Genomic DNA, 66,594 nt, shown 5'->3' with positions numbered 1-66,594 from the left:
GATTTCTTTAAACATTGACTTCATTGATATTGTTATTGATTTATCGACAGACCATCATACGTTTTAGACGTTATAATAACAACACTCTATTGATCCCCAAAGAGAGAAATTCTCTCCTTGCCTGCCCCCTCTTACTGTCCATGATACACAAGCACATATGTAGAAAACCGTCAGCTTGGAAGCCAAGGATGGACTTAACCTACTCCTTAAGGTTCAACTGGAAACTGCCCCATGGCCGAGCGGTCTCAACCCTCCTGCGCAGCGAAAATGGCCTTTCGAAGTAAGGGGTATTCTGTTCTCCCAAGTAAGGCGTGGGTTCGAATCCAACTTCCGACAAAAGTTCTTCAATCGCTACGGCAGAATTTGAGCAACTGCTTGGCTTTAATTGCTTTGTTTTATTTTTGCGTTTCAGGCAAAACTACATAACACTTAAAGACACTTCCGGCATGTAAATGGAGAACGAAATTATAGTTATACCGAATCTCCTACACACAATACCAAGGTTACCAACTTTGCTCAGCTGACCGGAGTGAGACGTTCAATTCCGGTAAGATTTCTTTGCGCCAGCCTGAGAGTCTGACAAACACGTCACACCAGATGCATGAGAGATGGAAACCTGGGATATTCAGTCGAATCAGATCAAATATGATGCTAAGTTAGTACTAAGTTAAAATATGTTCCGGACTTGTAACATGCACCCATGATTTGGAACAGTCAGCAGGCTGTCTCTGGCCACGCCCCCTACACTCGGTCCGGCCCCTGGCTTTTCCTGAATTCTGATTTCTTTAAACATTGACTTCATTGATATTGTTATTGATTTATCGACAGACCATCATACGTTTTAGACGTTATAATAACAACACTCTATTGATCCCCAAAGAGAGAAATTCTCTCCTTGCCTGCCCCCTCTTACTGTCCATGATACACAAGCACATATGTAGAAAAACGTCAGCTTGGAAGCCAAGGATGGACTTAACCTACTCCTTAGGGTTCAACTGGAAACTGCCCCATGGCCGAGCGGTCTCAACCCTCCTGCGCAGCGAAAATGGCCTTTCGAAGTAAGGGGTATTCTGTTCTCCCAAGTAAGGCGTGGGTTCGAATCCAACTTCCGACAAAAGTTCTTCAATCGCTACAGCAGAATTTCAGCCACTGATCGGCTTTAATTGCTTTGTTTTATTTTTGCGTTTCAGGCAAAACTACATAACACTTAAAGACACTACGGGCATGTAAATGGAGAACGAAATTATAGTTATACCGAATCTCCTACACACAATACCAAGGTTACCAACTTTGCTCAGCTGACCGGAGTGAGACGTTCAATTCCCGTAAGATTTCTTTGCGCCAGCCTGAGAGTCTGAAAACACGTCACACCAGATGCATGAGAGATGGAAACCTGGGATATTCAGTCGAATCAGATCAAATATGATGCTAAGTTAGTACTAAGTTAAAATATGTTCCGGACTTGTAACATGCACCCATGATTTGGAACAGTCAGCAGGCTGTCTCTGGCCACGCCCCCTACACTCGGTCCGGCCCCTGGCTTTTCCTGAATTCTGATTTCTTTAAACATTGACTTCATTGATATTGTTATTGATTTATCGACAGACCATCATACGTTTTAGACGTTATAATAACAACACTCTATTGATCCCCAAAGAGAGAAATTCTCTCCTTGCCTGCCCCCTCTTACTGTCCATGATACACAAGCACATATGTAGAAAACCGTCAGCTTGGAAGCCAAGGATGGACTTAACCTACTCCTTAGGGTTCAACTGGAAACTGCCCCATGGCCGAGCGGTCTCAACCCTCCTGCGCAGCGAAAATGGCCTTTCGAAGTAAGGGGTATTCTGTTCTCCCAAGTAAGGCGTGGGTTCGAATCCAACTTCCGACAAAAGTTCTTCAATCGCTACGGCAGAATTTGAGCAACTGCTTGGCTTTAATTGCTTTGTTTTATTTTTGCGTTTCAGGCAAAACTACATAACACTTAAAGACACTTCCGGCATGTAAATGGAGAACGAAATTATAGTTATACCGAATCTCCTACACACAATACCAAGGTTACCAACTTTGCTCAGCTGACCGGAGTGAGACGTTCAATTCCCGTAAGATTTCTTTGCGCCAGCCTGAGAGTCTGACAAACACGTCACACCAGATGCATGAGAGATGGAAACCTGGGATATTCAGTCGAATCAGATCAAATATGATGCTAAGTTAGTACTAAGTTAAAATATGTTCCGGACTTGTAACATGCACCCATGATTTGGAACAGTCGGCAGGCTGTCTCTGGCCACGCCCCCTACACTCGGTCCGGCCCCTGGCTTTTCCTGAATTCTGATTTCTTTAGATAAACATTGACTTCATTGATATTGTTATTGATTTATCGACAGACCATCATACGTTTTAGACGTTATAATAACAACACTCTATTGATCCCCAAAGAGAGAAATTCTCTCCTTGCCTGCCCCCTCTTACTGTCCATGATACACAAGCACATATGTAGAAAAACGTCAGCTTGGAAGCCAAGGCTGGACTTAACCTACTCCTTAGGGTTCAACTGGAAACTGCCCCATGGCCGAGCGGTCTCAACCCTCCTGCGCAGCGAAAATGGCCTTTCGAAGTAAGGGGTATTCTGTTCTCCCAAGTAAGGCGTGGGTTCGAATCCAGCTTCCGACAAAAGTTCTTCAATCGCTACGGCAGAATTTGAGCCACTGATCGGCTTTAATTGCTTTGTTTTATTTTTGCGTTTCAGGCAAAACTACATAACACTTAAAGACACTACGGGCATGTAAATGGAGAACGAAATTATAGTTATACCGAATCTCCTACACACAATACCAAGGTTACCAACTTTGCTCAGCTGACCGGAGTGAGAAGTTCAATTCCCGTAAGATTTCTTTGCGCCAGCCTGAGAGTCTGACAAACACGTCACACCAGATGCATGAGAGATGGAAACCTGGGATATTCAGTCGAATCAGATCAAATATGATGCTAAGTTAGTACTAAGTTAAAATATGTTCCGGACTTGTAACATGCACCCATGATTTGGAACAGTCGGCAGGCTGTCTCTGGCCACGCCCCCTACACTCGGTCCGGCCCCTGGCTTTTCCTGAATTCTGATTTCTTTAGATAAACATTGACTTCATTGATATTGTTATTGATTTATCGACAGACCATCATACGTTTTAGACGTTATAATAACAACACTCTATTGATCCCCAAAGAGAGAAATTCTCTCCTTGCCTGCCCCCTCTTACTGTCCATGATACACAAGCACATATGTAGAAAAACGTCAGCTTGGAAGCCAAGGCTGGACTTAACCTACTCCTTAGGGTTCAACTGGAAACTGCCCCATGGCCGAGCGGTCTTAACCCTCCTGCGCAGCGAAAATGGCCTTTCGAAGTAAGGGGTATTCTGTTCTTCCAAGTAAGGCGTGGGTTCGAATCCAACTTCCGACAAAAATTCTTCAATCGCAACGGCAGAATTTGAGCAACTGCTTGGCTTTAATTGCTTTGTTTTATTTTTGCGTTTCAGGCAAAACTACATAACACTTAAAGACACTTCCGGCATGTAAATGGAGAACGAAATTATAGTTATACCGAATCTCCTACACACAATACCAAGGTTACCAACTTTGCTCAGCTGACCGGAGTGAGACGTTCAATTCCCGTAAGATTTCTTTGCGCCAGCCTGAGAGTCTGACAAACACGTCACACCAGATGCATGAGAGATGGAAACCTGGGATATTCAGTCGAATCAGATCAAATATGATGCTAAGTTAGTACTAAGTTAAAATATGTTCCGGACTTGTAACATGCACCCATGATTTGGAACAGTCAGCAGGCTGTCTCTGGCCACGCCCCCTACACTCGGTCCGGCCCCTGGCTTTTCCTGAATTCTGATTTCTTTAAACATTGACTTCATTGATATTGTTATTGATTTATCGACAGACCATCATACGTTTTAGACGTTATAATAACAACACTCTATTGATCCCCAAAGAGAGAAATTCTCTCCTTGCCTGCCCCCTCTTACTGTCCATGATACACAAGCACATATGTAGAAAAACGTCAGCTTGGAAGCCAAGGATGGACTTAACCTACTCCTTAGGGTTCAACTGGAAACTGCCCCATGGCCGAGCGGTCTCAACCCTCCTGCGCAGCGAAAATGGCCTTTCGAAGTAAGGGGTATTCTGTTCTCCCAAGTAAGGCGTGGGTTCGAATCCAGCTTCCGACAAAAGTTCTTCAATCGCTACGGCAGAATTTGAGCCACTGATCGGCTTTAATTGCTTTGTTTTATTTTTGCGTTTCAGGCAAAAGTACATAACACTTAAAGACACTACGGGCATGTAAATGGAGAACGAAATTATAGTTATACCGAATCTCCTACACACAATACCAAGGTTACCAACTTTGCTCAGCTGACCGGAGTGAGACGTTCAATTCCCGTAAGATTTCTTTGCGCCAGCCTGAGAGTCTGACAAACACGTCACACCAGATGCATGAGAGATGGAAACCTGGGATATTCAGTCGAATCAGATCAAATATGATGCTAAGTTAGTACTAAGTTAAAATATGTTCCGGACTTGTAACATGCATCCATGATTTGGAACAGTCAGCAGGCTGTCTCTGGCCACGCCCCCTACACTCGGTCCGGCCCCTGGCTTTTCCTGAATTCTGATTTCTTTAAACATTGACTTCATTGATATTGTTATTGATTTATCGACAGACCATCATACGTTTTAGACGTTATAATAACAACACTCTATTGATCCCCAAAGAGAGAAATTCTCTCCTTGCCTGCCCCCTCTTACTGTCCATGATACACAAGCACATATGTAGAAAACCGTCAGCTTGGAAGCCAAGGATGGACTTAACCTACTCCTTAAGGTTCAACTGGAAACTGCCCCATGGCCGAGCGGTCTCAACCCTCCTGCGCAGCGAAAATGGCCTTTCGAAGTAAGGGGTATTCTGTTCTCCCAAGTAAGGCGTGGGTTCGAATCCAACTTCCGACAAAAGTTCTTCAATCGCTACGGCAGAATTTGAGCAACTGCTTGGCTTTAATTGCTTTGTTTTATTTTTGCGTTTCAGGCAAAACTACATAACACTTAAAGACACTTCCGGCATGTAAATGGAGAACGAAATTATAGTTATACCGAATCTCCTACACACAATACCAAGGTTACCAACTTTGCTCAGCTGACCGGAGTGAGACGTTCAATTCCGGTAAGATTTCTTTGCGCCAGCCTGAGAGTCTGACAAACACGTCACACCAGATGCATGAGAGATGGAAACCTGGGATATTCAGTCGAATCAGATCAAATATGATGCTAAGTTAGTACTAAGTTAAAATATGTTCCGGACTTGTAACATGCACCCATGATTTGGAACAGTCAGCAGGCTGTCTCTGGCCACGCCCCCTACACTCGGTCCGGCCCCTGGCTTTTCCTGAATTCTGATTTCTTTAAACATTGACTTCATTGATATTGTTATTGATTTATCGACAGACCATCATACGTTTTAGACGTTATAATAACAACACTCTATTGATCCCCAAAGAGAGAAATTCTCTCCTTGCCTGCCCCCTCTTACTGTCCATGATACACAAGCACATATGTAGAAAAACGTCAGCTTGGAAGCCAAGGATGGACTTAACCTACTCCTTAGGGTTCAACTGGAAACTGCCCCATGGCCGAGCGGTCTCAACCCTCCTGCGCAGCGAAAATGGCCTTTCGAAGTAAGGGGTATTCTGTTCTCCCAAGTAAGGCGTGGGTTCGAATCCAACTTCCGACAAAAGTTCTTCAATCGCTACAGCAGAATTTCAGCCACTGATCGGCTTTAATTGCTTTGTTTTATTTTTGCGTTTCAGGCAAAACTACATAACACTTAAAGACACTACGGGCATGTAAATGGAGAACGAAATTATAGTTATACCGAATCTCCTACACACAATACCAAGGTTACCAACTTTGCTCAGCTGACCGGAGTGAGACGTTCAATTCCCGTAAGATTTCTTTGCGCCAGCCTGAGAGTCTGACAAACACGTCACACCAGATGCATGAGAGATGGAAACCTGGGATATTCAGTCGAATCAGATCAAATATGATGCTAAGTTAGTACTAAGTTAAAATATGTTCCGGACTTGTAACATGCACCCATGATTTGGAACAGTCAGCAGGCTGTCTCTGGCCACGCCCCCTACACTCGGTCCGGCCCCTGGCTTTTCCTGAATTCTGATTTCTTTAAACATTGACTTCATTGATATTGTTATTGATTTATCGACAGACCATCATACGTTTTAGACGTTATAATAACAACACTCTATTGATCCCCAAAGAGAGAAATTCTCTCCTTGCCTGCCCCCTCTTACTGTCCATGATACACAAGCACATATGTAGAAAACCGTCAGCTTGGAAGCCAAGGATGGACTTAACCTACTCCTTAGGGTTCAACTGGAAACTGCCCCATGGCCGAGCGGTCTCAACCCTCCTGCGCAGCGAAAATGGCCTTTCGAAGTAAGGGGTATTCTGTTCTCCCAAGTAAGGCGTGGGTTCGAATCCAACTTCCGACAAAAGTTCTTCAATCGCTACGGCAGAATTTGAGCAACTGCTTGGCTTTAATTGCTTTGTTTTATTTTTGCGTTTCAGGCAAAACTACATAACACTTAAAGACACTTCCGGCATGTAAATGGAGAACGAAATTATAGTTATACCGAATCTCCTACACACAATACCAAGGTTACCAACTTTGCTCAGCTGACCGGAGTGAGACGTTCAATTCCCGTAAGATTTCTTTGCGCCAGCCTGAGAGTCTGACAAACACGTCACACCAGATGCATGAGAGATGGAAACCTGGGATATTCAGTCGAATCAGATCAAATATGATGCTAAGTTAGTACTAAGTTAAAATATGTTCCGGACTTGTAACATGCACCCATGATTTGGAACAGTCGGCAGGCTGTCTCTGGCCACGCCCCCTACACTCGGTCCGGCCCCTGGCTTTTCCTGAATTCTGATTTCTTTAAACATTGACTTCATTGATATTGTTATTGATTTATCGACAGACCATCATACGTTTTAGACGTTATAATAACAACACTCTATTGATCCCCAAAGAGAGAAATTCTCTCCTTGCCTGCCCCCTCTTACTGTCCATGATACACAAGCACATATGTAGAAAAACGTCAGCTTGGAAGCCAAGGCTGGACTTAACCTACTCCTTAAGGTTCAACTGGAAACTGCCCCATGGCCGAGCGGTCTCAACCCTCCTGCGCAGCGAAAATGGCCTTTCGAAGTAAGGGGTATTCTGTTCTCCCAAGTAAGGCGTGGGTTCGAATCCAACTTCCGACAAAAGTTCTTCAATCGCTACGGCAGAATTTGAGCAACTGCTTGGCTTTAATTGCTTTGTTTTATTTTTGCGTTTCAGGCAAAACTACATAACACTTAAAGACACTTCCGGCATGTAAATGGAGAACGAAATTATAGTTATACCGAATCTCCTACACACAATACCAAGGTTACCAACTTTGCTCAGCTGACCGGAGTGAGACGTTCAATTCCCGTAAGATTTCTTTGCGCCAGCCTGAGAGTCTGACAAACACGTCACACCAGATGCATGAGAGATGGAAACCTGGGATATTCAGTCGAATCAGATCAAATATGATGCTAAGTTAGTACTAAGTTAAAATATGTTCCGGACTTGTAACATGCATCCATGATTTGGAACAGTCAGCAGGCTGTCTCTGGCCACGCCCCCTACACTCGGTCCGGCCCCTGGCTTTTCCTGAATTCTGATTTCTTTAAACATTGACTTCATTGATATTGTTATTGATTTATCGACAGACCATCATACGTTTTAGACGTTATAATAACAACACTCTATTGATCCCCAAAGAGAGAAATTCTCTCCTTGCCTGCCCCCTCTTACTGTCCATGATACACAAGCACATATGTAGAAAACCGTCAGCTTGGAAGCCAAGGATGGACTTAACCTACTCCTTAGGGTTCAACTGGAAACTGCCCCATGGCCGAGCGGTCTCAACCCTCCTGCGCAGCGAAAATGGCCTTTCGAAGTAAGGGGTATTCTGTTCTCCCAAGTAAGGCGTGGGTTCGAATCCAACTTCCGACAAAAGTTCTTCAATCGCTACGGCAGAATTTGAGCAACTGCTTGGCTTTAATTGCTTTGTTTTATTTTTGCGTTTCAGGCAAAACTACATAACACTTAAAGACACTTCCGGCATGTAAATGGAGAACGAAATTATAGTTATACCGAATCTCCTACACACAATACCAAGGTTACCAACTTTGCTCAGCTGACCGGAGTGAGACGTTCAATTCCGGTAAGATTTCTTTGCGCCAGCCTGAGAGTCTGACAAACACGTCACACCAGATGCATGAGAGATGGAAACCTGGGATATTCAGTCGAATCAGATCAAATATGATGCTAAGTTAGTACTAAGTTAAAATATGTTCCGGACTTGTAACATGCACCCATGATTTGGAACAGTCAGCAGGCTGTCTCTGGCCACGCCCCCTACACTCGGTCCGGCCCCTGGCTTTTCCTGAATTCTGATTTCTTTAAACATTGACTTCATTGATATTGTTATTGATTTATCGACAGACCATCATACGTTTTAGACGTTATAATAACAACACTCTATTGATCCCCAAAGAGAGAAATTCTCTCCTTGCCTGCCCCCTCTTACTGTCCATGATACACAAGCACATATGTAGAAAACCGTCAGCTTGGAAGCCAAGGATGGACTTAACCTACTCCTTAGGGTTCAACTGGAAACTGCCCCATGGCCGAGCGGTCTCAACCCTCCTGCGCAGCGAAAATGGCTTTTCGAAGTAAGGGGTATTCTGTTCTCCCAAGTAAGGCGTGGGTTCGAATCCAACTTCCGACAAAAGTTCTTCAATCGCTACGGCAGAATTTGAGCAACTGCTTGGCTTTAATTGCTTTGTTTTATTTTTGCGTTTCAGGCAAAACTACATAACACTTAAAGACACTTCCGGCATGTAAATGGAGAACGAAATTATAGTTATACCGAATCTCCTACACACAATACCAAGGTTACCAACTTTGCTCAGCTGACCGGAGTGAGACGTTCAATTCCGGTAAGATTTCTTTGCGCCAGCCTGAGAGTCTGACAAACACGTCACACCAGATGCATGAGAGATGGAAACCTGGGATATTCAGTCGAATCAGATCAAATATGATGCTAAGTTAGTACTAAGTTAAAATATGTTCCGGACTTGTAACATGCACCCATGATTTGGAACAGTCAGCAGGCTGTCTCTGGCCACGCCCCCTACACTCGGTCCGGCCCCTGGCTTTTCCTGAATTCTGATTTCTTTAAACATTGACTTCATTGATATTGTTATTGATTTATCGACAGACCATCATACGTTTTAGACGTTATAATAACAACACTCTATTGATCCCCAAAGAGAGAAATTCTCTCCTTGCCTGCCCCCTCTTACTGTCCATGATACACAAGCACATATGTAGAAAAACGTCAGCTTGGAAGCCAAGGATGGACTTAACCTACTCCTTAGGGTTCAACTGGAAACTGCCCCATGGCCGAGCGGTCTCAACCCTCCTGCGCAGCGAAAATGGCCTTTCGAAGTAAGGGGTATTCTGTTCTCCCAAGTAAGGCGTGGGTTCGAATCCAGCTTCCGACAAAAGTTCTTCAATCGCTACGGCAGAATTTGAGCCACTGATCGGCTTTAATTGCTTTGTTTTATTTTTGCGTTTCAGGCAAAACTACATAACACTTAAAGACACTACGGGCATGTAAATGGAGAACGAAATTATAGTTATACCGAATCTCCTACACACAATACCAAGGTTACCAACTTTGCTCAGCTGACCGGAGTGAGACGTTCAATTCCCGTAAGATTTCTTTGCGCCAGCCTGAGAGTCTGACAAACACGTCACACCAGATGCATGAGAGATGGAAACCTGGGATATTCAGTCGAATCAGATCAAATATGATGCTAAGTTAGTACTAAGTTAAAATATGTTCCGGACTTGTAACATGCACCCATGATTTGGAACAGTCGGCAGGCTGTCTCTGGCCACGCCCCCTACACTCGGTCCGGCCCCTGGCTTTTCCTGAATTCTGATTTCTTTAGATAAACATTGACTTCATTGATATTGTTCTTGATTTATCGACAGACCATCATACGTTTTAGACGTTATAATAACAACACTCTATTGATCCCCAAAGAGAGAAATTCTCTCCTTGCCTGCCCCCTCTTACTGTCCATGATACACAAGCACATATGTAGAAAAACGTCAGCTTGGAAGCCAAGGATGGACTTAACCTACTCCTTAGGGTTCAACTGGAAACTGCCCCATGGCCGAGCGGTCTCAACCCTCCTGCGCAGCGAAAATGGCCTTTCGAAGTAAGGGGTATTCTGTTCTCCCAAGTAAGGCGTGGGTTCGAATCCAACTTCCGACAAAAGTTCTTCAATCGCTACGGCAGAATTTGAGCAACTGCTTGGCTTTAATTGCTTTGTTTTATTTTTGCGTTTCAGGCAAAACTACATAACACTTAAAGACACTTCCGGCATGTAAATGGAGAACGAAATTATAGTTATACCGAATCTCCTACACACAATACCAAGGTTACCAACTTTGCTCAGCTGACCGGAGTGAGACGTTCAATTCCGGTAAGATTTCTTTGCGCCAGCCTGAGAGTCTGACAAACACGTCACACCAGATGCATGAGAGATGGAAACCTGGGATATTCAGTCGAATCAGATCAAATATGATGCTAAGTTAGTACTAAGTTAAAATATGTTCCGGACTTGTAACATGCACCCATGATTTGGAACAGTCAGCAGGCTGTCTCTGGCCACGCCCCCTACACTCGGTCCGGCCCCTGGCTTTTCCTGAATTCTGATTTCTTTAAACATTGACTTCATTGATATTGTTATTGATTTATCGACAGACCATCATACGTTTTAGACGTTATAATAACAACACTCTATTGATCCCCAAAGAGAGAAATTCTCTCCTTGCCTGCCCCCTCTTACTGTCCATGATACACAAGCACATATGTAGAAAACCGTCAGCTTGGAAGCCAAGGATGGACTTAACCTACTCCTTAGGGTTCAACTGGAAACTGCCCCATGGCCGAGCGGTCTCAACCCTCCTGCGCAGCGAAAATGGCTTTTCGAAGTAAGGGGTATTCTGTTCTCCCAAGTAAGGCGTGGGTTCGAATCCAACTTCCGACAAAAGTTCTTCAATCGCTACGGCAGAATTTGAGCAACTGCTTGGCTTTAATTGCTTTGTTTTATTTTTGCGTTTCAGGCAAAACTACATAACACTTAAAGACACTTCCGGCATGTAAATGGAGAACGAAATTATAGTTATACCGAATCTCCTACACACAATACCAAGGTTACCAACTTTGCTCAGCTGACCGGAGTGAGACGTTCAATTCCGGTAAGATTTCTTTGCGCCAGCCTGAGAGTCTGACAAACACGTCACACCAGATGCATGAGAGATGGAAACCTGGGATATTCAGTCGAATCAGATCAAATATGATGCTAAGTTAGTACTAAGTTAAAATATGTTCCGGACTTGTAACATGCACCCATGATTTGGAACAGTCGGCAGGCTGTCTCTGGCCACGCCCCCTACACTCGGTCCGGCCCCTGGCTTTTCCTGAATTCTGATTTCTTTAGATAAACATTGACTTCATTGATATTGTTCTTGATTTATCGACAGACCATCATACGTTTTAGACGTTATAATAACAACACTCTATTGATCCCCAAAGAGAGAAATTCTCTCCTTGCCTGCCCCCTCTTACTGTCCATGATACACAAGCACATATGTAGAAAAACGTCAGCTTGGAAGCCAAGGCTGGACTTAACCTACTCCTTAGGGTTCAACTGGAAACTGCCCCATGGCCGAGCGGTCTCAACCCTCCTGCGCAGCGAAAATGGCCTTTCGAAGTAAGGGGTATTCTGTTCTCCCAAGTAAGGCGTGGGTTCGAATCCAGCTTCCGACAAAAGTTCTTCAATCGCTACGGCAGAATTTGAGCCACTGATCGGCTTTAATTGCTTTGTTTTATTTTTGCGTTTCAGGCAAAACTACATAACACTTAAAGACACTACGGGCATGTAAATGGAGAACGAAATTATAGTTATACCGAATCTCCTACACACAATACCAAGGTTACCAACTTTGCTCAGCTGACCGGAGTGAGACGTTCAATTCCCGTAAGATTTCTTTGCGCCAGCCTGAGAGTCTGACAAACACGTCACACCAGATGCATGAGAGATGGAAACCTGGGATATTCAGTCGAATCAGATCAAATATGATGCTAAGTTAGTACTAAGTTAAAATATGTTCCGGACTTGTAACATGCACCCATGATTTGGAACAGTCGGCAGGCTGTCTCTGGCCACGCCCCCTACACTCGGTCCGGCCCCTGGCTTTTCCTGAATTCTGATTTCTTTAAACATTGACTTCATTGATATTGTTATTGATTTATCGACAGACCATCATACGTTTTAGACGTTATAATAACAACACTCTATTGATCCCCAAAGAGAGAAATTCTCTCCTTGCCTGCCCCCTCTTACTGTCCATGATACACAAGCACATATGTAGAAAAACGTCAGCTTGGAAGCCAAGGCTGGACTTAACCTACTCCTTAAGGTTCAACTGGAAACTGCCCCATGGCCGAGCGGTCTCAACCCTCCTGCGCAGCGAAAATGGCCTTTCGAAGTAAGGGGTATTCTGTTCTCCCAAGTAAGGCGTGTGTTCGAATCCAACTTCCGACAAAAGTTCTTCAATCGCTACGGCAGAATTTGAGCCACTGATCGGCTTTAATTGCTTTGTTTTATTTTTGCGTTTCAGGCAAAACTACATAACACTTAAAGACACTACGGGCATGTAAATGGAGAACGAAATTATAGTTATACCGAATCTCCTACACACAATACCAAGGTTACCAACTTTGCTCAGCTGACCGGAGTGAGACGTTCAATTCCCGTAAGATTTCTTTGCGCCAGCCTGAGAGTCTGACAAACACGTCACACCAGATGCATGAGAGATGGAAACCTGGGATATTCAGTCGAATCAGATCAAATATGATGCTAAGTTAGTACTAAGTTAAAATATGTTCCGGACTTGTAACATGCACCCATGATTTGGAACAGTCGGCAGGCTGTCTCTGGCCACGCCCCCTACACTCGGTCCGGCCCCTGGCTTTTCCTGAATTCTGATTTCTTTAAACATTGACTTCATTGATATTGTTATTGATTTATCGACAGACCATCATACGTTTTAGACGTTATAATAACAACACTCTATTGATCCCCAAAGAGAGAAATTCTCTCCTTGCCTGCCCCCTCTTACTGTCCATGATACACAAGCACATATGTAGAAAAACGTCAGCTTGGAAGCCAAGGATGGACTTAACCTACTCCTTAGGGTTCAACTGGAAACTGCCCCATGGCCGAGCGGTCTCAACCCTCCTGCGCAGCGAAAATGGCCTTTCGAAGTAAGGGGTATTCTGTTCTCCCAAGTAAGGCGTGGGTTCGAATCCAACTTCCGACAAAAGTTCTTCAATCGCTACAGCAGAATTTCAGCCACTGATCGGCTTTAATTGCTTTGTTTTATTTTTGCGTTTCAGGCAAAACTACATAACACTTAACACCCTCAGTCTCCACCCTATGAGCCCCTTGTTGGCGGCAGAATCAGGAAGATGTCGGAGAAAGCAGAGGTAAAGTGAATAGTTACCTCGACAATAATGTGGAAACCGCTTATGGTGATCATGCCTGTGTGGGTGAAATGGATCACTACAGTATAAGCGGATGATGATTATAGACGATTTTTCCCTTTTTCTTTATGTCTGGCAGTTTAGCATCTAATAGGCATTATTTTTCTTTTTATGCACTTTGAGATGCGTCTAGGTCAGATACGACCAAAATATTTTTCTTATTTCAGAAGTGAAAAAAAAATATTGCTGTCAGATTCTGTTCAGTTGTAGCTTTTTAAAATAATGTACCTTGATTTGTGTTTGTTTAAAATGCCATTACCTGCTGCTTACTGGGCCGCTGAATATGTCTGACCCAGCTAAATGTCTTGGTTTGAAAATCTGGCCCAACTACTTTCCAGACCTGGACTAGCCCTACTGAATCATACACTAATGTTATTCTGTTATGTGGGCTGTTGTGATAGGGAGATTTGCAGGATGCTGCACGACGGGTGGTGTCCCTGCTGCAGAATGCCGTCTGAACCAGCACCTAGAGACAGTGAGGGTTGTTGTTATCACCTTAATATTGTATATATTGTAATAGTGTATCTGTTATTTCTTAACTAATTTAATTGTAATGTATTCTTCTGATATGTTGTGCACAGCCAACAAAAAAGAGAAAACTGCAAAACCAAAGGAAGGCTTTCTTTTCTCTTAAAAGTCTTTTTTCTAAACCAACTGAAAGTCAGTTAGAGGGGTGTTCATTATCAGTATTGTTGCTGGCATTTCTGAAAATGTGCCAATTTTAGTCAAGTGGCTACTTTTCAAATGCAGTCCCTGGCCAAGATGAAGAAAGCCATTAAGTCGGGTTAAAACAAAGTTCATGAAGACTTCATGATAATATTAAGCACTGACATAACAAACAACATTTTTACATGCAAAATATACAAGAAATATACACTGCAAAAGGCTAGGATAGACAAATAACCAAATACACTAGCAAGCCTGACCACTTTAGACCCCAGATTAGAAAATTGGTGCATGAGCATATATATTTTTCCAAGTTTTGTTTACTTTGCTTTCAAGTTCTCACAAAAAAAAAAGATTTTCCCACTATAGCCAGATCCAGTTTCTGTGGGGGGGGGGTGACAATTTGTAGTAATAACTATTTCCTGCTGAAAAACACTGGTAAACTATCCACATGTCTCTGAATATCTGTGAGTCCCGAGACCTCCATGACAGATAGATATAAGTTGCTAGTGTTGATCGGCCGGAAATCTTCTCCAAAGCCCCACCACCAGCTGAAAGAGTATGAAAGAGCTCATACTCTTTCATTCTTCTTAAGATTGTTCTTCTTGAAACACCCATCAGTGTGGCTATGCAAGGCACAGGAAGTTGAGTATGGAGCATTTCTTTCAAACGTTGTTCTTCAATCAAAATCTTGGGTCGTCTATTGGTGGCAGTGACTTCCTGTGTGACACATGGGGCTGGACGTTCCAGATGTGCCCTCACAAGGTCAAAGAGCTCTTGCAAAGCCAGGGTGATAGCAGGAGGTACTTCAATGTGATTAGACAGGGCCTGCAGAAGATACAGCTCCTGATGACAAAGGAACTCCAGGTAATCCAAATTTAGTGGAGTCGCGCTGAATCCCATTTCTATTTTATGCAGATCACTTTCGAGAAGGTGGTATCTGAGCTGTTCACAGAACAAATTATAGTTAATGAGGTGTCAAGATCTTGTCTCTGATCCACACACTAGGCCTACCATTCAAAAGTTTTAATTATGAAAATGAAATGTTTTTGTTTTGTGAGGTGCTTGTTCATGTATGATGATGTAGTGGCTGCTCTGATCGTGGTAAACCTTTTCACAAACAATATAAGTGAAGAAGTATGACATTAGATCTAAGGACCAGAGTCAAATAAAGTTAAATAAAATCCATCAAAAAGACTTACTCAGTGGAGATTCCAATGTAGTAGGCAGACAACTTTATGGCTTTAATAATGAGTGTATTTAGCAGCTACAAGGACAAAAGATATTAAAAACCTCTCCATTCTAATGCTAATTTAATAAACATTAACAGATAGCATTTAAGGTGGTTTCGCCTATAGTCTGCTAATACTAACCCGAGAACTAATATCTGAGGAGCTCTCTTCCCAGGATTTGAATTTATTAAATTGGCTTTGTGATGTTGTATTAAGAAATGTTATTCACAATGCAATTTACCGTACATTGGCCCATTCTTTTATATACGGTAAGACGAAGCGGGAAATTCCCAAATTATGACAGCAGACCGTGTATATATAATATTGCACGAGATACCAGCTATACCGCATTGAATTTCAAGCTCTGCTTTAATTAAGACACACGTGATTCCAATCCTTAACGTGAATATGAAAACAGAATCTCTAAGAGATGTGAACTCAGTGTAAGACTTACTTGCTCCGACATCATGACAGTGTGAATCCCACATCCATTGGTCAATTATCTTCATCTTCTACCAAAGCAAATAGCCAATCGTAGTCAATATTAAAAAAAACAAAGAAGCGGAGCCATTAGCCACTGTTCCCGCCTCCAAAGTGTCAAAATTCTTCCTGTCGAGCGAGTGAGTGCTGTGCAGAGGCGAGTGCATAGATAGGGTCCAGCGAACGCGAGCGCTTAGAGGCAGGGACGGATTATGGGTTGTGTGGCCCCTGGGCAAAACGTTCGCGAGGGCCCCCCCCCCACCACCACCAGCACCACCACAATTCAAGGGCCCTTGGCAGCCAAACGCCCTCCCTATAGGGTCAGGGGCCCTTGTAGGCAGAGGATCAAAGAATGTAGGCCCTCTAAAATAGATAAATGAAAATACATAGTTGATAAGCATTGCAAATTGTTTTGGGCTAGGGGCCCCACGGGCCCCTTGCACCCCAAGGGCCCCTGGGCAGCGGCCCCGCTGGCCTGGTACGTAATCCGTCCCTGCTTAGAGGGGATGGGTTTTCAGCACTCGAGCGCACACACGCGCGTGGTTCAACTTTTGGCACTAATTTAACGCCGAGCGAGTGAGTGCTGTGCAATCGCGAGCGCGTAGAGAGCATGGATTTTCTGCTCGCGAGCGCATACACGCGCGTGGTGTTTATGCGCGCGACTTTTGGCACTAATTTAACGCCATACACACCAGTCTCCACCCTACATGAGTGTCAGGTTTCCAAGGGCGTGTCAAGGATCTAAGGATCCGGGTTAAGCATTAGTGTCACAGCTTTCGGTTCGGTTGTTTCAGGCAGAGGGAGCAGAAATATTCAGATATGGAAAAGTGAGGTACAGTTAAATGAGAAAGATGAATGAAGAACTTCAAAGTGTAAGTGCAGTTTGTGACTATAATTATAAAATAAAACATTTGAGCGTATTTGTACATTGATATCATGGAAGTATGTTTTAAGTACTTAAGGCCAGATTTTGAACTGAAGTTGAAGTAAATCTAACATTCAGTCTTATTAATGTGTAATATTTGCCACTGCACTACTGTGAGAGTTTGCATATAAGCGATTTGCATAGTGTTTTCTAGTATAGTCGTACAGGATTTAAACCCGCCCCCCCAGAGTGAGGGCTGTCTCACCAAAGGGATGACAGGTAGCATTCCGTCGTCACCCGGGCAGAAAAGGGTCATCCACTTTGTCAGTGGTGAGACCCTCGAGGAGGAGTCCAGTGATGAAGAGGAGCTCTTCGACGAGCCAGTCAACACGGTGAGCGAGTCTTGCAAGTGTTCAGCCCCTCCTTGTGTCCACAAGGTGTCCGGCTGGTCTTGGTGTAGTTTTATACCCTTATTGTTGTCATTTGGTCATTTGTCACCTTCCTGAAGCTGTTGAATGAAATGATATTAGCACAAGGCCATGTTCTTTTCATAAACATGCATAAGTACGCAGCATCACCAAGAGATCGTGAGTGAAGAACGGAACGATAAATGTAAACTACTCATACATAGTAACAATGCTGAATTTAAACTCCGTACAAAGTATAGAGTGTGTAAACTATGTAACAGCATAGTTTTACACCAACGTGAGAGTTATTTAAACATTTTTTTTGGCTGCCTAAGACTTTTGCACAGTACTGTAAAAAGTCTACACACCCCTGTTAACATACCAGGTTTTGTGATGTTAAAAAATGAGACCACAATAAAGGATTTCAAAACTTTTCCCACCTTTAATGTGACCAATAACCTGTACAGTTCAATTAAAAAACAAACAAATATGTTATGGGGGGAAAAATTAAAAATGTCCAATAAGCTGGTTACATAAGTGTGCACACCTTTGAAGTAATACTGTACTGCAGAAGCACCTTTTGATTTAATTACAGCGTTCAGGCTTCTTGTGTTATCATTTACAGCGATTCCGATTACTCCCAAATAAAGTTCAGCTGTCCTATTAGGACTTGAAGGGATCTCATTGTTGAAAGGAGAATGGCAGTCATGGGCCATGAAGCTTTCAGGCGTTTCCCCATAAAGTGCCGGAACGTGTTTGAGTCTTCAGATCCTTTGTTTAAACATTGGGAGATTCCAAATGGGTTTCAGCAACGCTGCGAACAATCTGAGAGTATGTCTGTATGTGTTTGCATCGAATGAATAATGTGGTTGGTATCACAGCATTGTCTGATTGCGTTATGTTAAATGTAATCTTTAAAAATTACTGTTTCCTTCGGTTTACTTATTTATTTTCAGTCATAAATTTACAATAAGATATTGTGATGGATCTGGGATGAACTAATTAATTGTTACTAAATTGTTGCTGATTAAGTGCTGCGATATGTGTGACCGGATTTTTGAAACTGGTGAAATAGGGGAAAGGAGGAGGTGTTGATGCCTTGGTGCAACTTGACAGTGTCACAGGGGCCAATGCAATAATGATGAATAATGCGAATATGATCATTTATTCATTTGGCAAATGCTTCTATCCAAAGTGATTTACAACCCTCCTTTGTCACATCTGTTCTGACATTACTGTGAATAATGTACTCAGGCTCAGCTGTCATGGAGGGCATATTCCCGCTTGCTTTGGAGACAGTTTCGTAGGAAATCCTTACGGAGTGAGTCCCGATTATCTACGGCGTACCTCACACTCCTCTCACTTTTGTCAGTTGCTCTTATTTTTGAAAAACATACCCGACTCTCATTTGCATCCTCTCTTGTCAGCCTGTGATTATGTGGGGGGGAAACTGGCCAGTCTGGCTGGACTTAATGAGGCCAAGTACCAGTATGCAGCTGATGAACATGAGCGATGGAAGGAAAAGGTGCGTGAAGATTGTGGGAAAATATCTGTGAAACTGTGAAATGTTATTGTGATGGGCAGAATCAGGGACTGGACCACCAGCAATTGTTCTAAGACTACACTGCAAGCATGGCTTCCCCCATGAAATTGCCCAAAGAATTTAGTCAGTGAAGTTGAGTTGTAGATGACATTGAGATGTCATCTACAGACTCGGCATAAGCAGAACACACTTGGCAGAAATCTGTGGGATACTCAAATGTGTAACCCCTGTAGACAATATTCAATATGCACTATATACATTATATATATTGTTATATAAATCTGTGATCCATGTTTGCATATAAACAATCCCTTAGTTCAGTGCTTCATTTTCGATTGAAGTCTGTGGGATTTATTTCCAGCTATCAAGACGTGAAAGTACTGCTGGAGGCTCATCCATCATGAATAAGGAGAAGACGCATTTTTCTTCCCAGACCACCGCTTGCTATGGGACAACAGGTTCTCCAGTTGAGCCCTGCCATCTACACTCCGTGGTCAATACAGATCACATTCTAGAAGGGTCTTGCAACAGAGGGTACCAGGAAGACAAACAGTAAACATTGTCTTTCAGAAGCTAACAACAAGAGAACCTATGGCCAAATGACTATGATTTCTCCTCAGTGTGACAGAGTGCTCCGATGGACTGGCATTGTATCCAGAAAAGTATTTTTAGAAGATGGATGAATGGATGGTGTGTGTCCCATACTTTGTATTTATATGTCGATGTAGAAATAATTTCCTCTTAAAATGGCATTACTTTGATGATAAACATCTTGTGCTCATTTAATAAATTAGCAGTCACTTGTATATAATTATGTTTTATGTTTTTAGATATACCAATGAGTTGTTACGCAGAAATTTCTCAAAAAGTTGACTTTTTTTCTAAATGCTGTTAATAAATATAGCAAAAGTGCCCCGCGTTTCTTGCAAATGTTAGTTTAACGATTTTTTTTTTTAATTTGTAGAAATGTAATTTCTGTGAACCCTTTATTTTTTTTACTTTTACGTTAATTCGGGTAAATGTGTGAGCTAGGTACCTAATTAATTGGTTATTTAAAGGCGTATTTTCTTAAGCAGAAAATAAAACAAAGCAATTTTCATACTAAATCAGAAAAGCTACAACCAACCGACGAGGATGGGATTCGAACCCACGCGTGCAGAGCACAATGGATTAGCAGTCCATCGCCTTAACCACTCGGCCACCTCGTCATCTGAGCCCTAGTGTTCTACTTAGTCATTATAAAGAGCATAGATTCATTTAATAACGCTAATAATATACATACGTATATTTTGAATTGAACTGCTTGTTACTGTTTTAAGTGAAGTTTAAAATTCAATACAAAAGGCTTTACGTTTGTGTGTAATTTATCTAATCGCGTATATAGGATGTTATATTTGTGGGCCACACCGTAACAGCATCGGGATTCACAGATATGATATCAGAGACGTGCTCTGCTAGTTAAAACAAAATTTCTACAAAATTAACCGATATTACCGACATGTGAGATTACATGTATTTGTATATAATATAGTTCAAATATGTAATCTTTGTTACGAAACGGATAGTACGGGGCGTTTGACACACAAATGTTCTCTCTGCGCGAATAAACGTGTAAATAAGGGATAGCTCTTCTAAATTACGTATAATAATAATATCAGTTTGATCGGAGTTCTAGACCCATTGGTGAGTTGATACGTACTGCGCAAGATTTCCCAGTTTATTCGAGTCCTTTCACCCATGTCGGTAGGTGGCAGTAAGGCGACGAAAGAAAAGTGCTTCCTGCATATATACGCCTCAATTGACATACCACAATCAAGAGAATCTTATGTAAGGCGAAACATAGTTCTTCTAAACTTTTTACTGAGCCATACTTTCACGTTTCATTTTATTCATTTTTTAATATCACTTTTAATTCAAGTTGTGCTTTAATATATGTTTTTTTTATGTACTTTCTTTTAATGTATGCTCTTTTGAACTATGTAAAACATGGAATGACCTTGTGTATGAAATTGTGTTATACAAATAAACTTGCCATTGTTACAGACGAGCATGATGAACAGATGACATTGTGGCTTAGAATAACTGAATGTTATTGAACTAAAAAACAAAAATACAACACAAGAAACAAAAGGACTGCAAGGGATTTTGATGAAATACGCAGTTATGGTTTTTTGCCTTTAGGCAGCGTAACTCTCGCACATATAGTGTGTGCATTTGTTATATAAATATTAATATAAGATGTATACATACGAATAAAAAACGTATTGGACCTGGCTTATGGATTTAACGAGTAATCAATTAAATGTTTTGCGATGTCAGTGAACAGTAATATGTGAGTCTAAAGAATCAGTCGATCGGAGAAAATCAAGCTTTGACAAATTGTGAAAATCATCTAGGTTCTACTTGCTCACGGTCACGCAAAGTATTCCTATATAGGACTACACAACCTAGAGTGCATTGCGTCTGCGACTGATGTCATCGGTATTCACTTCCTGTTTTCTGTGCGCATATGCAGACGTCGATGGGTCGCACTGAGCTGCTGTGATTCACGCAGGAACTCTTTTTAGAGTCGGGATGCATTAAAGTAAGGCATTCAAGGCAACGCTTTCATTATTTGTGTGTGCTCCACTGGTGTGCTTCGAGTATTGTTTTATGCACAGAATGCTGATTATAATGATCTGTAAACGGGAGTAATTCATATCGTCAAGTGTATCTTCTGTCTATTTTCTTTGAATAGAAAGAATCCGACTGTTGCGCATATCTGCGTAACTGCTGTTCAAGCAAAATTAACAGCAATATCAGGACAAACGTTTGCACTTTAAAAGGCACTTTTCAGTTAATCACTTGTACTAATCGGGTTAGCTGGTAGCTCGCTGGCTTCAGTAACGGTGTTATTTTATTTTCTGATCTGATTTAAATTAAAACCAGCTACCCCGCGTAATCGTGGATGTGAACATGCCCTTCGCCAACTACATGTTTTATTTGTCTAATCACTTAATATACACTAGTCAGTGTTTTGTTTCACGTATATGAACCTATAGGCATAGGCATGTGTGTGTTTAAATGTTGTTATAACCAGCTATGCATAATCAGGCTGAAGTATCCTTTAGGGCAGAATTGTGCGTTTTTTTAACCTGTTAAATGTATGTGTGAATTTAATTTTAATGATGAGTGTAAGGTCTTCAAACCATATACCCTGCAGCATGTTGCAGAATTCCGCTACTTAAGTCCTCAATGACAATTCACTTATTGCCAAAACTAAACCTCATTGTCATTGTTTTGGGCTTTGAACTATGCAGCGTTTCAGTTTGGAGTTTTGCTCTTTTGTCTTTCTGTTTATCTCTCACGTTTAATATTTCTTTAAAAAAAAACGACGACTTAATTATTTTTCAAGTATATTCTAAATCGCTTATTCAACATTTCGTCAATAGATGAAATTTCAGCGTCTTCCGGTGTTACTAATGGAAGTCAGTCCTACTTTAGTTTTTGCCCGTCTTTTTAATGATTCTGTGCCCTTCCAGGACTGAAAGTTATTTTTTTTCCACTGGCGCTCAGATCCCTGGCTGATCTCCAGGTGCGTCCGCTGCAGCAGCCCCTCTATTAGGAGGGATTGGTCCATTGTCTGGACCTGCTCTCTGTTTGGGTTTTTACCAGGGTGGAGGGGAAAGCTTGAAAGGACAACTTCTGTTTTGAAAGGAATTACTGCAGTGTTTAATTACAGATGGATGCTGCGACGGATGAAGGCAATTCTTTTTATAATGTATGACCTCATGTATTATTTTATGGACTTCAGCTGTAAGAGCAGGAGGGAGATGTAGGGTGTGTGTATGTATGTATATATAATATATATATACATACATACACACACCCAATATAAAGGGTGAGAAGCTCCTCATGTTGAGGTGTTTGTGATAATGCCAGGAGGCTTCAGAGGACAGCCTGTCATTGCGAAAGGAGAACATAGAGGCAGTTGTGCAGTTTGACCTTATTGCATGTCAAACACCACCAGCATCTTCTACACAGGATGACTGAATCTGAGGGCTTATGATAGTGGAAAAATAGATTGTGCTTTTATAAATTCCCTTCTGGCTGCTGTTCCTTTGTGAAACGTAGGTGGCTTATAGTTTAGGTATTGAATGTTCTGAATAATATATATTTTTGACATTTTAAGTGAAACAGTTACGTAAGAAATAATTACGTCAAATAGCAACAGTTGTAAAAACATTGGACTGGTTGTGAACGTCACCTCCAGCCCCAGAGTCCTGTGAGAGATTGATGGGCAGTGAGCAGCGTGAGGCCTGTGCTCATATTTTCATCCCTCATATATGGAGAAGTTCATGTAGGTTAATGGTGAAAAGAATTCCAGTCAGCTTATTTTGACATTGGTGACCATTTATCCAATGTTTAATATACAGCAAGATTAAGCTCGTTAATGTTTCTTGGTAATGAAAACAGATTAATGTTAAGTTCGATCTCAGCAGATGGCAACATAGAGAATGTTAATGGCCGGTCAGGTAACTGGAGGTTTCTATCGCTGGGGAAATGACCTGAAATTCACCTAAAATGACTCCACTGAAATATCCAGCTGTTTCCCCCCATAAAAATTGTAAGTTGATATGTACAGCTGTGTAGGTTGCTATCTGTGGAAATGATGAACTGTTTGAGATGTGCTCTCCAGCCTCCTGGCCATGGAAAGTGCTGGAATTTCACATTCCTTTGTTTCCGACCTCATCCCGTAGACACCCTTCTCCAATCGCTGGGACCTTCCTGTGATTAATTGCTCCCCTATGTATAGATTTGTTTTTCTTATCAGTTATTTAACTCGCAGGCAGAACGGAATTATCAATTTCTTGACAATTAGTTGACAAGATTTTGAAACTACTCGTTTTAAGTGCTTAGAGTCGGTACCGTAATGAGAATTCAACTAAAAATCCGTTAAGGATTTTGATCTTAATTAACATCGCAAGAGCTTTTAGGGGAAAATCCGTTTCTATCGAGATTTGCATCGGTGCAGCTGTGTCCACTAGAGGGTGCTGTGGTGCCGAAGCTCCCGCTTCTCAGACAAGCAGTCTCTTTGGCGCAGGTCATTTCTCCGTGCCCTCGGTAATTAACAGTGATAACCGTTAAATATGGATTTTCAAGGCTGCTGTTGTAGGACAGATGACTGTTTCGATATCTTCAGCAATTGAGGCTTTTGGTTTAGCACACTGTATTACCACGCGCATTGGTACATTTCAGAATTCTCTGGGACGTTCTCGGTAAATGATATTAAGAGTGCATAATCCCTTATAATTAAGCTTGTGTCACGCTTGGTCTTTGGGCTAATGGTTCGCTATTATGCTTCCAGTTTTTCTAGTAGGTGGGATTGTTTTATGCTGTCAGTCTGAGTGCTCAGTCTGACTGCCGTCCCATTGGTTTATTAATTACTTCCCGTCCTGATAGATAAGGCAGTGATTTAGTGACCACTAACCGTACAAACTGGGTTCACCAGCCACATCACTTCTTGAGAATTATAATGGAGTTGCGTAAAGATTATTTTCTTATGGATCAGTAGGTTTATATTCAACCTTTAAAACTGTCGATTGTCGTCGGTGGTTTCATTTAAGAAAATTACTGTTCTTTAGAAACTAAAACTCAGATTTAAATGTTTGCATTCAGTTCAGTTCTTTTTACCATCTGTTCTGCAGTGAGCCTTTAAGTAATGAAGTGGATTAAAGAGGCAGATGCCCGATGTCGTCATTGGCCACAAAGGCAGTCTGACATACTAATGTGTGCTTCATATTTACCCCAAAGGAAAGGCAGACAAAAGCAATCTACTGTTTTGTGTATCATCAGATGGGCAGCTACCAGCAGGTGATTTTATTCATTAATTAGCGTAACAGTGGTCCAGGCAGATCAAGTAACTATGGTAAAAGGAGGACAGAATGAATGGAGAATGGGAATAACATCCTTCCTGGTCAGTCCTCTTAAGGCCATGACCCCATTTCACCGGTTTCATGTGATTTTCCCTATAAGCGTGGACTAACCTTCTGTCAGCTATTAGCATGTGGTTTTAACCTGAAACATGGTTTTATTATCCATAAATATTTTAAACTTTCATCTCCTCAGGAATGCTTTCCCAAGTTTTCCATCTATTTATATTCTCATTTATTTTCCACCCGCATAATCTTTAATATGAGAAATCACCGTTCCAACTGGCAGTCTACCGTCTGCACCCAGATTCCAGACTACAGGTGTAGTATTTCGCATGTTTTCAGACAACTTTTATCGGTATCATAAATTTAGGATTTGAACTTAACAGGTAACGCACTCCTGTATGATGGTTTTTTTGGCAGGACGGTTTCTGAAAAGCTCATTTCATTCTCTGAAGTACGCGGCGCCTCATTGAAGTCCTGCTCAGAATCTGAGAGACCAACATGTGTCTTTGTAAAGTGAGGATATCGATCTGTAATCTTCACCAGTCTTTAGTGCATTTGGTGGTGTTTGGCAGCCGCACGGCTTGACCGCATCAGATGGGCACTAAGGATGTTTTCAAAGTGCGTTCGTCTTTGTCATTTTCGAGTTTATTACCTCCTTTAATCTAGCAGAAAAGCCGACGTTTTCCTTTAATTTGCCTTTTTGATGATGGAACCCGGCGCTCCAGCCTTGGATACTGATTAGTCTTTTGATGAGTGAAGCCAGTTGACTTTTATGTATTTTGCCGAGCGAGTTTAGTTCATTGTGGCAATTCTGAAACTGTGTAAACTCTGAAACTGAACTCTGTGTAATACCTGCGTTTAGGTTGTATTTGCATGGCAACGAGAGAATGACAGCACATTCTTAAAAAAATCGTCACTCCAGAAGGAAGCTTAGCGGCAACATTATCCCCCCCCCCCCCCCCATATCATATTCAGATATTTAAGCATAAATGATAAAAATATGAAAATGATGTCCGCATGGTCAAATGAGGACGTGAATCTAGGCAAATATGAAAATCAAACACATTTCCAAGCATTACTCTGACACTCCAGTAACAATGATGCGTATGGTTACTGCATAACCATGACCTAGTATGTCATAAATGACAGGAGAGAAAACTCTGTGCTTTGTTTAGAATACTGTTTGAGTGAGGAGCTCTGAAAGGGGGCGTCGTTTTTAATATTCAGCCACATTCAGGGTAGGTGGGAAAAGTACATAAGATAAAAGTTGATGCATTTTTCAATTCGTCAGAAAAAATCAGCCCAAGCGAAAGACTTTGGAAGCGGTACATTCCATATCGAAGGAGCTATGAATGAATGTCGGAAGTTTGCCCGAAAGGCTGGTTTGGCAAAATGCTTGAAATTGATAAATTTTAATGGGCTATGAGAGATGCACACCTAATATCCAGGACTGCTCTGTAAGTTTGGTGTAGGAGTAGCTTTTTTCCCGGGGAATATGTATGAGATACTTGGGAATTTTTTTTCTCAAACTGGCTGATTTGACGTTGAGTTCCATAAATGGAATAATAGATAAAATGTTTTTTTTAAAGCCTGTAGCTCTCTTTGTATGAATGAGAGGAAAACAAGCAGTGATTTACCAAATTACAATTCTTTTGTTTGTTTTGACATAAAATACTAAGTCTGGCACAAAAATGTCACAAGTTCTTTGTAGCGATATGCTTGCCTAACACTTTCCTCATCAGGGAAGACGTGAAGGTTGGAACACATCCGGCGGGTGATGTATGTGGGTTCACGGGGATCTGCGACTTGGTGTGGCTAATTGGAGAGCTGATTGATGCGAGGCCTCTGGCTTTCTCCGCAGCACGGGAAACACGCAGCGTCTTTGTGGCTCCACATGCCGGCTGTGTGACCGCAGCTCCGTCCTTGGCTGTAACGTCTCTTAAAGTCTTTCTTTGCAAACGTTTCCGTTTTGTAGCCACAGCTGGGCCCAGACAGCTGCTAATGGCCTGCAAGTCCCACTTCCTGCGGGTGCACTTGAACCGGTGCCACGCGGTCCGGCAAATGTTTGCGTTGTGAAGTGTTACTTTAATGCAAGTTTGCGGTTAAATACACATTTATTATTTTTTACTTTCCTGCTGTCACGTGGCTTTATGGGGTACCTTAATTCTTGCTATCAGTTTTTCTGTTTGAAAACTGTCTTACTTCCTTTGTTTTGTCTGTCGTCACGCTCGCCTGACAAAAACAGGTACATTTCATCTTTTAACAGGCAGGAAATTTAGCTTGAACAGTGGAGACTCTGCATCTGTTCTGTTGATTGGATTTTTTTTTAAGCCTTGTTTTGCTGGGACACTGACACCCGTCTGCTGTACCTACCGTGTGTTTTTATCCCCCGCTGAGCTCATATTCTTAATTTTATCAATTCTCTGTATGTGTTCCCGATTTGAAATGAGTTTTTTTCCCAAGTATTTTCACAGTGCACAGTCTTCTTGGAAACTGTGTTTCGCCCGTATCCACTGAGGAAAGAGAGAAACTTATGAAACGTATAAAATTTCATAAACGTACATTTCAGTTTACTTCGGAAGCCTGATTAGCTGTTAACTAGTTGCAAATACCTTTTTGAAATTGCCATCTTGTTACTGTTGCTCTTTACTTCCCTATTTAGCATGTTGCTTTAAGCCAGCTGTTGTTTCTCAGGCAGTTTGTATCACTGTACTTCAATTATTCATTACTTTCTAATTGTATGTGATGTTTGGAGACTTATTGCCCAGCACACTTAGTATAGTAATTGTGAGAGCCGAGATGACGTCCATATTTGCATCAGGATAAGGGGACATCAGTTTAGCTAGAATGATATTGAGTATAAAAATGTTCTGTGTATTTTACCTGCTTATCATCCATCCATCCATCCATTTTCCAAACCGCTTATCCTACTGGGTCGCGGAGGGTCCGGAGCCTATCCCGGAAGCAATGGGCATGAGGCAAGGAACAACCCAGGATGGGGGGCCAGCCCATCGCAGGGCACCCTGAATGTAATGTCTGGTATCAATCTGGAGTCATGTCAAATCCTATGTAAAGTATATCATTACCTAAAAATTAGCTAAGCAGATCCCAGTCACGACACCCTTAACCCCCACCCAGCCCTAACCTTAACCATAAGTAGCCAAACAAAATACAAGACTTTCGGCACTTTTACTTTTATGATTGCATTCACAGATTTTTATCGAACTGAGGTTATCCAAATGGGAACGGGGACCTGAAGAAGTGTCCCCACAAGTAAGGAAGTGTTAGGTTTTTGGTCCCCGAATGTGATCTATGCAAACCCTCACATGCATACATGCACACATACAATTGTGTGTGTGTATTAAATGCCGCATTTCTTATCTCTCAATTCCTGGAAGGTGGTGAATGATGGATGACCTCAGTAACAAAGCTCCCAGTTTGGATTAGTTCACCAGCATCTGCTGTGCGGCACAATTTTCACGTCGATCATTTAACAACCGGCCACAGGATCCAGATTTGTTTTCTTAACCGGATGTATGAAGCCTGAACTAGGCGAGATTCTTCAAAGGGAGACCCTGCCGTGTGTGTGCCAGAGTCCCTCTGCCGTTTTCTGCTGGCCCGGCTCCGTGGTTCTCGTTGCCCTGCAGCTGTTGCTGTTTGTATATTCGATATCGCGTTGATGCCGACAGAAAACAGGTGCAAAGTATTAGTTCCGCTGTTTATTCGCCAAATATGTGGACCGGACTCAATAGAGTTGTCAGAGTAGGTTATGATAATATATTGCAGTTTGACTTGGAAATTGACCTTCGCGATCAAGTGCCGCTCACTTCTTAGAGACAGAAATATGGGGGAGGGTTCAGGTACCCTGACCTCCAAAGACATCTGAAAAACATCTCGTGTAGAACCTGCCAAGATTCAATTTCCAGCATCTGCCAAGCAAATGTGTGACATTCATAATAATAATGACGGCATTTAAAAATGCTTTGCTTTTGATTTTTCTGAGAAAATCCTCTTCAGAAGGAATTAATGACTTTGTTAGTTGTTGACTTGTTCCGGAATAGATGTATTACCTCCGACTATTGACTGCTGCGAACAAAGTGATGGTTATAAGCAGACATGGCGCCGATCCGATACCTACTGTTGGTATCAGGCCAATACTGGCAGGAAAATTCTGGAGGGGGTGAGAGAGTAAAACAATGCAATTTTTCATCAGAGGTGGATTTAGCTTGAAAAATCATAAATATTTGTAGCCATAATGCGACATACTGTAAACAGAAGTCAGGGTCACATGATAGGTACCACAGCACAATTTTATTCCTTCACTCATTTCTCATTTTGATTGGTGTGTGTCTGTGAATAATATATATTTTCTGCGAACTACTGCCCGCCTCTTCCTTGTGTCTCTCTAATTTCTTCCATGCTTTGTGGGACTTCAGTCCGGCTTCTTGGAGCCTGGTATGAACTGTCCTAGCAGTGCACTTCACACCTGCACTTAATGCTTCCCATTCCTTTTGAAGATCAATTGCTATCATCCTGCGATTCACGAGAAGCTGTCGAATAAGTTCGCGGTCATCTCTACCATAACATGAAACGCCAAACATTTTGTGTTTAGTGTCCCTTTGGGACCCTGCGACCACAATTGCAGTTAATAGCAAAATGGAAAGAATAGAACTGAATGAGTCAGTCAAAGAAAAAGACAAAATAAATACAAAATGTCTCTGTGAACAATATGTGCAAATATGTTAAACATTGTTTGTCAATGGACTTTTGTTATGAAGCCAATACATTTGCAAGATTTTTACAGAATTAAGGAAGTGACTTTCTGTGAAAACTGTGTTTAAATACCTTTAATTTTTTATTATAATACTACAAGAAAATTGCTGGATAAGTACTGGAATGGCCAATTGTCATTACTATATGCATTTCAGTGTGTTGGTTTGTAAGCAAACAAAAGATAAATCATGATCTATATTGTGGATCGTGATTCTAACCAAAAATATTGAGATGACATTTTTACCCTATCGCTGTCTATCCAAGAGAAATGTCCTTTTGCGCAGGTCTTATTGCTCAGCTTCCTGGAAACATTCTGTCCTCGGCCGATCGCTGAGAAAGTGCTGCATGCGGGCTGTGCCTTTCTGCAGACTGTACGGGGTTAGCTGTAGCCTGCTGTCGGCCTGTGAGGTCACCTCCTCTCCACAACCGCTTCTCATGGATTTCTGCAGCACGGGGTTGATGTTCTGCGGTTTCTCAAGAGTGTTGGCGTCTTTGGCCATCTCTGTAAAGACCTCGTTAAACCGGCGTTCCAGCATGGCTTCCAGGTGGCCTATTTCTCTGTTCTTAGTCCTCAGATGTTGCTCAGCCAGATTCAAATGGAAAAACTTTTGCAACTTGTGTTTACCATTCATTTTAAAGGGCTTTTGGCCCTTCATCCAATGTACGTCCTAAAGTAAAACCTTCTACTTCAACACTCACCCGTGTCCCTGCTCTTTGTTTGGTTGGTAACACCCTGAGACACAAGAAAGTTTAATGGGGACAAAGAGGTTGACAATGATGTACTGGGTACAACTAATATGTGAAAATTTATCGTGTGTTTAAAATGAGATTGTTGCGCGTCCCACGGACAGACCCCTAGAGCAGTGATATAATTTATGGTGTGTATAATGCAGTAATGTATGACTCTCTAAAACCCCCAAAGTAAAAAGTGACTTGTAGTGAAACGGATTAGCACAGCTGAATGGTGAAACGTTGCCGTTTATAATGCGGGTGACCTCGGCTGGGGAAGGCTGCTCGCGAATTACAATGTTTGTGACGGTTGCTTTCTCTTGACCCGTCTCTAATATCCACTGCATGTTGGTGAGACTTCAAAAACATGTTAAAGTTTCTTGTAGAGATGTAAAAACTCCTCCTTTACTCGGCCTCTTCAGATGGTCCCGCTCTCCCCTAGTGCTCACGCGTGCCTGCTCTGCTCACTTAACTTTCAAAGCACGTATCGAACAGGTGTGTGGTCACAATTTCAAAATGACGAATCTGGGTTTTCTGCCAAAGTGGAAGTGTTCTCAGTCCAGAGACGCGCCCAACATTTGGTCTGGCACATGGTGCTTACATGTCATTTTGAAAAAGTCTTGTCAGGATTGTTTAACCCCTTGCTTGCTGTAAACTGTCATTTTAACTGTTTAACATAGTAATTTGTCATAAAATCAGCGCAGATGCACATAAAGTACGCGATATCCTCGCGGTCCCCTGACGCTGTCTGGCGTGCCGCAGTGGAGCCCCAATTCCATGCCGCCATCGCTCACACCCCCACCTTGCTTCTGCGGAATCGTGCCTCGTGAGGTTTTGCTAATTACAGATTTTTGCACGGCTGTAGAGCAGAGGAGAGAATCAACTTCTCTGGTTCCTCTGTCCCGCCCGGGGTTGATGAGGGCTTCTCACATCAGGTGTCACGCCCCCCCTGGGATTGTGCCACCGTCTGTGCCCAGAATCGCACCTTCACATCGATTCCAGTTCACAGGAGGGCGCAGGCGAGCGTCTGACGTCCATATTATCTCCTTGTGAAGTTCATGATCAGTTTGACGGTTCATATTAATCACAATGTGTGATTTATGCTTGACTGCCTCAAATTTAAACATCGATTTTGTTTGTTGATTGACTAGCCTGTGGGCTATGTAGCCCACTGCTATTCTCTGTTTTGTCCAACTGCCTTTGACATCCTTTTAATATCAGCAGGTTGTTACTAATTTAATAATTTCTCTGAGTTGGGTGGTGGGGAGTTTGGACAGAAAATTTTTAAAAACTTAAGTCTGCCAGTGGAGCAGGGCGGGGGCCACGGAGGAAGCCATGGCTTTGGAAACCTTGGGCAAACACTGTGTTTGCTTTTCTCAGATTAAAGGCAGCCTCTTCGTATAAAGCCGAGGCAGAGTTTGTTCCGGAAGCTTCTTATTCACGTCTGCTGGGAATACAAACAGGATCACACAGCAGGAACAGCTGCCTGATCTGCCGCTAATACCTTCAGTCGGCCTGTTCCTCATGGGCTGTGAAGCCGACCGGGAAATGTGCGGAGGCTGCTTAGAAGAGTCCAGAAAAACAATAATGGCAAGGGCCTGTCTGTTGAATATTTAACTGGGGGGGTTGGAGTTACAGGAGAATTGATACAAAAATGCGCGTGTGAGTTTATTTTAACTCGGATTGGTGCAACATAACAGGTGTGATGTTTGCACTGATTTGGACTTTGGTCGCCATGTTTTTGAATCCAGTGAGGTGGGAGGCAGACTTACCGCTGTGTGTGATGTTACGGAGTACATGTGCTTTGGCCCTTCCTGGAGATTTCCCTGGAGGGAAAAACCCTAATCCCAGTCACGACACCCTTAACCCCTACCCAGCCCTAACCTTAACCATAAGTAACCAACCAAAATACAAAACTTTTGACACTTTTTTGATTGCATTCACAGATTTTTATCAAACTGAGGTTATCGAAATGGGGACCTGAAGAAGTGTCCCCAAAAGTAAGGAAGTGTTAGGTTTTTGGTCCCCGAATGTGATCTATGCAAACCCATACATGCATACATACAACGTGTGTGTGTGTGTGTGTGTGTGTGTGTGTGTGTGTGTGTGTTCGTGTTCTTCTGCACAGATGGTATGCTATCAGAGAGGAGACCGGGGACTGTGTAAAGCGGAACAGTTCAAATAAGGCAGCGGACGTTAGCTGGCAGACTTTCACAATGGGCGCAGTTGGTCGTGTGTTTTATGTGCCTGCCCTCCAAATGTCCTTGGCTGCTTAAAACTTTGGGAACGTTCCTCTCTTTGCCATTTTAATTTGCAACAAAAGGGATGCCAAAATAGACTAGGCGAAGAGAGGAATAATGTTTTGAACAGACTTCTGGAGGAAGGCAGAGCTGCTCCAACTCACCTGCTACAGACCTCAGCTTGATGGGTAGACTTTCACATGTCTCAGATGTCATTCCGTTGCCCTTTGGGAGCTGGGGAGCCCTACTTCTTGCAGGAAAATGCTAAAACAAGGAGCAAAAAATGGTGTGAATAGTCTGCCCTGCTTCTGAGGTTCATGACCACTGGTATTTTATGATGGAGAGCCGAGCTGTCACTCAGGAAGCAGGTCCCAGTCATTTTAGGCCATTCTTACGAATGTTGAGTTGGTGAACATCCCACCATTGCTCCCTATGTTTTACACATTGGGCGAATTATTTTGCTTAAAATGCACAAATTCTGAATGCCCCCAGTTTGTGGTTAATAAGTCAGTGGTTTTGGATTTTTCAGTGTGTGTGTCTGTGTTCTCCAACCATTGATTTTTATCTGAAGGGATTTGGTTACCATGGCAAGAGGGCAGAAATGCTTGGATTCAAGATGTTATGGAGAAGATCTCCATGTTCTCGCGCTCAGGAATTCAGCTGTTTGCTGGGTGGCGAATCCTGTTAGTCTCCGAATGCTTTAGATCCGTGACACTTCACACATAAATGGAGATTAGACCCGGAAGTTAGCTGGAAATGTCAGTGGGGCTTTCGTTGGCATGCCCGCCGAAGTGTGGCCTTGTTGAATGCATGCTGATTTAACGGCCATCCAGTTTCACTGTTGATCTGTGAGTGTAAATCTCTCTGAACGGCGTCTGTGTGTCCACGTGTAACAGGCAGACGTCTACTTTGTGCGATGCGCATTTCGCTTGCTCATCATCAGTAGGCTGTCACGCTCGGTTGAGATAATCGACTCGCGCTCTGCTCTGAGTGACTGTGTCCCCTGAGTCCTTGTAGATGGGGGGGGGGGGCACAGTTTACCTTGAGACAGGGCTACATGCTACACAAGCAGTTTCTGTGTTTTGGATTTCTGATGCTGCAGAGCATGGAAATCATTAGGGGTATAAAGATGCATCGATGCATTGTGATGAGTCAATTTCTAAGGTGGCGATTTCATGCATCGATCCGAGACATCAGAAAACTCACATTAGCGCTAGTCCAATATGTCAGTCTTGTCCGATATTAGCAATTGATAGTTAAACATTATAATTTTCAAACTTGGCAGCAACAGAACTGGACAGGACTACTAACCTGACGAGCACCGGCAGGCTTCCCACACCACTCAGTCAGGCACTTCCTTTAATGTGATCATTTTTTTTCTGCGTAGTTCAGTACTTGGCCTTTTCACAGTTTATACTGGTGCATTCTCTCTGTTTAATAACAACAATAAAAATGTTCTGAGATTCTACTTTCTTTGTATTCCACAAATATTATGTAATTAAGTTCCCATGGTGATATTTGTGAAATTTTTTTAAGTGCTGTTAAACAAAGTTTGAATTTAAGTTATCAAATAACCGAATAATCAGTTAAATGAATTGAAGAATGATAGAAATTAAGATTTCCAATGTGTGGAATCTCAACAGTCGTAATTGAATGTGGGATACTGCCCAGTTAGTCAGTGATGGCTAACATTCTGTTTGGCAGCTTTGTTCATTTATTAGTTAAAGCAAGCCGTGATTAGTGGTACATGATAATTCCACCCACTGTGGCTCCTCCCACCTTTTTTAGCAGGGTACATATATCGGCCAACTGGCATATAACTTTGGTTTGTTTGTGTTTTGACTTCCTGCTTCCAGAAGTTTCCTACCCACAGGCCTGTTTCCAGTGAGATGATGCATTAACATCTTAGGGAGTGTCACACCATGAACACACGCACACACACACACACACACACACGTTAATGTGGTTTTCTTTTAGCTTTTGATCTGAATTGATATGTAACTTAATCTGGTTCACTTCAAGCACCATTGCCCTCGAAAGAGCCAAACGTGTTCAAGCAGGTACTTGAAAATATCACTGGTCTAAGATATTCCTGCTTTTCTCAATTGTAGCCGTTTTAAATTTCCTGATAGCCCCACGCTGGCTGGTTTCCTTCTGACAAACACATGAAATAACTGAGGCACCTGATTATATTCTAATTGTGTTATTTAGAGCTGGCAGCATTATATTATTTCTGGCAGCATATATACATAACCGACCATTAACTAAAGAAGTGGTGTGGTATCAATAGATGAAGAATAGGCTGATTGATGGTTTAATTTCAATTTTAGGTTATTTTTTTTTGTATGTTATGCTGTAATGAAAACTTAAGAAGAAAATGTTTGGCTGGTTCCTGAGTAAATTATGGAATTACTTATCAATGATATTCATTTAAATGGGTTGTTAAGGTAACTCACTTGGGTCCCATTGTCTGTGAGTCTGTGTTCTGAAAGGTATTAAATGGTTTTAATCATACTATTTTTTTTTTTAGTGCAATATACTTAAGGACATAAACTCTAATAACTGGAACACATGTCCTCAAACTTCTAGATGCTACAGGTGGCTCTGTTTGTTTAAAAAACGACGGCTAGGTGCCGTTCATATCGTTTTGTGATATGCTGGTCTGGGCGTTCTTTGGGTGGGGCTTGGTTGTGCTCAGCCTGTCTAGGCTGACTGCCCGATTGCAGGCCCTCCCGTCCCCTGCGTGGCCCCTGAGCCCCCGGCGCCGATAATCTTCACTTTGACCTTGTGACCTTATTAAAAGGGCATGACAACATGGGTTTGTCTGATTTTCGGGTTCAAGCAATAGGCGGCCATTAGAATGGAGGCAAACTGGACCACGGTATGTTAAACATCAGGATTCCTGTCCTGGGTCTACATTCCTCATAATTAACATGATTTCTTTATGGTTCGTTTTGCTCACAGTAAATATTTGTGGCTTTCAGCCAGGTTTACAGTGTAGCAGAGTGTTACGTGTGTCTCTGCTGTTCAGGCTCGTACTGTGTGCTACCCTGGTTAGGTATGCGAGCTGTTCTTCTGAAATGGCCTCCACTTTTTATTTATCATAAAATTAATCAGAGTATGTTGTTAAGACGGGGGCGGCATGGTGGTGCAGTAGTTAGCACTGTCGCCTCACACCTCTGGGACCCGGGTTCGACTCTCCGCCTGGGTCACGTGTGTGGAGTTTGCATGTTCTCCCCATGTCGTCGTGGGGTTTCCTCCGGGTACTCTGGTTTCCCCCCCACAGTCCAAAAACATGCTGAGGCTAATTGGGCTTGCTAAATTGCCCGTAGGTGTGCATGTGTGAGTGAATGGTGAGTGAGTATGCCCTGCGATGGGCTGGCCCCCCATCCTGGGTTGTTCCCTGCCTCGTGCCCATTGCTTCCGGGATAGGCTCCGGACCCCCCGCGACCCAGTAGGATAAGCGGTTTGGAAAATGGATGGATGTTGTTAAGACATAAAGGAGTGTTTCTTGTTGGGTCTTGTGTTCGATGAGGGCTCTCATTTTGGTGAACTGAGACAGGTTATAGGTCAGGGGTTACCACGTTTTTTAAAGGATCACGGTTCATCAAAAAAAAGGTTCATCAGTCAACGGTCCGTAACCATTTTCAATAACAAAACAGCATTTCATGAACTTTAATGAACTAACAATAATAGCTGTATATGCTGAGATCATATTAGAATAATGGGAACTTAACATAAAGACTGGTTTAATACTCCACTGATCGTTTCAACTATTTTTTTTTGTACTTTAAGCACGTTAAGCCTTTTGGCATTAACCATATTGATTCATAAGGTGCATTTTCGGCTGGGTCCATATTAACTTGTGGTTCCATCTGCATCCAGACCATGATGTAGATTTTGAGGACCCCTGTTACAGGGGTTTGATATCTGATATCTGATCGGTAAGGTGTTCTTGACGCTCTGGGAAATGACCATGTTATGGTTTCTCTGCATATAGTGACTATATGAAGTGTTTATCAGGTCCTCTCTGTAATGAGGTCACTTATGTTATCTTCTCTCCAGCTGCAAGTCTGTGGATGTTCCGGCTGAACATATGAGCAGCATCGCAGCCCAGTCTTCAGACATTCCCTTGGTAAGGCGTCCTGGCGTTTTCCCGACCTGATATACTGTGGGTGTTTGGAGAGAGTATGTTGTTAAGACATAAAGGAGTGTTTCTTGTTGGGTCTTGTGTTCGATGAGGGCCGGGACATGCTGCCCTCTGTCCAGGCCCTTCCACGTTAACAGCATGTGCTGGCCTCCTGAAAATACTTTTCACCTGGTTTATCTTGTGTAATTTTTTGGAAGTGAATTTTGTTTGGAAAAAAAAAACACCCAGCCCTTTTCATGGGACTGTAAATAACAAAAAGGACATTAAACAAAAGGTATGCCCTTTTTCATGTTTTACGCACAATCAGGGGTTCAGCAAAAAGTCAGATACGGTCCCAATATCTCCTGATCGAGAACAGGCTTCTAGTTTTTAATCTGAATGAACTTCACTTTCCAGAACATCACGCTTCGTGCAGGAGCCATGTCCACAAAGCGGGAACTGCTTAGTGTAAAATCGCGGTGCATTTGACAGTTAGAATTTCACATGCAGCTTCCCAGCAGATAAGCGGAGGAGTGGGGCAGCGGGGACATAATGCAGGTGGGAGCGGCAGCGGAAAGGGGGGGGGGGGGCTGCGTCAGCGGTGAGGTCACGCTTGGCAGGAGGGCCGCATAAGCAGAGACGGCCAGGTGTCCACTGACGTCTAATCGAGTTTATTTGGCAAAGTGCATATTTACAAAGTGCCTTGGACAGTTTTTGCAGCAAGTCACACCCCCACCCCCCCCCCCCCAATGCAAACCTTTACAAAAGCACTCCTGGTAAGTCATAGAGGATGTAACGTAACGAGATACCAGGACTTAGCAGGATGGCTGAGAAACAGCGTGATGAATGTCTGGGTACCTGGAGGGTGTGAGACCCAGGGAACCGACACGGAGGACCTTGACATGGATGCACCTCTAAGTCCCCAACTGTTCTGGAATTGGCCCAGAAATCTAATTCACTGTATATTTATTTCCAGGACGGAGCAGCTGATGAATGACTGTAGGTGATGGTAGAAACTGCACAGATGTTCATAAGCAGAGTGTCCTAATCACAGAAGGGGCCAAAGCATCTATTAGTGGTTTTGAGCCTGATGGAAGGGCAGCTTATTTTGCAAACCCGCTGGTGTAGCAGCCTGCTGTGAGGGATGCTTTGCTGGTAGAGATAAAGCCAGGCCTGTAGCTAAAGCGCCTTTAGTTCTGTGGCTCAGCCCCCGCATTTGACTGAAATGATTCATAAGTGTGATCTGACATCCTGGTTTGGGAAGCTCCTTTCTCAGCGGGAGATAGAACACGGAGCTTCGGTTTCTGCCTGCCTGCAGACGCCATTCATGAGAGTCTGTCTAGCAGCTTGGTGTGTTTTATAGCAGCCAGTCAGGTTAATTACTTTCTGACAGGAGGGAAGCCTTGGGGTGTATTTACTGTCCCACAGGGTATTACAGTCAGGCTTTCCAGAGGAGGCAAGTGAACCCAATTCTTCCTGGGTTACCCAGTGAACCTAGTTTGTCATGGTTTACCCAGACTGAGCTAAATCCAGTGAACCTGAATCTTGGTTCCAGGCCGAGCTGAATGCAGTGATAAGTCCACCAATCGTTCCTGCTCTTTGTGTGACTATGTTTCTCCTTTTAAATGGCAGTGTGGCACCTCCTTAATTGTTCTGTCTCATTGTATGTGCTACAACCCGGTTTCCTTTGTTGCTTAGTTTCGGATCACGCGATCCGGCTTCGTGCAAGCAGGACTGTTTGTGCCGGAGAGCAACAAGAAGGGCGGTACAGGTGCGTGTCCCGCGCCCACTTGGGCCCGCGCTGCCGAAGAGGACAGGGGGGGCTCGTTTGGGCTGGAAGGAACGCCGCCGCTCCATGGGAGCGCAGCAGCTGTGTTGACCGCGCAGTCGGAGGCGTTGATTATAAACAGAGCTCTGGCTGGCTGGCAGCTCGGGGAAACACGCTCCTTTGATGGTTCCCATTTTAAACCCCGTAAGCGCTTACGAGCTTAAGCGGCCGGCTGCTTTGTCTGCTTAATGAACGCTCCGGCTTGTTTACGCACGGCAGAATGGGGGCTTTGAAGCTGATTTATAGATATCTCCTAGTTTGGCGCTTGATGGCCCCCCTTTGATGAAGCCGTGGAGGTAGATAAGTGTAACTAGCATAACATCATTTTGTCGGCATGAGAGCACAGCCAGATGCGGTCGGCGTGGCGCAGATGCCTCTGTCAATTAGGGATGTGGAGATGCATATTCGAGCGTTTTTAGTGGAAGGTGGTGTATCATAATTAAGGTGCCGAAATATCCTCAAATGGCTGTTTGTGTATGATTAGTTTTGGGACGGTAGTTTGGAAACATCGCTGTGAATAGAAGGTCCTGAAGTTCTCCGCAGTGTCTGCAGTCAGAACACCGTCGTCCTCTTTCCTGTTTGAAATGTTCGCAGATGATCTTCCAGCTGCTGTAATGTACTCTTAGGAAATCTAGATGAAGAGGCTTTTATGTTTGGTGGGGGCTGACGAATTTATGTTAAAATTAATTATGGTAATGGATCATATTACATAAAGACTGCACTGGATATAGGATGCACATCTTCAGAGTATAATTTACCATGAAATGCCTTCTCATTTTATTAATTATATATAACCTAAAACTTTGCTAAATATGAAAGTAATAATTCTTTTATGTCTGCCTGCCCTCTGTCACTTTTTTTTCCTGTAAAAATTCAGTTCAGGCATCTAGGAAACACGAGACTTTAATCAGCAGAAACATTATCTGTTAATGAATGCAAAAGCATTTGAAGTGCGTGGAGAACCTCTGATTTCAAGGCTGCCTGTAGCGCTGGAGAAGCTTTTCCTTTTTTCGTCATTTAATGGATGAGTCCCTGAAATCTGTGGTTCTCTTCAGCAAACCACATTCGTTCTCCATTAGCTAGGGGGTGGGGGGGCATGCCTCTCTGCTTTGGCAACTTTTCTATCGCTTGCTGTAAATGACAGCAGAATCTATACTTTTGGGAGGCAGCCGGATGGTGATTATCTTGTACCTCTGTTTTCGGTTATTCTTGTTTGTTTATTGATCTTAATCTATTGCTGTTAAATGCAGGCCCCCAGGTCACGTGAATGAGTCTAGGGGTGTTGTTGGGGGTCTGCAAAGAGACTCCCATATCTAACAATCCTCTCTTTTAAATGGCATAATTGATGGTGGTGCTCACTTGGCCTGAGTGTTTGGTGGCTGGAAGGAGGTGAATTTCCAGGCCTAGCAGTACAAAGGAAGGTCCCATCTCCCTCCTTCACAGAGCTGGGAAGACTAAATATTTAGTGAAGCTCCACAACAATGGCAAGGCAGAGAGGGATCCCAAGCGAGGAGACATCTGTCACTGCAGGGCTTTGCTTTGACCAGCTTCATTCATTTTCCCCTGGTATAATCTCAATTTTTTTCTCAATGGATCAAGGCCCCCTGGGACGATTTTGAACTCTCCTTCTCTAAAATGTTATTTTGGTCACCTTGTAGGGATCAGTCAGCGCTTCAGGGGCTGCAGATCATCTGGTTTGTCGTCTTTGCCAGAGGGAATGAATCGGTTTGAATCACCACAAGTGTACTGAGTTTAAGGCATCTGAAGAACTTTTTTTTTTTTGGCCCATTTAATTCCAAAATTGAGTGTCTGAAAGAATGAACCTGCCCTGGTCAATTTGACCATTGGCACTAGTGTCGTAGCATTGCTTGGCTGCCATCAAGACTCTACTTTCATTTGTCTTTTGGGCATACAGACGACAACCACTCTTTTAAGGCTTAAAAATTGACAAAATGTGATCACAGTTGTGACCAGTGGGATTAATCGGGTTAAATTGTGACATTCACTAGGCACAGCGCTGCTCATTCCCAGGGTCATTTGAGCGAGCCTGTTACTGCAGACACGAACACTGATGTGTGAGCCTGGAGAATTCATGGCTGTAGTCTTTCTAAGCGTGCAAATGTGCATCGGCGGATCACCAGGGAACCATCTGGATGGCTGATCATACTCTGTGTCCGTTTCGGTGACCTGTGTGCGTCAAACCAAAAAAGTGAAATCTCTGTTACACTCTGTCACCTGCAAAAATGCAGTCCTGACTGTTTTCCTAAGACCTGTGATGACGGCTGTTTTTATCCTCGTGTCCTGAGATGGTCACTGCAGGCAGCATTAGCACCTCCTTGTTCTTTTGTGACCAGTCACAGTTTTTACAAGTCATAACAACCTTGTCACTAAGGCACCACATCCTGCTCTGGGGGAAAGAAGCATTTGCCTCAATTAAATGAAAGAAAAACGTCCTCGTTATGGTTTTTGGAGGGTGCCTTCTGGGAAGGGCTTGGTGACCTGCTCTATGATGTCATTTAATAAGCTTGTCACTAATAATTTGCCTCCACTGCTAATGGCCAGGGGGTTAATTCCAGCCCTTAAAGGGGCCCCATCATTTTGCTGTCAGGAATTTTCCGTCTAAATTACAACCCATTTATAGCCTCTGTACATATGCCCATAAATACAAATCAGGCTAAGGGGCTGTTTGATTGCAAACCTGATGTTAAATCTGAGCTTTGGCTCTTAAATGTGGGACACAGTGAAAATGGAATTTAGCGCTCTCTGTAAATAGGTTGGTGTTTTGCCGTTACAGTGTTTAGCTGACCATGTGTTCAGCGGTTGTCCTTCAATACTGTCCCAGCGCAGCCTTGAGAGACTTTAGTTTTGCCCCCCTCGGTTTGCTTATTGGTTCCTTGGTGATGTGCGGGTCTGTCAGCGATGGGCGTCAGCATGGAGCTTGGAACTGATCAGGCGCTCGACTCATTCGACCTTCTCTGTTAAGGTCAAATGGAGATGCTCCTCTGTGGCAGCAAGTCTGCCTGCCCCCACCTGGGGCAACAGCATGATAGAGAGCACAGGCATCATGAATCGCCATGACAACTGCACAGACAGAGCCAGTGATGTTCCGGTTGTTTTGATGGGACGCTGGTTCAGAAATGCTTTGGAGGAAGGAGGCTGGTGTATCATCTGGGAATCGCCATGCTGTCTTTCTTAAAGGCCTGGGATCTGAATATCCAAGGGCACTTCATTTATTATTTTTCATATTCCCTCCATCACCCCCCTCTACGGAGGACTTCCTTATTTTTAATTTCCAGAGAGAGAACACAAAACAAAGAAAAACAGAACCATATTATTATTTTTATTACTATTATTATTATTATTATTATTATTTATTAATAGGAATATAGAAGTAACACAATGAGTGGCAATACATACAGTACAGTTTACAGTTTTCAGTACATTTTAACAGTGCTGCGCTAATACTGCTTGTAATCAATTTGGTCATTATTGTGATATAAAATTTTAATTCCTACTCAAGACGCGAGCCATCTAAGCCCTTCAGAAATGAAAAAAATTAGTTCTACTAAAAATAATCGAAAGCGGAGGTAACCCGGCTCCTCATTAAAGTCTGCAGGAGACACGAGGGCTCACCAGCATGGCTGTTCTGTGAAGCAGTGAGTCGGATTCACGTCATCGTTTTAGCTTTCTCTTCCTGAACCTGGAGTGCTTTCCTTACTAGGCTAAGCCGCTGGTTCTTATAACACCCAGGTTGGGAAACATGTCCCTCCCATTCCTTAATGAGGCCTAGAGGCCAGTTTCCGTAACACCCCAATCGGGAATTACATCCCATCTGCTCCAAACAAGGACCGGTTGGGAATCGCGTTCTGCCTGTTCCAAATGTGGCTGAGCGGCAGCTTTCCTTAATGCCCTGGTTGGGAATTTGCATCCTGCCTCCTCCTTAATGAGGTGTAGGGGCAGTTTCCGCACCACAGCAGTCAGGAACTGCATCCCACTTACCTAAATAAGTTTCCTTATTTCCCCCTCTGTTCTCTGCCACGTGCAATTAGGGAGCGGAGTGACCTGGTGTCAGGCCAGTCTTAGCCCTGCTGGTGCAGAGTTCCACTAACGACAGCACCACTCAGGGGAGCAGGTCTGAAATGTCGAAGCCCCTGTGTGTTGCGGAGCAGCTGTTCGTTGCTGGCGCATTTCTTTCTATGGGGAGTGACACACACTTGAGTGCCAGCTCTGTCCCATTAATGCAAGCCCGCCCCCTCCACCCCCCCGGCCCCTTGGCAGTGGAGCTGGTGAGTGAGATGGTCTGGAGTGAGGTCACCCTGTTGCAGCTGATACTTCTCTAGCCAAACGCTCCACTGTGTCTCCTTGTAAAACTCACTCTGGGTGAGTAAGGGAACGGCCTCAATCCACCAGCACAGCTCAGTGGGGTATTAATGACTGTCATACATGGCCCTTTACCCAGAATGCCTTGTGTGGGCTAGCCAATCGGTGAAGTCACGGCTGCTTGAGGTCAAACTGATAAATCCAGTGTTTTTGTTACCTAACTTTTATTTGGCACAAAGGTTATGTTGGGACCCCCTTCCGCCTGTCCGTGTTCACATGTGGAGGGGCTCTGCGTGTGTAAGGTGGGCCTGTGTCCCGGCCTCGCACTCTTTGGCGCGTACTCTCCATGCGCGTACTCTCTTTGGCGCGTACTCTCCATGCGCGTACTCTCTTTGGCGCGTACTCTCCACATGCTCTCATCAGCCCAGACGGGGAGCAGCGGTGCCTTCGTGAGACACCTTAATGTTTCCCCCACCTTTCTGGGATGGAATCAGAACATTCCAGAGACATTTAGCATCCCCCTTCCAGACGTTCGGACTGGCTGACCCCCGAGGTCTGTCAGGATGTGGGAGGAATTTCTGAGCTCCCCAGTGTTTGCCGGGAAGACCTCACTGGATGGCAGGCACTGTGTGCAGTGGCCGCTCACAGCCACACTGACCTGTTGAGCAAACGTAATAGTTAGTCTAGGAGCACTTCTGCCCCCGTGCACCACCCGCCCCCCCTCCCCACTGTCCGTTCGCTGCTGCTTCCCACTTCTCCTGAAGGCCATTTGTGTCCATGGATATTTGTGGAGATCCTGTGAAGATTAATTTTCATCCAGACCCTGCTGTAAACTTCACACCCCATGCGAGATGAGCAGCCTTCATCAGAGCAACAATAGGTCCATGTGACCCTCAAACACGTTTGGCTTCTGCTGTCCGTTTCTTCTCACTTGCTTTAAGTTTCTTTCTCTGGGTTTTATTGGGCCCTTGACTCTTTTGGACATTAAAATAGTTTGAAAGTTTCTCCAATGTGTTCTTTGGTGGCCTTGCACCAAAATCACCCAGCAAGTTCACATGCAGCTTAGGTGAAGTGGTGTGATTCCGCTTCTTCCCCACGTTTGTTCTGAAGGTCACCCTGACCCTCCTCTGATAATTTCGGACCGCTTGGGTTTTGTGGAGATTCTGGCACACAGAGGGGATCCGTCCGAGCTGCTATGTGTCACCCACACGACAAAACGTTCCTTCTCGATACACTGACGCAAGACGCTAGACGCCAGAACATCTATTCCTGCTTTTCTTCCTCGCAGTAGCACTTCAGTGTGAAACGAGTCGGGTCATGTTGAGTTTTGGCAGGAAACCTGTATTTTTTTTTTTCTTTTTTACTCTGTTTGAAGTTGTGCTCAGAATGTGTCAGTCAGTGTGGTTTTGGTTTGTTTCCTTTGCTTGGTGTTTGTACTGGGATCCTTTAAACACAAACGTGTCCCCTTGTCAGTATGGCCACAAGGGCGAATCATTATCCCGGACAGTTTTGACTTTTGAGGGAAACTACGAAGCCGTCTGTGAAACAGGATACTTCATACCCCCAGCCCCATTCATACCTGTGAGTTGCAGACTTTACTTGCCTCTGGATTTGGTTTTTATCTCTCGTCCTCCACCCTGCAGCATGTTGGGGGGGGGGGGGGGGGGCATCTCGGCTCCGACACACTGTCAGGCGGGCCTGGCCCCGCGGGACTCCGAGTCGGGTGCTGTCCTCCGCAGCACTGAGCGTATCGTCCGCTCTGTGTTAATGACGTTTTATAAGTCTCCTATACGTCACTTTAGTGAAATAAGGTGAGTATGACAGTCTTATTTCTGTCACTGACCTGTATCAGGCAATATCAGAATCGGAGTCTTATTAATCTCCATGTATAAGGAATTTGTTTTGCTGCAGGTGGTGCCATGTTGTGCACAACTAAACGTGCAACAGAAGTACAAAAACAATGCAAATAGCAGGAGAAATGGAAAATGTGCAAATAAACGACAGATGTACAAATAAAGGTGACAACCAGATATCACTGAGATGATGAGAGAGATTTTAGCATTTTGTTGGTTTTAGATTTTAGTCCTGTGTAGCTGTTGTGTAATGTAAACCAGTGTTCCTGGTTAGAAGGGATTAAACGCTGAGTACAAGATAGTAGTTATGATTTTATGAATATTAATAATTGAATATGTCAACAATAATCAGTGTATATTTAGAATATACACATGTAACATTCAAATTTGCTGTCGTGAACACACCGTGAAGCCCATCGCCACAAAGATCTTGATGATCAGGATATGAGCTGATAGCTGACCGTGCGTTTCTCAGTGAGCTGGCCAGTGCACTCTGGAAGGGGGTTTTTCACTGTGATCGTTTTGAGAAGGGAATATCTAGCAATATTTTAACGACAGATTTAAGTCACTCTCAGTGAAGAGGGGCCTCGCCTTGCTTTGTGTAACATGTCCAGAGCATCTGAAATAAATTAAGTGGACACAATGGTGTATGGACGGTAGTGTGCACACAGCAATAACTCCCATGTGCTCGCAGTGAAAGGAGAGAGCATGTGAAATAATTAGGGCATATTTCTGTGGAGAAAAAAATTGTAGAACCATTTAATAAGACTGTGTGATTTTGGGAACATATAATGAGCAAAACATTAGTTGTTTTAGAGAATCCATTGTTGGCTTTTCCCAGAATGCAAGGGACACTTGAACATTACAGACAAGTTCAAAGTTCAGTACTATGCAATGAATAAAAATCTAATTGGTTTTTACCAGCCGCCTGCAACAAAAATCTGTTCAGACACAATACGCGCGCGGCCTTCATCCCCCCCCCGAGATATCGCGGCCAAGCGCGGCCTTTATCCATCACAGATCATAGCAACACGCCAACTTTTTTTTCCCCCCCAAGAGATCATGGCAACACGCAACCTTCATTCCCCAGAGATCGCGGCAACATGCCGACTTTTTCCCCCCCAAGAGATTGCAGCAATGCGCGACCTCTCTCTCCCAGAGGTCGCAGCAACGCATGCTTTTCCCAGAGATCATGCTCGCATGTAACGTTTTGTTATGTAGAACACAGCCACACACAACCTTTCTACCCCAGAAATGAAATATTGCTCTGTAATATGGAAATACATATTTGCACGGCGATCTTTGTGTCACAGTTAGGTGTGTTAAACTGCTACCAAATTAGCTAGTAATATAACCTGGAACCTGGTTCATATTCAGGGTAAGAACATATCTGGGAAATGAAAATTATTGTGTAGCCAATAGAAATGCCCTACATTCAGGGAGATGGTGCTGGAGTTGAAGTTCACCTGGCACACTGAAGTGCCACATAGCCTCACTTCTGTTTGCCCGGTATGGCTGTAGGGCAACCGTTTGCCAACCTTAAGTGCCTGAGAGGTGGCACTGTGGAGTGGTGAGGTACCAACAGATATCGACACCCTGCTATTTTTCCAGGGAGCATGTAGGCCTCTGTAATTTGGCTGTAGCCGAGAAGGCAGGGGCTGTAATGGGTGGTGTGAGGAATACAGGGTGGGGTTATTGATCCTATGCTGGCTAATTGTCCTGTAATTAAAGATGCCTGGGTTATGGTTTCACCCAAGTTCACTTTTTTTTTTCTCTGACAGTCCTGCCTTTGCGTAAATGTTGTTTTTCACTAAGCAGAAATGCACACTGGTGCTGTGTCAGTTTGGGATTATCCTCACTAATGATATACAGCTCTAATACTTTAAAAGGCTGTTTGGCCTTGTTAAAACGGCCTGCTACTGTTGGGAATACTGTTTATCTTACGTTGTGTCGCAGTTTGTTGTGTAGTGAGTACTTTAAAACAGCATACAAATAAAGAATGAATCAAAAAGGCATTAATAAACCTATTACATAAAGTATGCCATTAGTCGAGTGTTAACGATTAGTTCTTTTTGGGATTTAATGCGGCTTTGAATTAATGACATAAGAGACAGGAGAAAGTGGTAGGCCGGGTGGTTTTTATCTGAAGTGCCTGGGTGTATATTAATTACTGGGGGCGATCGGGTTTCGGGATGCAGCGCAGGACGCGCCCCGTCCCGGCTTAACCGCGGCGGGCCCCGCCGTCCTATCACAGCGTCCCGTTGCGCTTCCCAGGCGGGGTTGGGCGACTCTCACCGTCACTCCGCCGCTGCGCTGCGCCGAGTGCCGCTCCAGCCCGGAGCGACCTGTGGATCAGCCAGCATTTCGCATGGGCTCGCTGTCCGGCTGCCCCCGGAGCTAGAAGTGCCGTTTTTGCCGCGATCGTCGCCTTTCTCACCGGCTCGGCGCACAGGTACCGGCGCCCTTCTGCCTGTTTTTCTGCATAAACTGTAACTTTTCTCTGCGTTTATTTCCGTATAGTACCACGAATCGCGGTTACTGTATCGCTGCGCCCAGGCTTTAGCTTTATTACGTTTGCATCAAAAGCGCAGTCGCATCCGGCACGGCCGGCGTACGGGTCTCCACCTCCCGGATGCATGGACACGCCGACCCCAAGCTTTAAAGCCTGCTTTACGGGGAAGGCTTGCAGTCGGGATTGCCTTGTGAGCGCCGTGGGCTGCGGCGCGTCCGCCGGTTGCGGGGGCTCACTTCGCCTTGTCCGGTATGGGGAAGCGGGACGTGTGAGTGATTAAAGGCCAGATTTAATATAACACGGTATCTTCGGGGGATCTGTGCGTCACCGCCATGGTAAAAACTGTAAACACGTTTTAACGGAGTCGCATGTTTCTTTAAACCCGATTCACTGGGCTTTGTGCGGGTACAGGAACCGCATTCTCTTTACTTTCTGCTCCCTAAAATGACCCGACATACTACTGTGCTATGCAAGACCTGTAGATGTTATAGACATTTTAGGTCGGGTAAAGGATTGGATTTATTTTTGGATAAAACGGTGAAATTTATGACCACGACTGGTGCGCCCTAGAACTTTGTACTTATGTGAAATTATTTCAAATAATAAAAATGAATATATGAATAAATTAATATATTTAATATAGCCTACCAAACTAATTTCTTACCTGGTGGGTCGCAACCTCAAAAGTGGGTTTCAATACCATTTTTATTGGATCGTGTAATGTGTGAGGATTTTTTTTTTTATTATTATTTAACTGTACTTGAAGATATTGCACTAGTGTTATTCTACTGTGTTTCTGTGTTCTTTTTATTATTACTGTACTAATTTTTGTGAAAAATAAAAAATTTGGGTCATGACTTTAATGACCGAGGAAAAATGTGGGTCCTAAATCCAGAACTGCTAGACTAAACTGACACTTTAATGTGGTTCATCATTCGCAGTTTTGTTTAGCAAAATATACCAAATTGGGATTTTGACTATACCAGGAAATGAATTTCTGTATTAATATGAATTTTTGGTTTCCCCGGGTTTCAAACCCACTTCGTCCCAGGGTGTGTGTTTAAAACTCACAGCACTAACCCTAAACTCTGGCCCATAGTTTTTAAAAGTCACAGGGTCACACCGGCGTAACTCCGCAAATGAACGCCGCAGCGAGGTTCATTCGTCTGCCCTTGTTGCCTGTAAGTACCCAGCAGCCTGAGCAGATAGGCTGCGGCAGGGTGTAAATTTGGCCGGTTTTCCCCGCTGCAGGTTGCTGACATTCAAAGCCTCGCTTGTAGTTTTCCTCTCTGAAGCTCGTGTTCAGTTTGTGCAGCAGATTTATTTATTCAAGTCAGACGTGAACACATCAGGTTTGTCAGCCGCTGGGTATTTTAGATGCTGTGCACACAGGCCGACGCCCTCCAGTCGCTCGACTTGTTTCCGTTTTGTCGGGTGTGAACTCCGCACGCAGTTATTTCGGATGACACTCACAAGGAAGGCCTGTTCCCGTGGGATCATCCCGTCCCACGCTGGTCCAGGAGGTGTGCAGTAAGTGTTTAACCAGCATCCCGAGCACCAAAGAGGCTGATATTCAGCTGCTTAGGGGAGGGTAACTAATAAATATCTCATATTAATAGCAAACTGACACAGTAAAGAGCTTCTCAGCTTGGAAGAAAACTTGTAAGTGTGGGCAAACTGTAAGTCGTAGAGCTTAAATATAACCAGAACTTTATATATAGAGTGTTAAGTTTTAAGTTTCCACTGTAATGTATCCTTTGAATTTTGAATGTTCATTTCAGTCAGCTTTTCATATCCATGTGTTTGAAATGTATAATACTACTTCTATCGTTTGTTGTCCTTCAGACGGGCTCTTGATTAACTCTTAATAATCTTTTCTCTACAGCTGTGAACTGTGTCTGCTGCTCTTATGCTGATCTCTGTTATAGACCCTTACATGCTCTCATTTAGCAACATAGCGATGGTCAAACAGCAGCTGTTTTTGAATGAAATGCTGCTTGTTCCAGTGGCAGTGACTGCACTGTTGTACTCAGGACAGTGCATGCCTATGCAAACGTGTGATATGTGGGCACGGTGGCTGGGGGTGCCTCAGTACTTAGGATCCTGTACGTTTGCTCAGTTGGTGAGGTTAGCGCTTAATATTTCATCCATCCATTTTCCATGCCCACTCGTACATTCTCTTGAAATATTTTGCGAAACTCTAACCTTTCAGCGTGATGGGGGTGACGCCCATCCAGGCAGCGTCCTGGAGACTGATGCTTTACACGAAGCCTGCCGGTTCTAGCAGAAGCCCTTTGCAGCAGCCGTGTGACTCTCCAAACTGGTGTTTGTTTTCCAGAGGAGTGGCACGGTTTCGGAGAGGTGAGCGGGAAGATTATCATGGCCCTTAGCGACGGAAATGGTGACGTCCCGCTTTTCAGCAATGGCAGCATCCCCGCAAGTGCTACCGGTGTTGACGTCGGCGCCCCTGCCTGGGACAGAGAGGCCTCCTCGCCACGGGGGCAGCCTCCCAGGGAGCCGACATGCACAAAAGTGAGTCAGAACGGAGTCACCGGTCACCACAGCACCCTCCGGCTGTCCCTGCTGCCCGTAGACGCCCCAAGGCCCTCCACGTTTCTGCCCGCCTCCCTGCCTCCCCCGTGCTGCCATCGCTGCCCATTCCACCCCCCGCCCTGCTGCCATGGCAACCAGCAGGAGTGCCACATCTTCCCAAACCACCCGCCCCTCCATACAGGCTGCAGTCACCAGGCCACACCATCGCTGTGTTTGCACCACCGCTGGCAGGAGCACTTCCAGAACCAGCCGGCCGGGCCGGGCATGGCCGCTGTCAGGTAGGTGTCCCTCGGACTCGGAACCGGCTGCCGTCAGCAAAGGTCCGATGCAAGGTCAGTTTACAGGCTCGTCAGTGTTGTTGGGGGAAAATAGGTATTTGAAAACCATAGTGGGTGGGATTATTCTGTGTGGTGTTGATCACATGTCCGGTTTTATCGATTTGTCAGTCAGGCATTTAGTTAAGGCATATAGAAGTCCCATCCGGATTTTAAAGCGGGATTTTAAGCAGTGCTTCTGTATCGGAAGGAGTTAAAAGCTGGATTTTCCCTCGTGGATCGCAATTCGCTTTAGTCTCTGCAGATGACAAGCGTAACTCTGCTGTTCTTATATCTTGCTCTCTGGGTTCCATCAATCTGTTCCCAGTTTCTTTTCTGCATTATTTGCGGACTAAGGAGGGGAGTGGGTGTCAGGAAAAGTGTCATCAGGACACCGACCGAAATGTTCCTCATTGAAAGTGGTCGTCTGGAAACAGGCGTGTGGACTGAAGATGGTGCCATTTATTCCTGGTCTGTCGATCTGCATTTTATTCACTCATCTGCGGTCTGCCTGTGAGTGTCTTCCTCAGCAAGCACAGCACAGTGTAGGAAGGCCTGAAAGATATCAGATCATCTCCCTGGCCCCCTTGCTCATTTCACGATTATGGTGCACTCTCTAGAATACTCTAGAGTATTCAAGTTTTTCTTTATTATTTTTTATTGGAAACTTTGAGAGTTGACGTGTCTCTGACTTTTTGATTTTGCTTACACATTCAAAGCTAGAATTTCATGGCTGGGAAACTGTGAATTGTACCTTCTGCTACCTAATGTTTTTCCAAAGCCCCGCGGTATAGACGCTCCTTGCAGAGTTCAGCAGTCTTAGATCTTAGATCATCCTTTGTCACCGTTGCATAAGGTCCCTGTGATTTTATGTTTTTGTCACCAGCAAGTAACATTTGAAGCTGAAGGATATTTTTCTTGAAGACTTTTAATGCATTGTTCTAACGTTTTGTTGGAATTTGATAAATATCTTAACATACGCATTTCTAAAAATAAATATTTGTGCTATGTTTAGACTTCCAGCACCTCACTAAATGCTATCATTTTTCCCTGTCAGGGTTAAGGCCTATTTTGTTTAAAGGCAGATTCCTCACCTCAGAAAACCATAAAAAAAAAATCTAATTTCAAAAACTCTTTGTTTGCTTTGTGTATATAATTTGTATAGGGAGGTTCTGTCGTGTTCTTTCTGTGTTTTTAAGCAAGAATTAGTCAGGGGTTAGGGTTATTTTCCTTTGTAAGTCAGCTGTTCACCTTCAATAGGTTTTTGGCTTTGAACAAAATCTCGTAATTGTTGAAAAATGTGCCCGAGGCCGGTCAGGCAGAGCTGCATGTCAGACATGCACCTTACATGCAGAAAGAGGTTTGACTGAATGGTGGGTTACAGGCTGCTGCTTGGAGCTGCTTTGCTTCATTTTCTCTTTGTCCCTAAAAAATAAACATTTTGGTCTGGTGACTTTCCGTCGCAGTATGAAGGACTGCAGTTTGGGCCAGTTTTATGTCTTTACGGTTGCCAGATGTTGTATGGTTTCCAGCTGCCGGTTAGTTTCAGTGTTTGGACTCATCACTCGATATCTCACATTTATAAATTGCCAACTTCCATGGGGCTTTGGAGAAGTCGAACAAACATGACGTTTCTTAGCAGTGTTTTGGAATGTTCTTTATCTTGGAAGTGAGGTTTGTAACATAGAAGGCCATGACGCAGATTGAGCCTTATTAGCCTGTTCTTTTTTTTGGGTGCACAATTTCCATGCTCTCCCATAACACTTGACAGGCCTTTCAGGGCACGCTTCCAGCCAGAAGTTTGTACCGCACAAACAAAAGGCTCCTATTGAAACGCTAAGCGTGAGCCGAACGCAGCCGCCTGTGTCAAAAGCACAAGTCTTGACCGGCACGGATTTCCGCGAGTCGTCTTCTGTGCATCATGTATCGGTTTCAGATGTCAGTCCAAAAAGTCCCTAGTATCATCAAGTAGGGGTGGCGGGGGGCCGGTGCAAGCAGGGCGGCAAGAGGGAGCCTCCTCACGGGTGGTCCTTCAGGTGGGGGGCACTGGAAGCCAGGCAGCAGGAACTTTACTGAGGGGTATCGTCGATAAACCGCATCCAAGGCAGTTTGATGCAATCATGCGAGCAGATTGGCTGGAATTCCTGGGTACTGTTGTTTAAATGATGACTTCCAGATAATTGCAGCTATCAGTACATAATTTCCGCAGTTTTGTTCGACCTACATATAGCATGTCGTCTTATAGATATGATATGAAATTAGCAAGAGAAATCCTGACTCACCTTTATATCTGTATTGAATGACGCAGCCAACTCCCAATTTGGATAATGTAAGAAGCAGCTAAATCCTCACCAGCCCTTTGGTGTTTGACCCTGTGAAGTTTGGATTGCACTGGTCTGTTAGCTGTGTGCTTTTAGACGCTTTTAACACCGAAGTTCTGGAACCTGGTCCCTGGATACAAGTTCCTGGGCTTTGACTACAGAACTGGGACCTTTATGCTAGATAAGGAGGAGCCACAAAAAGCCGGACGTATGTAATTCGAAAATACATCACCGCCTGTAAGCAATGAACAAGTTGTTTTAAGTTATTTATTAGTTGCTGTGGGGGAGCGATCATGATCAAAACAGGACATAAGCCTTTTATTCATATTTTATTCATACGACCCATGACATTTTGATGTTTCATTTTAAAATCTGCCCAGCAGATTGATTTTTCGATTTCACATAATGGAATAATAGTGTCGCGTATTCCTCGATTCTTGTGGTCAACCGGTCAGCAAGCTATCGCTGTAAGTGCCCCTGCAGTAGTTCTTCAGAAAAAAAAAGTACTTAGTCTGGACCGGGAACTCAGAACTGCCTCTAAAGGAATACAATCGGCCGAGTTCCTGAGGTGTGAATGTGGCAGAAAATGATTCTGGTTCCTGGAGAAGGTTCCTATGGCGTGAAAGCACCTTTTAGACCCCTACTTTTAAACGTTAGTCGAAATGACCCCTTTCAGAGCTCGCCAAAGACAGAACTATCAATGGTGTAAGAACACACTAAGGTGTTCTCCAGAGGTCCTGTATGTTGATGGTACTAGACTTGGAGTTGAATCCCGTTGTGTGTGTGTACATTGTGACCCACATGCTCCTGTGACTTACAGATCCACAGAACATTTTGAGGTTTTATTAAATCTAGGCGTTCAGCTAGACTGAAACAGCTGATTATTCACAAGTGGTTTCCCGATAGAGATGCTGGGCTGTGATGATCATGGAACTCATTTTATGATGCAGCTTTTAGAGCTCATGGAGACACCTACTGTAGATCAAAGGACATCTTCCACGAAAATGGAGGCTGTACTTAAGGACATGTCACAACCACAAACTAGCCTTTGGTTTATTGGTTACTTGGGCTTCATTAGGGAACAGAAAGGTTCTGTTTCTCATTATGCTGAGCTCCTTGCAGTATGTCCATCCGTCATCCAACCCGTATATATATAGAATTGTGATTAATGGCTGTTGACTTGACAGCTGTTCATGAGTTTTTCTTGAAGGAGTCTGTAAAACTGTAGGGTAACAATATAGCTTTGCGTTTTCATTTAATTTAAGGGTTGGTAAAAAAAATTAAAAAATTGCGCTTCAGAATTTCCTGATATTAATACTACAGCATTTATGAGGATGTGACACTGTTCACCCTTCACAAAACCTCATTTTTCTGCTTTAATTTTCTGTTGCAATTTTGCGACACGTTTTGCAGTGGGGCGACGTGTCAGGCCTTCAGGTGGAAAATAAACTGAGTAGTGCCCCTTCTGCATGTCGGGTGCAGTGTTTTCCCGCAGAGTCGTTTATTTTGTGCAGTGTTTGGCAGTAAGTCATAGTGTGAGAAGCACGGCTGACCCGGAAGCTCCTGAGGTCTCTCTCCCACGATGTAGAATGATGTTCACCTACCAGACGTGGGGCAGAGCTGCCTTGTCTTGGAGTGGAACGTATAGGGGTCAGGAGGTGAAGTGGACATACACAGATGAGAAGGTTGAATGGATGGGTGAAAGTTCAAATGGCCCGTATAGACCTGTGAACTGAGGAGGTTTTCAGTCCAGGAGAACATGGTCTGATAGGACAGCTTCAGTAATGACAAGTAGAGGGAGGCCGGGATGGAGCAGCAGAGGGTTTTCTGCACGTGGATCAGTCATTGAAAGTTATTCATTCGCATCCGTCTGAAACGTACAGTTTTAAAAGCCTTTGAAGTTCAGAATAGCATCATATAGTAACGTACTTACTTGTAAGTAATGTTTTGTTTTGATCTTCCATGGTGTTTTTTTGTGAAACGCTCATCCACCACATTGAAAGCCTGCTTGGTCTGGCCCAGGTGAGCTCTGAGCTGTGCTGTCCTGACGTTAGGAGAGCTGAAAGGCCCTCTGTCTTTATGACGACGGAGGGGTACCACGCCCTGTCTGATTCCCCGACATCGTAAAAACCAGCACCTGCATATCCTCTCACGCGGCTGCAACCTTTCCCTTGACACTCTAACACGCAGCTGCTTTCCTCCTTGTCTGTCACATACCCCGTAGGATCCCGGGGCTGGACGTGCGTCACCCGCGACGTAGTTTCCTGCTTCTGGCTCTTTCTGCAGGTTGCGTTCTGGCCGTCCCAGCCAGCAAGGAGGTGTGCTTCTGGCCGAGCTCAGTGCTGCTGACCGTGGCTGGCAGAATGGTGTGGTTAACACCCTCATTCCACTTATAGCGTCGAGTGCATTTTGGGGACAGAGGGGCAGCCTCTGCAACTGCGTAAGAGAAGCTTTGTTGAAAAATTAGTGAAGCCGAAGAGATGAGCAACCAGACTTCCGTCCTTGTTGACCAGCAATGAACAGTAGTGCTACTGTCTTGACGGGTTGAGAGGCACCATCACTTAGAGGGCATTCAGCCTCCTCAGCTGCTAGACACGGACAGTTGTGCTGGGTAAACAGACGCATGCTTTTGTTTGAAGATGTTTATGACATTAAAGCAACAACATATTACTTTAAAACTTTTTCAAGATATTAGTCACATTGCACTTTTTTTGCAGTATTGAGTGTTCATGTTTTCCTGGGTGTGACTGTGAGATTTCCTGCTAGCCTCGGTCCCTCCCATGACCCAATAGGGCTGTCACTGCTGAATGTTTTGGCTTGTAGCAGAGGGGTTCTGGTGTGACCTCTGACGAATCTCCGAGGATCACGTCGCCGCCTGCCGTTGGTTCCGCTCTGTGCGTGGCTGAGGGGTCACCGTGTCCCCATGTGGAGGATACTTGGCACCCCCTGCTCTGACTGCGGTTTGTGAGCACTGGGTAATTTGGTCCTCCTGTCGGTGACCCAGGTGCCTCCTGTTCACCCGCAGAGTGAATCCTTCACGATCTGGTGCCCACAGCACCAGTGACGGGGATATTTCTTGTAGTGTAGTCTGTGGTTGTCTTTCAGTGATGACCATGTGCCAGGTTGGTACCAATCAGCCTAGCTAATCAGTAGGGTTAGAGGGTGCATCCTCTACAGGGAAATCTCAGAACATCAGAGAACAGGTCTGCAAAAAAGTAGAAAGCTCCTAAAGAAATGTTTCAAATCTAGCTGGAAATCCTAAGACGGCTATATTGCTTCATAAAGACCAAATCATCTAGAATTGGGCCAGCTGAGCTCCTCTAATTATGATGTTGATTATGAGCTACCCTGTGCAAAAGTCAATGCATCTTCATTGATCTGAAGTCAGTCACTGACCCCAATTTAAAGATGGACCAGCAGTTTAACGCTCTGGCTAGTGGCGTCAGGCCGATGAAGACATCTCACGGACAGCTTGTAACTCGGCCGCGGCACAGGCATCCTGCTGCCATTCGAACAGCTCCATCTATCAAGCCTTGGAATGCGGAGATGGCAGGCGTGACCTCGAGACGCAACGCATTGCAAGACATGGTCATCTGTACACCCTCGCGTGCGCATCAGTTTAACTACTGTTACAAACATTAGGAAGCAGTAGCAGCTTTTACCAGGAGTCATTTTCTCTTCGGCGGTGAAGCAGTGTTTGTCCCATCAAGCAGATGTTTGGAGGAACCACGACCGTGCTTCATGGTCCTGCCAGCGTCACTGCCCAGTTCAGCTGTGGGCCGCTAAACAGACCCAGTGACTGTATCGGCCTTATTCCATCTTGAAAATCGACACTGCAAATAACTGCTTGTCTGTTAGCAGTCCCCCCCCCCATTGTAACCTTTGACCCACTGGCCTTGCCCCTTCACCACACAAAGGGGGCGCTGTCCACATTTACTCAGTGTTTGTCTAACAAGGGATCAGCGGGTTAATTCATAATTGTTTTTGAGTAAATAAAATACCATTCCAACGGACGATGGCTGTATTGCCCCCAACAGCGTGTGGGTGGGTAGACGTCCCACACTTCGGATTTGTCCATTTTCTCATCGTTTTGCTTTGAACCACATCGTTCCTGGATATTACAAACATGCCGAGTCTGGTATGGAATTCCTTTATCTGTGTGGTTGATGGTCAGACTTTCTTTGGCATAGCAAAATACTTTGTCAGTTTTGATATTGCACCTATTATGGTTTGTTTTGCCTTTAAAATAACACTTTTTCATGCTTCGTTTAATTTAACAGGAAGTTTTGTGATGGTCCAGTTTGACATTTCATGCCGTCTGTTGCAGTTCAGATGTTCTCTGTTCCTCTTAGCAAAGCCAGTTACAGTTGAAGTATGCTGTCATGGATCAGCTGTTCTTTCCCAAAAGGTTAATCACCAGTTGCGTGTGTCGTTCTTTTGAACGTGGGGTAATTTACCGTTGTGTGTTCTTGCAGTCAGGGGAAGACAGTTAGTGGCTCCTTAATGAGCCTCACCTTCTTGAATATGCAGATCTTTAAAAGCCCTCAGCCCGTGACATCTGCTTGCTGTGTTAACGTGTCCGGCAGCTTTAAGTGGATTTACGGCCTTCCCAGAAGTTTGCCTGTGGTGAAAAATTCCTGCCAAATGCTTTTGTTCATCTGTGGCTCTCAGCACCATAGCAACCTTTAATTACAGCATTCCAAGGATTCCCTTTTAAAGAGGAGAAGGGAAAATACTCCCACCTTTTGGCCTCCTGGTTGTCTCCCTTCAGATCTTCTTAACATTACCCGAAGATGATTACGTGATTCCTGATAGCGCTAGGCCTTACTGCCGGCCCCTTCAGGGTGGCTATTAGGGCTTGCTGAAGTCAGTAAAGGCTGGTTCTTCAAAGAAACTTTTCTTTTGTTTCTCGTGTTGTCAGAAATTGTTGGGATCTGGAGAAAGCAGCAATTAGCCAAGTTAATCTGCTGTTTGAGCTTGTCGGCTTCTGTTCGAATATTAGTCTTTCTCAACAGGGATAACTGGTACATTGAAAATAGTCGAATATAATGATGGAATATATGGTTTGTTTGAAGGTTACAAGGTTCTAGCAGAATCTGCTTTCATCTGGAGGCTGTATCTGATGGTCTCCTATCTGGATTCTTTGGTCCCAAGGCTTCCTGGGAGAGCTGACAGGGCCCCTAGACAAATGATGGGAACAGCAGCTAAAAGCTGACCATGAGCCGGGGTGTGTTTTATACTGCTGAGCATGTTCCAGATAGCCGATTCGAGCATGAAGCCCACTCAGATGTTTCACCATCCTTCATCCGTGTTTATTGCAAGATGATGACTATAAAATGTGTAAAAGAAATCCTCCCTTTTAAAATTTTGTTTCGCGATGGTGGTGGCGGCGGCAGGATTTGAACATCAAAACGATTGCTGAACACAGTTGGGTAAAGACTGGCCTTCCTTGTTAGAGAGGGACATCAGGCGGTCTGTGAGTGGTCTTCACCTTCGTTCGGCTCTCAAATTCATACCTGATTTGTGTCTTTGTTTTGCAGCCCGGCCAGAGCGCTCCGATTCCCCAGAAGGTAATTCCTGCCAAGATGTCTGTTTCCAATGTTGTGAAATGTCTCTGTCTTACCCAGACCTTGCTGGGGTATCATTCCTCAGCAGTGAGTAATCTGAATTTTGACCTGCTAGATTTCCTTTGTATCTGTCCCCCTTCTGCCGCCCATTTCTGGTTCTAAAGTGAAGGACCACAGGTTCCCCTCAGTGATGACAGAGCCCATGGGAATCCCATGTCTTAGTGCCTATAAACCGACAGCATTTCAGGGCTTTGCCTGCTATGCTATTTGGGCTTCCAGAGTTCCTGGTACTGACAGCCTGGCACTTTCCCTTCACAGCTATGCGGCCCTGATTGCTGACTGGCCTGTGGTTGTGCTGGGGGTGTGTACCGTCCTTATTGTGGTGTGTGCCTTGGTTGGGATTCTCGTGCCGGACCTCCCTGACTTCTCTGATCCACTTCTGGTGAGTGAGCACCACGATTAGACACCTAGCGAGGCCTACACTATCTCCCCAAACCCCGTCCATGCGCTCGCTTGGCGCAGTAATGTGGACTTGCAGCTGTTCGCAATTGCGGTTTCCCAGCTTTAGGAGCACCTGACCTTTTAGGGAGGCCCTGAAACAGGGATGGAGAACGTCAAGCTCTCCTTAAACTTCTAGAGAAGACGGGCAGAGGGAAGAGGTCACCAAAGGGCTGTGTGGAATTGCTAGCAGATGCGATAGCTTCTGATTGATGGAGTTCTCCGCTGAGTTCACTTTGCATTGATGCGTCTGTGTTTCTCTCATATCTCTTCAGTCCTTTATTCAGGTTCACTAATTTCATGGTATTCTTTCTCGTGTCTCCATCTTGGTTTAGGGGTTTGAACCGCGAGGCACTGCGATTGGCCAGCGGCTAGTCACATGGAACAACATGGTGAAGAACACCGGGTATAAGGCAACATTGGCAAACTACCCATTCAAATACGCTGATGAGCAGGCCAAAAGGTACCTATGAAGATGGCATAGGAAGTACCCTTTCAGACAGCTCGGCTTAAGTGGAGCGTGTTACGCACTTCACATATATACACATTCTTTTTATTGCAGATCATGTGTAGTTACATTTTCAGGACACGCCCTAGTTTTTGGTGTAAGCACTAAATATTAATTTTTCCCAAAATGGTCCCTAATGGCTGATGCTTTCTTCCCCTCATTGAAGTTCTGTGGCCTGTTTCCCGTTACTTATCTCCATTACTGATCCCTGATCATTTCCAAGGCTGATTCCCGTAATTGAAGCCATGCCTCGAAAATCTCCCTTGGCCAAACCTTTCATCAGATATCTGCATCTGGATCCCGCCATTCCATCTCTCCTGTCAGCCCTTTTATTAAGCAGAAATTCCTCGTTAGTGGACCAGTTTACCCAACTTCTGTTGACCCTGTGGCCTGTTAGCCAAGACCTCTTTCCTGTTTCTCTTTAGATTGCTGATTAAAAAAAAAAATCCCCTTCATTAAAGGGGCGGAGGTATGAGTGTAGTGTGTAGAAGTGCTTGCAGATGCCATGTCCCTCCATACTTTCAGTGCCGTGTCACTTTTCTGTCTCCCTGTGCTGTCAGTCACCAAGAGGATAGATGGGCAGAGGACCACTTTGAGCGGAAGAAAAGGCAGGCAGAGTGGGACTTTGGCCGGGATGGCCTGTTTTGCGATGTGCCAGGTGAGAACCCTGTGGGGTCTTTGGTCTGAAGGTTAAAGCTGTCGCTGATACCTGCTCTGTGTCTGCAGGTGACCGCTACTCCAGGCTGGTGTTTGCGTCTGCTGAGGGAAAGAACCTGTGGAACGTCCAAGCCATCAAATCCATGTGCAACGTGGACAACATCCGGGTATGTAGGGCTCTCACTCCCTGTAACTGTAATTGTGACCAGTCACACCTCCAGCTCTAGACAGGAGGAGCAACACACTACATTTGGCTATTTGGGAACCAGCATCCTAAGTCTGACATCAAACTGAAGCCCATATATATACAGCACCCTTCTCTAGACTGTGACCCCCATGTATGTAAGGGTTTGACTATAAGAACAGCGTCACAGGTGGACATGTGAAATTTACATAGCATTGAAGTTAGCATTTATCAGCAATGGAAAAACGATAGTTGAGTTGTCGTTGAGGGTCTGCTTGCCTTCACAGTGCACTGTCTAAATAAAATAGTTGTCTGAATAGAAAGCCATTACTTATGCAGCAATAATTAACACGCAAGTCTGCCCATGTTGACACCATATCCATATCTCTCCTACAGGTTCGGTCACACCCCCAGTACTGGAATCTTTGCCAGCGAACCTCTGACGTGTCCTGCTGCCCCAGCTGGACCCTGGGAAACTACATCGCCCTACTGAACAACAGGTCATCCTGTCAGAAGATCACAGAACGCGACGTTTCTCACACACTGAAAATCCTGCGCTCCTGCGCCAAGTACTACCACAATGGGACCCTGGGCCCCGAGTGCTGGGACATGGCCACTCGCAGGAAGGACCAGCTCAAGTGCGCCAACATCCCCCGCAAGTGCACCAAATACAATGCCGTCTACCAGATTCTGCATTTCCTGGTGGACAAGGACTTCCTGAGTCCGAAGGCCTCTGAGCATCCTGCTCCCGCCTTGAAGTACAGCATGCTCTTTTCCCCGACAGAGAAAGGGGAGACCATGATGGACATCTACCTGGACAACTTTGAGAAGTGGAACTCCTCGGATGGCATCACAACCATCACAGGCATCGAGTTTGGGATCAAGCATAACTTATTCCAGGACTACCTGCTAACGGATACTGTGTATCCTGCCATCGCCATAGTGATTGTGCTCGTCGTAATGTGCGTCTACACAAAGTCCATATTCATCACGCTGATGACGATGTTCGCCATCATCAGCTCGTTGATTGTGTCCTACTTCCTGTACCGAGTCGTCTTCAACTTCGAGTTCTTTCCCTTCATGAACCTGACCGCACTCATCATCCTAGTGGGCATCGGCGCCGATGATGCCTTTGTGCTGTGCGACGTGTGGAACTACACAAAGGGTGACAAGCCAAACTGGGAGCTCTCCCAGACGGTGGGTGTCACCCTCCAGCACGCCGCCCTCTCCATGTTTGTCACCAGCTTCACCACCGCCGCTGCCTTCTACGCCAACTACGTCAGCAACATCACGGCAATCCGCTGCTTCGGTGTCTATGCGGGCACTGCCATACTCGTCAACTATGTCCTGATGGTCACTTGGCTCCCAGCTGTGGTGGTCCTGCATGAGCGCTACCTGCTCAACGTCTTCACCTGCTTCAGGGGTCCACAGCAGAGGGCCTATGATACCAAAAACATATGGACATTTATGTGCCAGAAAATGGACAAGTGTCTGTTTACCATCTCAAAAATATCAAGGATATTTTTTGAGAAGATCCTGCCCTGCCTTGTGATAAAATTTCGGTATGCCTGGCTACTTCTGTTCTTTGGCCTCACCGTAGGTGGTGCTTATGTTGTGTGTGTTCACCCCAAAATGAAGCTTCCTTCCCTGGAGCTGTCGGAGTTCCAGGTCTTCAGGTCCTCTCACCCATTCGAGCGCTATGACGCAGAGTACAAGAAACTCTTCATGTTCGAGCGCGTCCACCATGGAGAGGAACTTCACATGCCAGTCATTATCATATGGGGGGTTACACCAGTTGACAACGGAGATCCTCTTAACCCCAAAAACAAAGGGAAACTGACACTGGATAGCACCTTCAACATAGCCAGCCCAACCTCTCAGATGTGGATCTTGAACTTCTGCCAGAAACTGAGGAACCAGAGTTTCATCCACCAGTCAGACAAGCAAGACTTCACCAGTTGCTTCATGGAGACCTTCAAGCAGTGGATGGAGAACCAGGACTGTGATGAAGCCCCGGTTTACCCTTGCTGCAGCCAGTCGACTTTCCCCTACAAGCAGGATGTGTTTGAGCTGTGTATTAAAAGAGCTATCATGGAGTTGGACCGAAGTACAATTTACCACTTGGACAGCAAGACGCCAGGCCCAAGGTTTGACATCAATGACACCATTAGGGCTGTTGTTCTGGAGTTCCAGAGCAACTACCTCTTCACACTGGCCTATGAGAAGATGCACCAGTTTTACCGCGAAGTGGACTTCTGGATAAAGGAGGAGCTCAAGACAGCCCCCGTGGGTCTCAGCTATGGGTGGTTTGTCAGCAACCTGGAGTTTTACGACTTGCAGGACAGCCTGTCAGATGGCACTCTCATCGCCATGGCTCTGTCAGTGGTTGTCGCCTTCAGTGTGATGCTCCTCACCACATGGAACATTGTCATAAGCCTCTATGCCATCATATCCATAGCCGGAACCATCTTTGTGACAGTGGGATCCTTGGTGCTCCTTGGGTGGGAGCTAAACGTGTTGGAGTCGGTTACCATCTCTGTGGCCGTGGGCCTCTCCGTCGACTTCGCTGTTCACTATGGCGTGGCCTACCGCCTTTCACCGGAGTCGGACAGAGAGGGGAAGGTGGTGTTTTCCTTGAGCAGGATGGGCTCCGCCATTGCAATGGCGGCCCTCACCACATTTGTGGCAGGCGCCATGATGATGCCGTCCACGGTGCTGGCCTACACTCAGCTGGGCACCTTCATGATGCTGATCATGTGCATCAGCTGGGCCTTTGCCACCTTCTTCTTCCAGTGCTTGTGCAGGTGCCTTGGACCCCAGGGTGCGTGTGGCCAGATTCCCCTGCCTAAGAAGCTCCGTTGCCACGCTTTCTCTGACCAGTCGGTAGGGGCTCCTGGAGTTTGGGGCCAGGGCAAGCTATGCCATGGCGGTAAGTACCAACTTGACAGCCGAGGGGGGGACGTGGCACATGAGCATTACGAGCTTGAACCACTGGCCTCCAACGTGGGGGGTGGGGAGAAGGGTGGGGCTGAGTACGCGAAGGTCTGCTCACGGCTTTGCAACGGCGCACCCCCCCAAAGCTCCTGCATCCAAGCGCATTTCCAAAGCAAAGAGGAGCCTGGTAGTACAGGGGGCCCAGAGAATGTAGTGGGGATGACTGCAGAGCTGACTCGGGGGGACCAGTACACCCCCCACAGGAACTGCAGCTGTGGGGAAGCCCACCAGTGTGTAGGCGTGCAGTGGACCCCCCGTTCCTGCCCCCAGGCTGGGGAAGATGTCTGCATGCAGTGCACCCCACGTCACACTAGTGCCCCGAAGGGTCAGTCTGCACTCTCAGCCCTGGAGGCCACATACACATTGGCAGAGTGTCGCACACACCATGTACACCATGCCCCCCCACACTACCGGACCAACAGACTGTGCCCCCACAGCTGCCCCCTCCGAAATTACTGCACCTCCGCGGGCCAGGAGCAGGTCCAGCAGCAACCAGTGGTTGCTGTACCCAACAACTCCCCCAAGGCCCATGGTGAGGAGGTGGGCCGTCACTATGCAGGGCCCTGCTGCATGAGCCCGGCCACAGACTCCAGAGAGGAGAAACCGGCCACCTGTGCAGAGGGAGGAGACATAGAGCACACAGGGGTATTACAGGAGGTGCACGGCAGGCGGGACCAGGCCGAGTCGGCGTCAGGCACACAAGAGGAGGACGGCAAGAAGGGCAAGCAGGCGCGAAAGGACAAGAAAGACAGGGCCTTACCTGCCTTCCCTAAGAAACTCTGTTTTAACAGAACTTTCAAAGCTAAGTGCAATTCTGTCAACTCTCAGAAACCAAAAGCGGAAGCCAACGTGCCTGTTCTCGTGACAGACCCGAAACCCCCAGCGGAGAGTTTGTGTTAGTATCAGACAGAGAAATGGCCCCTTTCCCAGCCCGTCTCGCATCGAGCGTCTGTGTGCAATGTCCCTTTGCAATTAAACATTTGGGATTTCACAGACCAGCGTGCCTCCTGTCTTTCATACAAGCTCCATGTGCTTGCGTCCTTTTCAACGGGCTAAATGCCCCTATTACTACACAAAGAATACCTGCAGAAGCTTAATTACATTAAATGCCTGCTTTTTTTACTTTCATGTAAATAAAATGTAATAAACTCTTTCGTTTTTGTTTGAAGACAAAGGAATATCTCACATGCTACGTCCCTTAGGTGGGGCTTCAAAGAGTTTAACTTCTGTTCTGGAAGGTTTTCTGTCTGGTTGTCTGATGCCTCCCATCAAACGCCATGAGTGAGTGAGAAGCCGAAATGAGTGTGAATTGGTTTAGGCAGAACTGGACACTATACATCTGTATGCCTATGAATAATGGCTACGCACCACCATCCTTTGGAGAGATATATATATATATATATAGCCTTTCAGATCATATTTTTTTTGTAATGGCATTATGTATAACCAAGAAAATGTAAATGTTCTGATATTTATGATACATTGAAGCTTAGTTATACATAGTGGTTATGCATACAGCCATATCTGAGTGTTTATTAATCAGCTGGACACTACATATTTTAGCTTGGGTTTGGTTCACATGGGTTATTCTCAGTACTAGATACTAGTTAGTTACACAGGCTGGTTCAAAATCACTTAGGACCCCTGGGTGATGTTAAAATAATTCTCCCTGGCTGCTCTTACTAAAATTAACCTAATATATGTTTTGAATATACTATTATTGCGGCCTTTTTGTTTATATAGCATTTGTACAGGATTTTATATTGAGTGATTTCGACACGGTAGGCTGTCAGACTAAGCCACTGGACTAAAATGTTGTACCCATGTTACTGTGTGGAGTGAAGCAGGGTTAAAAATGATCTTGTCTGTTATCTTTTTTACATCCGAATTTTTTTTTTTTTTTTTTTTTTTTTTTTTTTATAAGGAGATTTTATATACTAGCAGGCGGGCATCAGTCTTTCACCTGAGGTGCTGCATTATTACTTGTGGCTATATGGTGAACTGAAGGGTCAGTTGTTAGGTGAATCTGTTCTAAGGTTATACATCTTTTCATCTCATTGTTCTGAGAGTTTGGGGTACCATGCAAAGCAAACCCCGTTTTAATAGGGGGATATGGCCAGCAGGCAGCATAGTGGCTAAGGACATGGAGTCATAACCCTGAAGCTTGCTGGTTCAAGTCCCGGGAAAGCTGCTGTTGTAATAACATAATAAATTGGCTTGTAATTGCAACACGTTGGTCTTGCTTCCTTGTTCACCTTTACGTTCCCGTGAGAGGAGGTCGGCTCCTCACGGTGACGTATGGACAGTGAGAGAAAGGGCACAGCTTGTGCCCGCAGCCTGCTGATCATGCACTTCAGGGCCAAAGGTTCCGGAAGGTTCCCTCACATGGATTGGCCCAGCGCCAGTGATTTGGGAATGGACTGTGCTCCCCTTATTGTCCAGAGAGGTAAGAGAAATTAGGACATTGTCAGTTTTTCATCATGCATCACAAGGTCTTCGTTAATACTGAAGCAACGTGAGGACAAAGAGTTATGCTGGTGGTGTCTTTCAAAGTGACGTATGAAGAAGCTGTCTCTCACGCCCTCTGATGATCTCTCCGGCTTGGGTTGAGCAGTTCATTGAATCTGTTCCCACAGGAATCTGCCGACATGAATGAACGTCCCTTCAGCTGTGCTGTCGCGAGTTCTACGGGAAGCATTTGGCCAAGTTGCATGGCTTTGATGACCCTAAAACATTGTTGATTATGTAACTTTTAGAATCAGAAACTGAATTACTGCACTGAATTAAAGACTAGATTATTATCCTCACATCTGCCACCTATAATCTCAAAGTGCTGTATCTGAGCCGTTCGCATTAGAGATCCGTTCATTTTTAATCCTCATGAGCATCTTGGTGCAGAATGCGCAGAGGAGCTCTGTAGCTTCGAGTCACTTGGTGTCCCACTTCTACTTCCGCAGGTCTCATTAGTGCAAACCACGTGATGACCACTTGGCGCCCCAAAGGACCTGATCCAGAAGGTACCTGTGTATCCAAGGCTATGGGGGACATTGAGGGTGGTGTCGTGGCTTTGCCGTTATGTTGACATGAGACATGGGTCATTTAGCAGGCTTATCCCACTAGGAGGCTCAGGTCTCCTGCACTGCCTGCTGCAGACTTGTAACTGTCCCATCTGAAGCAGTGTTGTCGACCTTTTTAGAGAAAGAGGGACTCGCCAGCTTCTTTAACCATCATGGACTCGCGCCTTATATTTCTCTGACACAGTCTGGCTGTCCTGCGAGGGCTTAAAATGTAATCTCACTTGGTGGAACGAGGTGGGAAAAACTGTCATTTTAAAATCCAGCCTGCTTGTATTTTTAATAGGAACCTTCCTCTGCTACCCTACTTGCTAGTCCAGCTTGAGAGTCACCTTAGCAAACAGTCTGTAATCCTCAAATGAACTGAATCATGCAGCCAAAATGACCGTCTATTGGTAATCATATCTAATTTCTAATTGGTTGTTAGAAATGCCTTGCCGAATGACTTTCATTGCAGTAGCAGCACATAATTACCCCTGGTGAAATGTGCTCTGGCGTATTGCAATCCGGCTTTACAGCAGAGTCGGCAATGCAGGGTGAATGCTGACGATCAGCACTCGGTGGTGTGGAAGATGTTGAAATGTTTATGGCTGTGGTGTGATGTCATCAAGACGACCTTTGCGATCGCT

The 66,594-nt window shown here is 44.6% G+C and overlaps 2 protein-coding genes and 1 non-coding gene across 8 annotated transcripts; 2 read left to right on the top strand and 1 right to left on the bottom strand.

Moving 5' to 3' along the window:
- Positions 1-16,864: 16,864 nt before the first annotated feature.
- On the top strand, positions 16,865-21,108 carry LOC125714910 (protein FAM177A1). Of its 2 annotated transcripts, none has more exons than XM_048985988.1 (5): positions 16,865-17,050; positions 17,292-17,435; positions 18,705-18,771; positions 18,878-18,975; positions 19,355-21,108. In XM_048985988.1, the coding sequence occupies exons 1-5, from the start codon at positions 17,021-17,023 to the stop codon at positions 19,547-19,549; spliced, it is 534 nt and encodes a 177-aa protein (XP_048841945.1). In that variant the 5' UTR covers positions 16,865-17,020; the 3' UTR covers positions 19,550-21,108. The 2 variants fall into 2 exon arrangements, with proteins under 2 accessions (XP_048841945.1, XP_048841946.1); XM_048985989.1 differs by having other exon boundaries at positions 16,880-17,050; positions 17,248-17,435; positions 19,355-21,107.
- Positions 20,120-20,201, bottom strand: trnas-gcu (transfer RNA serine (anticodon GCU)). The gene has a single exon. It is a non-coding gene; the product is annotated as a tRNA-Ser (tRNA).
- A 359-nt stretch (positions 21,109-21,467) lies between the features above and the next one.
- On the top strand, positions 21,468-65,120 carry disp1 (dispatched homolog 1 (Drosophila)). Of its 5 annotated transcripts, XM_048985976.1 has the most exons (9): positions 21,468-21,577; positions 36,719-36,788; positions 49,634-50,126; positions 58,024-58,053; positions 58,369-58,492; positions 58,884-59,011; positions 59,617-59,714; positions 59,783-59,880; positions 60,294-65,120. In XM_048985976.1, exons 3-9 carry the CDS (start codon positions 49,675-49,677, stop codon positions 63,789-63,791), a joined length of 4,428 nt encoding a protein of 1,475 aa, XP_048841933.1. In that variant the 5' UTR covers positions 21,468-21,577; positions 36,719-36,788; positions 49,634-49,674; the 3' UTR covers positions 63,792-65,120. The 5 variants fall into 5 exon arrangements, with proteins under 5 accessions (XP_048841933.1, XP_048841934.1, XP_048841935.1 ...); XM_048985977.1 differs by lacking the exons at positions 21,468-21,577; positions 36,719-36,788 and adding an exon at positions 47,062-47,235; XM_048985978.1 differs by lacking the exons at positions 21,468-21,577; positions 36,719-36,788 and adding an exon at positions 47,269-47,544.
- The last annotated feature ends 1,474 nt before the right edge of the window (positions 65,121-66,594 follow it).

This window comes from Brienomyrus brachyistius, chromosome 19 (assembly GCF_023856365.1).
Source record: "Brienomyrus brachyistius isolate T26 chromosome 19, BBRACH_0.4, whole genome shotgun sequence".
Classification (NCBI taxonomy): Eukaryota; Metazoa; Chordata; class Actinopteri; order Osteoglossiformes; family Mormyridae; genus Brienomyrus; species Brienomyrus brachyistius.
This window is presented reverse-complemented; position numbering and strand designations above follow the sequence as displayed.

Excerpts from the sequence above, each read along its gene's own strand:
- disp1 (XM_048985976.1), top strand. The coding sequence starts at position 49,675 with ATGGCCCTTAGCGACGGAAATGGTGACGTCCCGCTTTTCAGCAATGGC. Across the intron at positions 58,054-58,368 it reads GCGCTCCGATTCCCCAGAAG|CTATGCGGCCCTGATTGCTG; the intron begins GTAATTCCTGCC and ends TTCCCTTCACAG. Across the intron at positions 59,012-59,616 it reads GCTGATGAGCAGGCCAAAAG|TCACCAAGAGGATAGATGGG; the intron begins GTACCTATGAAG and ends CTGTGCTGTCAG.
- LOC125714910 (XM_048985988.1), top strand. The coding sequence starts at position 17,021 with ATGAGAAAGATGAATGAAGAACTTCAAAGT. Across the intron at positions 17,051-17,291 it reads TGAATGAAGAACTTCAAAGT|AGTGAGGGCTGTCTCACCAA; the intron begins GTAAGTGCAGTT and ends CCGCCCCCCCAG. Across the intron at positions 18,976-19,354 it reads ATGAGCGATGGAAGGAAAAG|CTATCAAGACGTGAAAGTAC; the intron begins GTGCGTGAAGAT and ends ATTTATTTCCAG.